General features: G+C 41.6%; 1 protein-coding gene and 1 long non-coding RNA gene across 6 annotated transcripts; one reads left to right on the plus strand and one right to left on the minus strand.

Moving 5' to 3' along the window:
• Positions 1-407: 407 nt before the first annotated feature.
• LOC111849649 (uncharacterized) lies at positions 408-9,500 on the minus strand. Of its 3 annotated transcripts, none has more exons than XR_002839600.2 (4): positions 9,388-9,500; positions 9,248-9,275; positions 8,962-9,056; positions 408-3,289 (listed from the first exon to the last, which is right to left on the minus strand). It is a non-coding gene; the product is annotated as an uncharacterized lncRNA (long non-coding RNA). The 3 variants fall into 3 exon arrangements; XR_002839601.2 differs by having other exon boundaries at positions 408-2,009; positions 2,249-3,289; positions 9,248-9,455; XR_002839599.2 differs by having other exon boundaries at positions 9,248-9,455.
• On the plus strand, positions 8,386-44,913 carry LOC111849648 (teashirt homolog 3-like). 3 transcript variants are annotated; one of them, XM_072698666.1, is made up of 4 exons: positions 9,507-9,851; positions 10,299-10,686; positions 15,931-15,987; positions 40,335-44,913. In XM_072698666.1, the coding sequence occupies exon 4, from the start codon at positions 40,370-40,372 to the stop codon at positions 43,559-43,561; it is 3,192 nt and encodes a 1,063-aa protein (XP_072554767.1). In that variant the 5' UTR covers positions 9,507-9,851; positions 10,299-10,686; positions 15,931-15,987; positions 40,335-40,369; the 3' UTR covers positions 43,562-44,913. The 3 variants fall into 3 exon arrangements, with proteins under 3 accessions (XP_023678477.1, XP_072554767.1, XP_023678475.1); XM_023822709.2 differs by lacking the exons at positions 9,507-9,851; positions 15,931-15,987 and adding an exon at positions 8,386-8,941; XM_023822707.2 differs by lacking the exon at positions 15,931-15,987.
• The last annotated feature ends 27,176 nt before the right edge of the window (positions 44,914-72,089 follow it).

A 72,089-nucleotide genomic window follows, 5' to 3' on the forward strand; every position in this document is an offset into this window, starting at 1 on the left:
CGCTGTGCTCATGCAGACACTCCTTGGAGATCCCCAGAGTGCCTTTGCTCCTCCCCAGAGTGCCTTTGCTCCTCCCCAGAGTGCCTTTGCTCCTCCCCAGACTGCCTTTGCTCCTCCCCAGAGTGCCTTTGCTCCTCCCCAGGTCACTGTTCAGCTCATCAGCCTCCTTATTGACCCTCAGTAGGTGTTTTTGACCTCTGATCTCCTCACTTCCCTTTTTCAATTGTGCTCTGAGACACACACAAACACACACACACACAAAGTGACACACACCAACCCAGTACGAGAATATATTAGTGACTGTTTTAAGATCAGAGATTTTTATGTTCTTATGTTCTCTGACTTACCCCCAGATGAGCTGATTATCCATGAACGACAAAAGAAAAACACAGACTTAATAAGATAACTTAGCAATCAAGCCTCCTTTTAAAATTTGGTTTGTCACATTGGTGTCAAAGTATTTACAGATAAAGATTAGAAAACATTTGTGAAATATCAGCTCTAAGGCATTGATAAAACACAAAAGCTAATATAATATTGAATTTAAAGAAAAAAAATTGTGATGCAAAAGAAAAGATTATACAGAGGAAAAATGATGCGATTCGGAAAGCATTTCCTATTCTCCAAATACATTTCCCTCTAAATTAGATATGAAACAGATTTCTGGGGAGATTAAGTATGTATCTGCCGATGAGTATTATTAATAATCTGGACAGACAGAAAACATAGAGGCCACGCTGAAAATTTGTCAGGTTTGATCACATCTCTCCCTCACTCTGCCCAGTAATCACTGGGTTGCAGAGACGACTGCAAGGCCTCAGGACACGCACTCTCGGAGCTATACAGAACCACGTGCTTGTTTGAGCCTCCAGGTCGGCTTAATACCACGCGATGCATCTGAACCATGGTCGACAGATTTCTGCTTGAATGGTGTGCCAGCTTTCACAGGACTGTCACACAAGCCTGCGTTTGCCCTGAACTCTCGAGCTTTTGATCTTTATCCCATCATTAATATAAACCTATATCCAGAAGACGAACAAAACCCCTGTTACTTTATTATTATTACTTCTATTAATATCCCAAACTATTTGGCTTGGATGCTATTTAGAATGTCAAACCACACATAGCTTGCATGTGCCCCCCTTCATTAATACTGTGTCCATTTCTATGTAATTTCTCATTTAACGTGATATTAGTCATCTTCGGTAAGATTTCTGTACAATTTTAGTTAATGTTCAATACATATACATTCAGATTTATATATTCTAGTTATTTGATGCAAGTGCTTCAATGACCATGACTTCAGGAACTGTATCTGCATTAATTATATAGCTTGATTTGAGGTTATAAATCCAAATAATTTTAAAATCTGCGTCTGTTAGATACACGTCTTGATTTGGGGTCCTAAGTTTAAATAATGTCTTTATTACTCACTAATTTTTATACATGATGCATTTTAGGATGGGAGGTGGGCAAAAATGTAAATTTGGGTAGAGCACTAAACACAATGCATGAATAACTCAGAAGGCAGCACCGACATGAAATCAAGCCTAACTTATTTAAAGTGAGACAAGAAGCAAGCATGACAGCATAACAAACACATTCTGTTTTGAGTTGCACTACCTTAGGCAACCCTGATAAACCTGCAGAGAAAACTTGTGACTATTTTTTCCCTAGGTAATCCGATGGCACCATAAAAAAATAGGTTTGCTTAAAATTTAAAAAGGTTTACCATACTTTTATGACAACACACACTGTTGTGTCAAGAGTTGGCAGTGTCAAAATGCACTTTGTGAAGCGGTCGGACAATTTCTTCCGTTTTACTTATTTAATCAGCTTCTGAGAACAGAGATGGACTGAAAACAAAAGAAAGGTTTATTATTCATTATATCTTTTATACATTCTTGTAAATGATGTTTCAATCTATGTATTTAGAGCTGCATTTGACATCCTCATTAGAATGAGCAGCTGAGTCTTTTTAAAGCAACAGTAAGATCAGAAGCAAGGAGCTGGAGGGGAAGATGCAGTGAAAAGCCTTCAGTGTCATAACACATCACTCGACGTTTGTTTAGCGTCTTATCATTTTGAGAGCAGATGACATTTTTGCCTGTTGTAAATGGTTCTATGATGCCAAATTGTACCCCTTTATAATGAGAGTCTTGCACTTGGCAGCATATCCCATAATCAGATAAATTATTGTTACATCACTCTTAAGAACGCAGACTGATGGGGGAACTAAGGTACCTACCTTCTGTATGATGCTCTTCTCTTAGGCTTTGCTGAGAAATTCCTTTACGTATCATGAACAGTAAAAACCTCCCTGAGCCCGACCAGGACTCCACCACTGCTGCCAGTATCTCATGTACACTTCTGTCCTACATGTCGTTTGTTTTCCCTTCTCAACTTTATTTGTTTTAGTCCTCAAGATCAGTTAATGTCCATTGTTCTAAATATGATTACTGTTGTTTCTTTCTGTTTTTTATTATCAATATTGTAGATTCTTCCACTCTCCATGCAGATGCCTTCCTCAACAATGATCACTCTCATTGTTTTAGCGGGGAACTGTTTAAAAATGTTGACAATGGAAAATTAAATTATAACACATTTCCACTGAGTCTACACTTCCACTCAGGCATCGGTTTTGGAAAGTCATAAATGTGTAATAACAGCTAATAGTATAATGATAGTTACTCTTCATAAACTCAAGCATCTCATGTTGGGGAAAAAGGTTTGGAGCTCAGAAGGCAAACTGATCTATCCATTTCATAACAGAAAAAAAAAATGCTTGCATTATGAATGTTTCTGCTATTTTCCTGTTGTCAGGTTCTTCTTGATGAAAACATTACTTCCAGTCTTGGTGGTTCAGACCTGAATGATATATGAGCAGCGGAATCTTTACTCACAGCTGCTGTTCATTAGTGGTAATACCAGCGATATGAGATGTACCACAAATCCCTTCTTCTCTGCAACATGTACCCCTTCTATACAATCTATACCGCACTCATATGAGCATACTTGACCCTACCACCCAGTTACAAAAGCTTTTTTTTTTTGGTCTTTTAAACATTTTCTTTTAGTACATAACTTCATTATAGAATTAAAAAACACACACACACACACACACACATACACACACATGCAAACTATTGCTCATAGGATTAACCTCACCATAATATTAATGTAATAAATATTGACACTTCTCCCTTTCCTCATTTTTACAGTGGCTGTTTTTTTCTGTTACTTTGAAGAGTTCTTATACAAGTAGCCATCTCGTCATTTAGTGTTATTCCTGAAAGAAACAGAGAAAATTGCAATTAAATCTCTGATTTTTTTTTGACTAACTTCTGCAATACAAAACATCACATCTATGTTAATTTCTGACGAGCTGGGTGCATTTTTGTAACTTTGAACATCGAACTTTAATTGTGAAATAAATGCTGCAGACAGTGATGCATGGTGCACGTCACACAGGGCTTCATTTACACTCCCAAATGATTTTAGACTAAGGAGCTCAAGACCTAGAAACACATACAGAGATTGTGATGGTCAGTACTTGGTCTCTCGACCCTGCTATCTAGCCACCGAGCAAAATGATGTACAAACTCAGGGTGCATATTGATGTTTAATGTCCTGTAGTGTGGCCTTGGTACTGTTACACATGCATCCCTGGGAAGTGTCTGAGGAACTGGATGTTACTTAGGCTGAATCATTCGCTGTGAAATGGCAAATGTCTGCATGCATGCACGCATACTCAATAATACCTGGTCATGTGTTGAATAAGGGGTCTTCATTCAAGCTCTCAGTTCAATCTGGTTATGTAATATATGCTTATATATGCTTAACTGTACATTCCTTAATAGCAGTTTCAATGAAATGCAAACATGAGAATCAGACCATAACAGAACCTCCTTCCTTCTGCCATATAAATTTCCAATAAGACTCCAAGAGAATGTTCATCTGGTTTCAGGGGTTGTAGGACGTCTGTACTCCACCAGTTCTCTTACTGGTATATCAGCTTAGATGAGAAAAGAAAGCAGCTGCACAGAATATTTAAAACAAGTTATAAGATCTTTCAGTATGTCGGCTATTGCTAGACAGGAGTCTGAAATTCTGTGAAACAATTGGCAGCGCCAATATCGGCTGCTCTGTTACCATTTCCTTATAGGTTACTGCCTATATTTATGCTGACGGGTGTGGTTACCACTATAAGTGGCCTTAAAGTCCAAAAATCAGTCTTAAAGTAAGACTGCCTACAGTTAAAACTGAGAAGTAAATCTACATAGCATTTAGTGAATCTAAACATTGACCAATCTTATTGTCGCCCTCTAGTCTACTCCCTCATATTAAATCACCCGAAGCGTTTGCGTCGCCCCTAAACGTCCAAGCTGCTATAATCGGCTACAAACATGCTACAGTCGGTCAAAGTGTAAAACCAACATGCCTCCAAAATGCCACTTTTAAACTGTAGTCCATAAGGGGGGGCTACAATTACCCATATCGCTTCCACCAGGTGTTGCTTGGTGCGTTTGTCTATAACGAATCACATTCAGGTGCTTCATTCAACTCCATGGCGAATTAGTCGCGGCGCGAATCCATCGATTTCAACAATTGTAATTATTCATAAATAAACAAAGAAACAGAAACGTATGCATAATGTTATATAATGATCCGGTAAACGATGACTAACAAATCATTTACAATGACACTTCAGACTCAACAGCAACTTCCATCCAACTTCAGTGCAAATTTTCGGTTACTCGCTATACGCATTTAATCACGAGATCATAAAACTTTATTAGCCTATAGTTATTTGTCCATTAATTTACATGGCATTTATTGTTTTGAAACATATGACAAAACTACTTCTCGCGACCCTGAATAGAACAAGCGCTTACTAAAAATGGTTGGATGGATTAACATAATTACTTTAGGGCAAATCAAATTGAAGTAGGTTAGATACAAAAGACCACACGTGCATCTTGTACTTGCAATGCAATCTAAGTTATTCATGATTGAAAAACTATTTTGCAACACATCACAAAAGTATACCTTAAACGGTCTTATCAATGCGTGTCTACATCTAAATAATAATCACGTACAATTTAAATTTGAAGAGTTTTGGGGGGGATCTTGTGTTTAGGAGTCATACTTAACACAGTTTAATACGGATTGTTTTCAGTTGCAATAAGAATAAATGATCAATGTATGGATCTCATACCCTAAGTAGGCCTAAATGTTACTCCCTGCTTGTTAAATATGGACGAGCTATTCAGTTAGACCCTAATTTACGCTTTGCTGAACCCTGTTTGCACCCTGCATTAACCATTGAACTATTCCTAGTTCTTATCTGCTCAATTGATAGTCTAAAGTTATCAGTCGGTACTAATGCAGAGGGTAGTTATGTGACATACATAAAGGCAAAACAAAACCCGCGTATCTTTCTGGAAATCCCACATACTTATGATCATATTAACCATAATAAAGAAAAAAGGGGCACTCAACACAAGGGACCTTTCAGTGCGGACTTATTGCGTTCTGTTCTTCGCATTGGCCTCTACTGTAACGATAGGATGATAACGGAATTAACCAAGTATAAAGATTAGGCAGTAGGCTATTAAACTAGACAGCTTTGAGTGTCCCGAAGATGTGGATTTCCTTCACTAGTGCGATTATCATTATTATTGGTATTAGCCTATAATAATAATAATAATAATAATAGTGATGATGATAATAATAATGATAATAATGTTTCAAATGGTAAATAATACTGATTGATTTAGTTAACATTGGCATATGTCATTTTCAGGTTTGAGCATGAAGAATATGCTACATGTGTGTAAAAAAATTAAATGCAAAAGACAGACAAGGAAACACTGGAGACCAAAACAACTTGTTTAGCTTTGCTTTTGTTTAACATTTACAGCGCGTAGTTAAAAAGTGTTTTAGATTAAAAGGTGATACTAATGCCATGTTAGATACGGCAGTGCCGTGAAGTGAAACTTTGCATAAACGGGGATTTTAAAAGTACAGCAAAACATTTCAATTAATACAGTTATTAGAAATTGATTACTGTAAATTTTGGTGGTATGAAATTACAACTGTACGACTATAATTTAAAAGCAATTTCGTCTAAATATTGGTCTATATATTACTTGAGATTGTGTAAAATATAAATGAAATAAACATCTAAATTACACTAAAAATGCTCAAGCCATCTATTGCCAAAATAAAAACAACAAAAAAACAAATACAAATTCTAGCAGTTTCGAAAAAGTAGGAAGAATTTAAGGATAAAGAAGCTGACTATAAGCGATCATTACCGCATTTTACCAGACACCGTATATCGATCCAGTATAAATGTTTAGCCTTTAACAGAGGTTAAAAAAATAAATAGATATTATGAAAACTATCTGCCATTAAAAATCCTCTGGAAAGTTGTATAAGTACAACTTCACTAATAATCGTTAACTAAAACATTAACCAGGAACATTCATGTATTTCTACAACATTAGTATTATCTGCAATTTCATCTGCAACTGAAGCATCTCAAGTTAAGAATAACGCAGCGATCGCATGGTATTGACAAGGAAAATGCTGGTTACCCCAAATCAGTTCGCCTCCTCTCCCCTCCTCTCTCTCTCTCTCTCTCTGGCCTCACTCCCCCCCCCCCCCCCACCCCATCACTCTCGCCCTCTTAGGTGAAAGAATGCAATAATTGCATTAACAGTTTCACTTTCTAATCAAAACATGGAAGATAATAACATCCGTATACAAGATATAAAATAACATGAAGAACAGTAATTCTGTGGGAATTAGTTTTTCAAGATTTGTGATCTCCTTAATAGCGTTGGCCATTATTATTATTATTATTATTATTATTATTATTATTAAGTGCACCAAGCAGTTAGTGTTGTATCGGCTGAATAAGAGCAAATAGTCAACATAACGAATGCTGCCTTTTTCTGATTTCATGAATTAAAGAATCTCCCTATCTGGCACCGTAGAATTTTCTAATGTAATATCATGATAGATTTTCTTTGAATATGCATGAGCAATTTGAAGGCTCTCCAAGCATGATAGTATTTATATAGAGGGAACTTAAAACATATAAACATATGCAAATGAACACTAAACATACAAGACATACATGTAACAATACAGTAAATCTTTCGTAACTGTACTGTACTGCTTCAGAAACGCATGTACAAACAAATAAATACATTAACAAAATAAAATGAATTTTGGTGTTAGTGTTCCTAAAAGTTAAAAACTCTACAGAGGTAGAGTTCCACGCTTCTTATACCTACAGCATTTTGGTTGTCACGGCAGTATATTCCCATTTGTATTTCTTAATGGCAAATAAGGTCGAATGTAATTTACAGTACAACAGCAATTTACAATCACATATACAGTACAGGATATGACCTCAATGCACGTAATTAAAATAAGGGTACTAATTATACGGCACATCTCAACCACCCATTCAAAGTGCAGTGAATTTGAAGTGAAATTACGTTATTCATAGTTCGAATTGTGATTTTCTATAACTTTAGTACTATAATAATAATAATAATAATAATAATAATAATAATAATAATAATAATAATACCAGTGTCTTATTTCAGGCTTGTTTTAAAAGAACTTACCTGAACAAACCTGAGACTTGCAATATTTTCTATTTGACAAAAGCCCAGTCTTTATGAATCAAACTTTCCACTTTTGTCAGTTCCGCACCAATACACATGCAGACATACGCACATACTGACAAATTCTACTTTGGAGTAAAATCCCCATCGTCAGCAAATCAACAGGACTGCGCAGTTTTCTTTTTAAGATTAGTAAGTGACTACAAACAATGTATTAATATGTCTCTCTTGCCCGTCTCTGTGTATTCTGCTTATTATGGCACACGTATATTAATAGGCACACGCACCGCATATTAACTGACAATGCAGCATTAAGTAGCATCAACGACAGCCTTTATGCAAAAGCTTATTATTGTCCTTCCCTGTATTTCATGAGAAGAGATTGGCGCTTGTTTGCTAGAAAAAGTAATAGCACGCGTCAGCGGCTGGATGGAATCGGGACTTCGACGCTCTCACACTGTATCCACCAAGTAAAAGTCTAGTTACAGCGTTTTTTTAAATGTATTTACTTGATTTTTGTACATTTTCCCAGTAGATGCGGTGTGCTATTAAAATTGATTTATGCCGGTACAATAAAGGATGCGTAAATATAGGGTGTAATCATAATCAATAAGATGTAATTCTTTGCTATTATCTGTGTGCATAACATACATCTGTGGGTCGCATGCGTAGAGAATCTGTTCAATAATATACCTCGTTCAGTGCGTAGACGGAAAACATAACTCCGTATAACTCTATATGAAGCAATATATGTAAGTTCATCTAAAATATCACAGAGACCGCAGACAGACAGGAAAAACGTTCTCTGGTAAAACTAAGTTTTTTAGGACTGCGACGATCAACCTTTCCACTTATAGTTCAGGAAAAACGTTTAAATACCCCATTTCCTAATAGCCTACTACGCATATGGGCTTTCATAGATCTTAAACTGGTTCGCAACGATTATATATGGACGCTCTCCGTCTCAGTTATGTCTGGGGTATTACAGACCTCGCAATAAGCAGCGATCGTGACACTGATGGATGCGCTAATGGTTAGACGGACAGATGTTTGGGCGGATCTAACGGAATGCGATGCTGTTGCGACGAGATTGGATTTAAAAATTGCGAATCAGTAAAAAGTCAGCTCTTTTTTCATTCCCACGCAAGCTTGGCACACAGATCGGATACTCGGCTCGCTTCGAGAAGCTCCGTATCACTTTCCTGTGTTTGGTTCCTCCTGTACCCAGATAAGCGAGTGAAAGAAGAGACCACAAGCATGGCACTGACACGGAATTGAATACATTTGGCAGCAGAGTAGGTATTTGACAACTCACCATTTTCTTGTTTTCAAGTAATATTTTTTGCCCCTTCGCTGCAGCGTTTCCAGCAGATATCGGGCGATATTGCGTTTTGATCCTAAAGCCGAAATCTGAAAAATACGGACAATTTATCAATTTTTCTTTAAAAAGGCAGGTATTTAGATTTTCCTGTCACTTGATTAGAAAAGGAAAACAAGAAGCGGTGGATTACATACACATCTAAACATTGCATTAAACTGTGAAGCACTTCGAATGGTCCCGTAATCTTCAGGATGGGACACGTGGAGAATTTTGATCTTACCGTTAAAAAGTAAGACCGCGTTCCCCCTCTGTAATAAGAAAAAAAGGAGATAATTGCAACGCAATTTGTGCTTTACTGGTTTGAAATGAAGAAGGCAAGGAAGGAGCTTTTTATTTGCAGCTGCTATCTTAAATACCTACTGTGAGTCACACAAAGAAGGAGAAAAGTGTGATTAGCAGCCAAGAAAGTGTTTGGCAATAGCTGCTGATCCATGTTCAAAGAGCAGCTGAAACACAGTAAGAGTCCATCCCCTCCTTCTGATGTACATTATTACAACAAGGGACACCCAATCAAGCACGTATCTCATCGATTCTCGCCGCTCTCGATGGATTTAGTGCATCCCTTTGGAAAAAATATCAACCTAAATGAGTGCGTGAGAGACAATTCCACCCATTTCCTGCAAAATCTGTCTTTTCTCCCGCGCACCTGAAAAGGACTCAGGAAAAAAAAAAACGTGTTGAAGTCGGAGGACGCGTGGAATCATTCGGCAAGATATTTACACAATGGTATTAGAAAAGTATAGATCCTATCCGGCAACATTTTCAATTGCTTTTTAATTCTGGGACCATTTCTAAATGGATACTGCAGATAAACGACCGATTAAGTAAGCATAGTATTCTTGTAATACTAATAATATTATAATTGTGTATATTGTACTTTTCTTTTATGAATAATATTTTTTCTTATTATTACTATAATTTACACTTTACATAAACGGTGCATGTACTTTTATTTACATTTTTACATAGATATGCATTGATTTATTCTTATTTTAAGGTCTTTCGTGAATGGGATAAACGAAAATTTCCAGATTTAACGGATTTCTCTGAGAGCCACGCGCAGCAATAATAAGACGGTTTTTGTCCACATAGTTAGCGAAGTAGTTGCTGTTATTCCGCGTTATTCCCGCGGTTTGGAAGGATTGCATGGTGCCCCCCTTGACGGTTTTGCTAGCGGACCGTTTCGGGGTGAAGGAGTTAACGTGACAGTGTTTGATGTTTGCCCCTGTTTGCGGACTTTGAGTGACGCGATCATCTCGTTTTCCTTTAAGCTTGCCTGTTGCAGCTCCCACCGAGGAGTGAGGATCGCACTGAGGCTCAAGGTTTTTTTTTTTTTTTGTTTTTTCTTTTCTTCCCCTCCACTGTTACTGCTCGTCTGCCCACTGTGATATCAGAGTCGAGGTTGGGGGGGGGGAAGAAATCCGCTCTTTTCTTCATATCTGTCCTTTTTTCTCCACTATCTTTTTTTTTTTTTTTTGAAAACTGCCGATCTATTTCAAACCTCCCCAAAAGCGCCTTCGGGTTTATCGTGTATGAAAGCGCAGAAATCAAAGAGGAGCGGAGCAGCTCAGGATCTCCGGAGCTAAAAAAGAAAACTCTTCAGAGATCCGAAAACAAGCATGCCGCGGAGGAAACAGCAAGCGCCCCGGCGCGCAGCAGGTACGTCCGCACACATCCCCACTCCTTACCCCCTGCTTTTTCTATTTTTATTTATCATTACTGGCTGCGGGAATCGCCTTGCTTTCGGCCGCATGTTTTTACTGTACGAGCGAACCGTCGTGTACGTATCGCTGGGGAAGGGATGTTGGCTGTATTAAGTTATTGTTTTTTTGGTTTCCCTTGCTGGGAAATTCGTTATTGCGATCACCGGGAATCGGGGAAATATGTTGTGGCTTTCTAACCTGCGACCTGAGCAACTGAAAGATAAGTCAATTTTTTACAGTTAAGATTTTTATTTGTAAGTTTTCCGTGTCTGAAGTTCTAGGTAAACGGTGTTAGTGCTTCTTGAAACCACTTCCATGATAATCCTTGGCAATTTTTATTTTTTCTTTTCTTGAAGCAGATCGCGAGTGTCAGATGGTGGTAAAGTGAACTTGAGGGTTGAAGGTGATTTTCACCGCTCCTTTCAGTTTCTGCCCCCCCCCCCCCCCCTTTCCTTTGTTGGATTCTTGATGGTCATAATAATAACAATAGTAGTAATATACAATATAATAATTTGGGGTTTTATGAAGAAGCGAAGGGAAAAGGTCTTGAATGTCAGCTGACTGTCACGAATCTCTTTGATGCTTGCCTTTGCCGTTTTAAACCGAATAACTTTTGCCAAGTTCCTACGCTGATTTTCCTTTTCTGGGAAAACATGAAGTGCCGCTCAACCGACAATGGGAGTAACTGGACTGGAAGAGGCTTTAATGGACAATTGCCATCTTTGATTTGACGGCTGATTGATTGCCTGTCATCCAGCTCGCCTTTGATCTATTCATTCCCGATAAACGTCAATAAATCCCTCCCCATGGCAACGCCGGCCACTATTACGTCACGTCTGCTCTGAACTACCCATTAAAACAAACTTTAATTGCACCCCTTAGACGGTTTTTTGTTTCATTTTGTCATTGCAAGCAACGACGTAAAAGCAGTACACGTTATGTTGTGTTTTAGTGTAGGTAAAACAAAAGCTTACAGTAGGATTTTCAGGATGTTTCCCTAACAATTGCATATTTTAAATATTGTTTGCTTTAGAGGGGGGATTCGAAAATATTACAAATAATATTTAAATGTCATAATGAAATCTTTAATTTGAATCACTTGTACTTGTTATTAAAGTATGGGATGTGTTTTTAATTAATATAAGAGAAAGGAAGTTCCATTTAGAGATGACATGATGAATCAGTGAGCACTGTTAGCTCACAGCACTGTTAGCTCACAGCTGCAGGGTTTATACATCACCTTTGCTTCCTGTGTGTGTGGAGTTTGCATGTTCTATATCCGTGTTGCACAGATACCTGGTAGGTATTTCAGCTTCCCTTAAAATGTGCAGTATGTTTGGGTCTGTAAATTGCCGGTAGTGTATGATTTGTAGTGGACTGGTATATACCCTCAAACTTGTACCCTGTGCTACCTAGGATAGGCTCCAGACCCCCAGTGACCCTGACTAGGATATGCAGTTAGAAGATGGATGGAATGTGTCTTTTTTTTTTTCACAGATTAATGGATAATCTATTCTGCATAAAAGAGTAGAAAAGTAATATTAGCAGTAGGAACACAGATGAACAGCAATTTTATAAAGATATGTATTCAGAAGAGAACAATATTCAAAACTAATAACACATTTAAATCACATTTACATGAGGTAAAACTTTTCCAAAACTTTTCATGTGGTATGTTAAAGCAAAAGTAGTTTTAACTCTGACTATGCAGAGTTACACAAAGTTAATAACAGTATTCACAATGGTAATACCATAGAATTAGTAAATAGATGGGATATATTCCTCAAAATGGCCAGCCAGAACAACTTTGATTGAGATTTGATTCAGTTGTGCATCTTCTGACAGGCCCAGTAGCTTTTATGGTCAATCAGAAGTTGGAGAAGTGCGTTCATTAGGTTTTTCTCAACTTGCTACTCCAGGCTTAGTTCTATCATGATGTGTTTGCTTAATGGACATTTTTGGAGAAGAGGTGGGTGTGGGGTTTGGGGTTTAATGCTAAAGAAAGACCAAAATGCTTCATTTTGCATGTGTGGAAAAATAAATAAATAATAATATATATAAATATTTCATTGATGAGCAGATGAAGACAAATTTGGTATATGTGAGAGGGCCTTTTTTAAACGTTGAGACTCAGCAACTTCCTGTCATTTTTTTTCCTTTTCTCTCCACCCCCTTCCAGGCCTCACAGCTGCAAGTTATAAGGTCCACCATGACTGCTTTGTGGCACACAAAGAGTGATGACAAATTGATTGCTTTGTAGTGATGGAAAAGAGCAGGGAAAGATGTCAGATGATGGACCTTGATTGGGAACTTTGGGAAATCCATTCCCCGGCAACCTTGAGAATTTCATGTGAAAAACCACCCAGGCTCTCTCTCTTTCTGTCTCTCCCTTCCCCTCGCTCTCTTTTCCCTCATCCCCCCCGTTCTGAAAGGTCCACTCAGCCGTAGAAAAAGAAAAGATGTTTTGCCAGCTTCATTAGTGTTCACCTAATTAGCTGTAAACCTGATGGATTCCTGACAGCCCTAATGATTGGAGATGACAAGCTTCGCGCCCTGTCATGCCGCCGAATTAGGTTTGCAGCTAGTTTGATGTAATCAAGTTGATATTACACAGTCCTGCTTGCCTTTAGTTGTGCATTAACTCAATTTTCTGCTGCAGGTGACAAATGGGCTTTGGTACCTGGGTAATCATGTTTACAGGAATTAGGGTGCTTTTAATGGTTGGGAGTAGAATAACAACGGAGAAACTTCGGCGCTGGTGGCCAGAGAGAGGAACGAAGGATGCAGAGACAGAAATTCTCGCTATACATCTGCCGTAAAGTGGATCCCTCGGCTCTGATGCTGGAGTATGGATTCTCCCAAACTTGACCCTGGGTAATGAAGCCTTTATGGCTTACATTTATTGCTTTGGACGATACGGGAACCATTTTTTAATTTCATCCTTTCGGTCTGGAGCAGGCATCTCGGAGGGACAGATCACGTTACGGCAGTGGACAGTCGTTCTCACGGCATTGCAGAAACATTCGAGCCGCGTGACATTTCGGGTTCCCCCAAGCCGCATTTTCTGAGCCAGACTTATAGGTCGATGGCGTTGGTGTTTAGTCATCTTGATATACTCTGACGCCCAGTGGAAGTTGCCGGTCTTTTCTGTTAGGATAAAACAAAATGTACTGCATCAGCAGAACATAAGTATCCAGACATGATTTATAGAAATATTAAATTGGTGACAGACCCAGTTATGGTTAACATAAAATAAATTAACTGTGAACCAGATATAACAAACAGGTTTTTTTGTCCAATTGATTGATTGCGGGTGATAGAAGGATATACATCACTGATGACACTAGTACAAGTGAGTGTAGCTTTCCCATTGGTAATGTGCCTTTAATATGTAGAATCAGCAGGAAATCTACACAAAATGCTATGTTTCATTCAGCAACTTTAGATAGAACCTGAGCCTCCAGACCCAGGAGGAAAAGTATCTTGTGGCCAAAAGGGATCATTAGACCCAGTATGGATGGGGTTTCTGCTGGACGTGGCTGTGGTCTTGCCTCTTTATACTGCTTCGTAGCATCACTGTGTGTCACTCGTGGAGCAGCTGGCTGTGCTCTGGGGTTTAGTGGTCAGTAGTCAGTGGTTTCTCACTTCTGTCTTTCTCTCCTACCATAGTGTCTGCTTGGGGGCCTTTCTCCGGATTGGTGCCCCCTCAGACCTGCCCTGCATTACTCTTCTCGGCTAAGATTCTCCCTAGCAGCCAGCTGACAGTATGATTAGTTATGGATGTCCTTAGCTTTTCTCACTGCTAGCAGTGAGCAACAATGAAGGGAGTTTAGAAAGCAGAGGAGACAAATGAAGGAGGTGGAAAAAAGGGGAAACAAGAGGAAAGGAGCGAGGGCAAAAAAATAACACAGCGATTCGAGAGGGAAGAAAGTTTTGGCTCCCATGGATTTTCTAGTTGATAAAGAGTTTTTTTTTTTATTCTAGAAGCTTCTGTCATGATTCCCATTAGCTCAACAGCTGTCAATTAGGGCTTTCACACTCTCCTGGGTCACAGCTTATTGCAGACGGTTGATGCTGTCATTTCATTCACAGTTCTGCCTTGAGCATTATAGTCATATAGTCAATAGCTGATGTATCAGCAGTTATTTTTTAAATTGGTTCGCTTGGCTATATTCCCTGTTCGTGTTCCCATCCTGCATCCTGCTCCTGGCTTTGCCCTCTCCTCACCCCAGCTCAGTTGTGGGGTGCGCCGCTCTGCTAATCCTGCTCACAAAGGGTGAATCAGTTAGATGTTACCGGCGTCCTCCATTTTAGAACCGCACGCAGTCAACGTGCAGCCAATATCATAATCGATGGTTTAAACTTAACACTAAATATTAGGTGAAATTTAATGGGAATTCTCTAAATTCAGGTGTTTGCTGCACATACATGTCGCTGATGTAAATGTAACAGTCTAAAAGGTTAGCAGATGGCCAATCAGGTTAACAGATCTTGGCCCCCACCTCAGTATGCTGCTGAGATTTAGGCCCACCTCTAAATTTGTTCTTGGAGGTTTGAGCCCCCTCCCCCTCCCATATTCACTCTCTCTCTGTGTTTTTTCTTTGTGACGTGTGCAGTGTCAGGGCACTTTTCAAATGTCTGGCAGTTACACAGGGATCACATCTCCCAGTAGCCCCACGAAGGGGAAATATGGCTCCCCAGAATAATCCCTGTCTCTGTTGTTGTCATGTCGAGGAGGTACAGCGGCAATTGCCCGGGGGGGTTGGGGTGGTGGTGAGTCTTTGGAGGGACGTGTGGGGGGGTACTGGTCGTTGGATGGAGATCTGTGCCTAGGTTTCTTCCCCCTAAGAGCTCAGACCCCCGTCTGGCAGGATGACTGAGAAGCAGACCCTCCCTCCTTCTTCCTCTTGTAGACTTGGCAGGGACACTGAGACTGGCACCCATCAGTCATCCACATGTGACACATAGACTGTTTTCAATGGCAGCCATGATGAAAGGACTGGGAACTGTATAGCCAGGGTAATCAAGGCCAGCGCTGACATCCTTCTCAAATCTGACAGCCTCTTCCTTTTCTGTTCTCACCGCCAAGACCGTCTCCACTAGATCTTTCCTCCCCCCCCCCCCCTTGTTTCATGCACTTGATCAGTCTCAGATGCTGGAAATTATTTTCCTCCCTTTTCTTTTTGGTTCGAAATGAGAGGGAGAAGAGAGGAAGTCGGGAAAAGGAAAAGCTGGTGCTTGCTGGTTGTGTGACTGGGTGAGTAGGTTGTTGTTTATAGGGGCAGTTTTTTAATCCCCTGGTGGAGGCAGGCAGGTGTGAGAGGAAGTCTGTTTTGGTCCTGTTGCCCTGTTGCTAATTAATGTTCCTTGGTACGAGTCTGTCGGAGTTGAGTAATGTTTTTGATCTTTATGCCTGATAACTGCATACTTAATGAGATTTCAAAGCTTCTCGAGATGGGAGTGCAGCTCCCTGCAATTATTGACAGATGCCTTTTCTTTGCCATTGGGTTCAGCTTCATAAATCCTGGCTCTATAATGAGGTTCAGAAGTGCCACCCTGCCAGTGAGCTAATGAAAAGGGGGGGGGGGGGTTGGGGGTGGGGCATCACGCTTGGCTGACACATTTTTTTTTCTTTAAATGTACTCTGCAGATGTCAAGCCGTGGGTTGCGCATTAGGAAAGGAAGAGAAGAGAAGGAAGAGGGGAAAAAATGTATCCTGTACCATGTGTGCATTTTCGGCGGTCGTGTTTCAACACCCCCCCCCCCCCCCTTTATGGCCATCCGTCAGAGTTACGCACTTCGGGTGAAATAGTGGCATCATTGTTGTAGGGGCAGACTTTGATAGATATAACTGCCCTCTCACTGCACTGAGCCAGCTGTAGTTTCTTCTTCTTCTCTCCTTCCTTTCTCTCCCTCCTTTTTTTTAGAGCGCAGAGGGGGGAGGGGGAGGAACAGGCCCCCAGGGTCAGGCGTCAATCCCGGGCCGGTTTGTGTACGGGGAGAGGCGGCGCATTTCATTTTCAGGGTCCGGAGACGGAATCCTCGCGCAGAGTAGCAGCTCAGTGCCAAACAGTCGATTTCCTATTCAGCAGAGTTATACATCACTGACCCGCTCCGTCCCTCCTGACAGAATGACACGTGTCATTTATCAAAAACGGGGCCCTGGCAGACACCTCGGTTCATGTGTGCGGGGCGCCTCTTCTTCCCCTCCGTGAGAGTCTGGGATGGGGGCTGATGGGGGGTGGGTGGGGGGTGGGGCTCGTTCACCAGGCCCGGGGAACGCTGATCCGTGTGGAATGAGGTGGAGGGCAGGGCGGTCTCAGCCCTGAAGTATCGCATGGCTTTTAGAAAACTGATTGGTGAGATTGGGAATTGCATTATGGGACAACGGAGACAAAGGGGGGGTACAATGATAGGAGTTGGTCAAGGCAGTCTGAGAGTATGTGAGAGTGGACATCACCTGTGAGGGATGTGTGGCCACCCATGTACATGAGCTTGATTGGTGTGTGTGTGTGTGTGTGTGGATATCAGCCTGCCCCGACGCGTTCCCAGCCGTGTGTGTGTGTGTGTGTCTGTGGATATCAGCCTGCCCCAACGCGTTCCCAGCCATGACAGGTATCAGTCATAGGCTGCAGCGGCCCGGTACCGGATACCTAAACGAGATTCAAAGGCGCGTTACGGAAGACGGATGTTTCTTAAGAAAAGATTGATGATGGATACGAGGCTTACGGCACCATTTATCATTTCTGAATATTATTTAGACTGGGCATGTAAAGCTGTAACTTGAGAGTTGGAAGAGTGGGAACGGAGACGGAGGCCGAGATGTGAGCTCTTTGATGGATGGCTCTGCTCTCTGCCTGTTTGTTAACGGATATCAGCGAACCAGCTGCGCTTTATAACTGGATTTGCCTTTTTTTCCACCACAGCCTGAAATCAGCCTGAAAAGTAAAATAAAAGTTGCTTATGGTAATTTCGATTTGTTGCAGATTAATTCTGTTTTCGTCCTTTTCGGATTTTTTTTTCTATAATGACGTTTTGTGGCTAAAGGAGGGGTGATGTATCATCAAAGCTGGAAAAGGAAGTTGAAACAGCTGGGCTTAATTAGGACTCCCTTTCCCCCTTAAGTCCCCTTGGGCCATCACACTTACGCATTAACTTCCACTGGCGAACCAAAGTGTTTAAATGTAGGGTGTCAAACTACAAAGTAGCCATTTTGGAAGTGTATTTAAGTATCTTTACATTTTAAACAAACCGAGTATGCTGGATGTGATTATGTTAGGTATGTTTGTTGGAAAAAGCTTTTGTTTGCTGTGAAATAAACACATTGGAGAACTAAACAGTTGAGAAGTTTACGGTTTGTGTCGTGCTGTTAATTTAAGCAAAGTATCATTCGGTAAACAAAAACAAACTTGTGTAACATGATTCTTTAACAATATACAGTAGCTATTTGGTAATGTGAAAATATTTACATTTGTAGATACTTCAAGAAATATGTACTCTGTGCTTCAATATACAAGATAAAGTTTTCTTTAACTTTAGTATATTTAATACCCTCCTAAATTACTTTATGTTGTTTGTCTTTCTAGGTTTTGTTATGCTTTGATTAGTTGACACATCATCAAACAAATGTCCTGTTTCCAACATTTGTTTGTGCGGTTTGTTTTTTTTCCACATCCCTGGGGGGGGGGGGGGGGTGCAGGTGGATTACGCAGCGCTTTCAGCACAGTGTTGGTACATCTTTGCCGTATCTTTATCCGGGGCGAGGGGCTTCAGTGAGCGAGTCCGGCGTCGTCTCGCTAACTCTCAGCAGACAGAACAGCCTTCTCACCACAATTGCAGGACACTGGCACCCTGAGACTTACAGGAACGGCAAAACCGGCCCTCCCCCACCTTCCGCCATAATGCAAAACCAAAATAAAACAAGGCCAGAGTCGATGGAGGGTCAGTGGGAATACTTCTTCCGAAGTTTCATAATAGAAAAGGGTTGTTTTGTTTTGCCACCCCCTCCCCATTTTCCAGTTTTATAAGAGGAGACATGATTTATTGTAGCCATCCATCTTTGGGACTCATCCATCACCTCCTGGTTGCTAGGCAATCATGGCAGCAGCTGTTTACTTTGAATCAGACAGAAAGTCTGTCAGTCAGGGATGGCAGGTGAATAGCATTAGAAACACACTATTGTCAGACAGCCTAATTAATCAAAGTGGGTAAAGATAATTAAAAAAGATACAGCCTCTTCCAGAGCTTGGCTCAGGTTCGCCCCAGTAAAACGGAGGGGAATGAGAATAAGAGACATCTTGGTTTGGGCCTCCTCTCCCTGGCAAGTAAAATGGAGGGACAGAACTTGATAGACATACTGTGTGGTGCAGGTTCGGCGCTTTTTGGGGAGCAGGAATGGTGGAAAGGCAGAGTGTTCTTCTAGGTAATATCGTGTATCGTGGTATGCCCAAAATCTTGGCTTCAGAATTAGATGGGGATGGTGAATTTTATAGCCAAGATTTCATCATACCGATGAAAATACCGTCAAAATACCATATATGTCGGGATAATGTCTGGAGGGCATGACGGTACAAAGAATTAGATACCGCTAAAGCCTATGATCTTCCTGATAGGTGCTTTGAGTTCAGAAATGCATGAGTGGGATAGTTTGTAATGCAAAGACTTGTATTTGTTTTTTTGTTCTTTGTTTCGTGCCGGTGCAACTCAGCTGGGTGCATCTTGTTAGCTGCAGGCCAGCGGACGCGGCAGTCCGCGTTAACGGCTCGACCCACCCACAAGTCTCAGTTTATTGGATTCTCTGGGCTTTTATTGCAGCCTCGCAATCCGCCACGGAGGACGGGCAGTGAAGGCGCTCTCTGGGGGTGTAATTTGGGTGCTGTCGCGCTGGGGGTTTCCCTGGGAGTGCTGACACCTTCAGCGCCCCCCCACCCCCATCACCACCTCCACCGCAGGCCCCTGCGGGGGATACTAGAAAGCACCGTGTGTAAACAGACAGATTCCAGCAGCACCTCATCGAACCCAAGCCCTCTGCAAATGGGCGGGGGGCAGGCGGGAGGTCGCTGTGTCCGAGCAGCACCCAGCATCCCACGTCCTTCTCCCTTACAGTGAGAACTATTTAAAAATAGAATTAAACAAATCGCACAAGCTCCGCCTACCCACAGGCTTTTGTTTAGTAGCTAATTGCATACTGCAGAGGAAATTAACAGTGAACGATTTCAGAACCTCAGCATTTTTCAGGTCTTCACAAAGTTCGTGAATGCAATCAAAAAACTAAAAATTCCAAAAGTCTATGGTTAAGGTTGTCATGTTGGGATTAGAGTTTTCCCCATAGAAATTAATGGAGAGTCCCCACAAAAATATCATTACAAACCTGTGTGTGTGTGTGTATTTGTTCCCAATGACATAAGTAGAATTGTATGCTTTTGGATATAATTATTCATAGAAATGGCCTTGTAAAGTATTGTAATTCCCCTCAGTACCTCCTCTTGGCTTGCGATTTCTGTGAATATAGGGAGCAGCGTAACCCTGCTGAAATCCACACTGGGAATTGTGTGGCACTGCCAACTGCAGGCTGGGAAGCCACACACCAGGTGCTGCCGTAATTACTTACAGAAATGAAATAAGTGCTCCCTGGTGCCCCGTGTCCCCGCAGCCAGCACCAGGAGTAACGTATCAGGATTTTTTGGGTGAATTTACCCTCTAATTAGGGAGCTCTGTGAATCTCCTGGAAATTTTTAAGCACAGATCCATACTCTTAAAACACGCGAAGGTTAGGAGGTCCGCTAGCGTTTTTCCTGGGGGGACCAGATGAAAGTATGCGGGCTGTGTAAGGAGGTAGGAACAGAGTCAACCCCCTTGTGATACGTACACCCCTCTTTTACCACCTGCCTCCATCTATCTCACACCTGCTAGAGGGGACTCAGGTGCATGAATCAAAGTTTTGTATTGCTTCTTCTTCATTGTAATCTGACTGGTTTATATATGTATCTGCCGACCTATAGGGGGCAGTAGACTGAAAGCATATTGTATATAAAATCACCCTTTTATGATTTCGATATCAACAGCAATGCTCTTATTATGACTTCCTCGCAGGTATAGCTTTGAGAAAATCAGCACATCCTTTCTTTTCCTCTCTTTTTCTTCAGATAACCGTAGGTATCATTCCCTTCCGCCTCTCATCCATTTTATTTGATAGGAGATTAAGCTGCAGGATGATTTGAAGTTTCTCTTTTCACAGCTGCACTGGGGGAATAGTCATAACATTGGAAAATAACGTGATGGGAGCTCGGGAGGTGTAGTACAGCCTCGTTCCGTACTTTGCTTAAAACGATTTAGCCTAAAGCTTCGCCCAGGGCAAGAAGCATTTGCTGGTTACCCGCAGCTCGCTCACTCGCTCTCTCCCTGCCATCTCCGTGTTCTGGAGTACTGAGCCTCACAAGACCACACATGAAATATTAACAATGTCATTCAGTTTGAACCATAAGACGAAGGGGGGGGGGTATCTACTTTTGGATCAGGAGCGTTTAAATGATCATGATCACAGGCAAAAAAAGAAGCAGAAAAAAATTACACTCAGATGCTGTTGTGCTTTTGATGCTTCCGAGATGTCGGACTCCTGTTGCAAGCAGGATTACTCCAAAACCGTGAACAGAACGGCATTGCCAAGTGTACACTTCGGAAGAATTATATTGTAAAATTTGCCTCAATTCAAAGCACTAGGTAAATACAATGAGGATTTGGCTTACTGGGCTTGTCTTGTTTTTCCTGTCACAGTGTCAACAATTTAAAGCAGTTTTTGATCGGCCATCATCCGATTTCAGAGAACTTCCTTTTTTTTTTAAATCATCTCCACTCGCAAGCATTATAATGAAAGCATTGCACATACCAAATACTTTAATAAAAAAACAAATACTGCTCTCAAAAGATTTCAGTAAATGATGTCATTTTCTTTTTTCAAATCCTCTTCCCCTATAAGAATAGTGTGAAAATAAAGCATGAACAATTGTATCCCCCCCCCAACTGCATCTACACCTTCTTTGCTTATCTTCACCCCAAGGTGACGACATCATTACCGTCACCCACGCTGAGAGCGTGGCCCAGCGAGGTCACGACCCCATGTCAGGACAGTCCATCACTGACGATAGGGGCGCCCTCCCCCAGCTGCTCCTGGCACGTCCTTTACGCTGCCGCTCTTAGCGTCCGCGGCGGGAGGATGTCTCAGACAGTTCTAACAAGGGTTGCAGTGTTTACAAATTCCTGAGGCCCCGTACACCCAGAGCCGTGGAATTTTTTCTCAGAAAAAAAGAGAGCGGGATGGAGCTGAGTGTGGGAGGGCAGTAAATCACCGTCCATCAATTACGTGATATGTTGTGGAATTCCAGACAAATGGACACGGCTCGCAAAGAGGCCAGCTGTATTGTGATACACCCCCTTGCACAGTGTTCCGGACATGACCACTAAACTGTGGATTTGAGTTGGGGGTGGAAGGGGAGGGGGCTTGGGATCCATGTCCTGCAAATTCATTTTAACAGAAACGCTCCAGCTTTGTCGTTGTGCCTTCCAGTCCTGGTAGCAGTGTGACGTTTGTGGTGTTAGGCTACAGGAGATCAATGACTGGAAATTTGTTACAATGTTGGTGTGGGCCCTTGCTGTGAGCTCTGCGGCATTTACCAGGCTCCTCAGACCCATTGGGGATCCGTCTCGATGGCTCAATATCGAAAAGCAGCATTTTCAGAAAGGGGAGTGTTTCACACGTCATTGCGTAGCGTAACAGTGACCCAAGAGGCACATCAGCAGGTATAACTATGACTGTCTGTCATGCGATACACTACAGTACACGTCCCTAGCAAAATCTATATCATTATTTAGAACGTCTATTTTCTATTTAATGTTTCAAAGTCCTACAGACAATTTAGCCAACAGATGAAAAAGATTAAATACTTCAAGATTTTAAAATACTATGTAGAGAATATTATAATATTAATGTAGGAAATCTTGGTCAATCAGGTCAGGTCAGGTCAGGTCAGCTTGGCCAGCATGCACCGAAACAGCACGTTGCCACACCCACCACACAATGAAATACCTGGGGATTCCAGTTGGCAACCCCCCAGGCCAACACGTAGTCCAGTCCCACCCTCCGGAGATGGCCGTTTATCTGCTTCTGCCAGGTGTTACATGGGCGTCCCCATGCGAGTCTTATCACCCTCAGGTACCGCACAAAGTAAAACCAGCAGCACCCAAGGATTCTCTGAAGAGACACAATACCAAAGGAGTCCAGTCTTTGTCTCAGGTCACTGGATAGTGTCCATGTCTCACAGCCATACAACAAAGCAGGGAGCACCAGGACTCTAAAGACTTGGACCTTCGTCCTTTACAAATATACCAGTAGTGCCACACACCCCTTTGCAGCGACCTCATAACCCCCATGCTCTCCCAATCTGTCTACTGACTTCATTGGAAGAGTCACCAGAGACAAGAATATCAATGCCAAGGTAAGTGAACCTCTCAATGCTGTCAACATTCTCTCCAGAGACAGACACACTGCTGATGGCTGTGCCCAAGAGGTCATTAAAGGCCTGGATCTGGGTTTTAATCCAGGACATTCACAGGCCCAGATACTCAGACTCCTTGCTCAGTCTCTCAAGAGCCCCAATCAGAGCCTCCAATGCCTCTGCAAAGATCACAGCACCATCAGCAACCTCAAGATCAGTGAATCTTTCTTCACCTGCAGATACCCCACAGCTGCTGGACCCCATGACTCTGCCCAACACCCAGTCCATGCAAGCATTGAACAGAGTAGGAGCAAGAACAGCTCTGACGAACCCCAGAATCAACGGCGAAGAACACAGGTTCTGCCTGCACTCTGCACAGTAGAGCGATATGGCAAAAAAAAATTATCACGATATTTTTTCCTGTATTGACCGATATCGATAATTATCAATATTATAGTTTCACAATGCTGTTCCATGTAATAATGTAATAAACAAAATAATTATATTTAATAACCCTATTCTGACAAATAGAATGAATACATTGAAATAAACAATATTAGTAAACAAATATTTATTTTCCACCAAATTTTACTGTTTACATACAAAATTCCCTTAAAATTATAAAAGGTTATTGATTTTCAAGTATTCAAAGAAAAATAGCTCAAATGAGCAAAACCATACAATAATGTAACAATGTGCAAAACTGTATAATATTGCAAATATGTTAAAGGCCAAACATAAAATAAAGCAGGACAGAACTGACTGCAACAAGTATCTTCCTCTATTCTTGGTCTCTTAAAAACATTTTAAAATTCTGAGGTAGAAAATGATCTAAACCAAGCAAAAAACACTAATTCAAAAAAATGCCAAATCATGGTTAGATTCTTTTGTCTGGCGCTGCAAAACATCACCACGCGTCATCATGTCACATGGTACAAAATCCTCGCGAGAGAAAGACGACTTGAGACAGACTGTGCAGCACAAACTGGAACCGCCTCCGTGACGACACAACTTTGCCCTTATTGGCTGAAGATTTTAGTCACACGCATGACGTTTGTATCCCCGGAAGTTCTGGCGTATTTCTTCCAAAAAGCACATAAAGCAGTTAGAACTGGTTTTCAGTTCATTTACCTGGTAAAATGTAATGTTGCGCTGCTTTATTTGTTTAATCGTCCAGCCTGTGAAGAAGGCAATCAAGTAAGAATTGCATTGTACTCTGTACATGACAATAAAAACTTTGAATCCTTGAAATACATGTATTGGATCTTTTTCCTGACAGCTATCTTTTTACACAGAGCCACTATACACAATAGTTTTATTCACTGCTAACAGTTTGTATCAGGAGTTGGTTATTGTAAAAGAAGTAATGTGCATGCAGGTGATATTTGTATAGATTTATCTACACCTTTCTGGCAGTGCGGCCATTGCAGTCAGGTCTCGCAGACTACGAGGAGTAGAAGTTGTCCGACTTAGCTGCAGTCAGTTTATACTCCACCCCTGCAGCCGCCGGTAGATCGCGCTCCACGTCATGTCAGCTGCAGACAGACCTAAGCCCAAGTCAAACTCACCCATTGCTTCTTTAAGGGAGGATGGGCAAAATTACAACGTCATCGGCAATTGGCTGTTATGCTGGCGTTCAGTAAACCTCTGCTCGATAGGCCATCGAGTTGTCTGTCTCAGCGCATTCTCTAAAACGGAGCAAACTCGGTTGATCGAGTCTTGTAGTCTGTGTGTATCATCATGATCGTCCTCATTTTTTATCGGTAAAAAATCGAGATTGTTTTATCGCCCAGCACTACTGCACAGTACTCACAATACTAGTGTACAGACCACCAATGACATCCTGTTACTTCGTGTGGATCCTGTGAAGTCTCAGGATGTCCCTCAGGGCAGCTCGATTCAAGCTCGAGTCAAACGCTTTATGAAAATTGACAAAGACTGCAACGAAACTGCCAATGTTCACATTTGCACTTGATGAGCACCCTCATTGCCAGGAAGCAGTAGATGGTAAATGTCTTAGGTGTTAAACCAGACTGCTCCGGTCACTGGTAGGCGAGCAAGTGATCACGGATCCTTTTGAGGATGACCCTAGCAAGGACCTTACCCGGCACTGAGAGTAGTGTTATCCCCTGGTAGTTGCCACAATCCAGGTGATCACCCTTCCCTTTCCAGATAGGGACAAAAAGTCCCATTTTCTAGTCAATTGGAATGATGCCTGTTGCCAAAATTGAAGCAAAGATTGCCCACAATGCCAGGAGGACAGCCTTACTACCAGCCCGAGAAGTTCACCCCGGATACCACAGATCCCTGTGGCCTTCCCTACCCCTAGCTGGTTCACCACCTGTGCAAGCTCAGGGAGATTAGGTGGTTCCCAGCTAATCGGAGGATCAGCCTCAAGAACTGTGGACTTAGAGATGTCCAACGTCCTAGTCGGATGATCAGCTTTAAACAGCTGCTCAAAGTAGCCAGCCCAGCAGGTCACAACTGCAGTGTCATCCATATCCATGAGGACCATTTCATCACCCACTCTGACTGCAACTCTCCCAGGAACAGATTTGTATATTATTAATGCTTTGATTACTCTGTAAGCAAGATGTGGGTCACTAGACGATAGATGGTGTGTCACTTGCTCACAGATTCCTCTAACAAGCACCTCCTTATCTGCTCTCAGGGCCCTTGCCGCCATCCTTCTCTGTTCCCGGTACAGCCTGGAGTTGCCATCAAGCCATGTCCTGCAGTTCCTCTTGATAATATCCAGGGTGCCCTGTGAGATGAAACACCTTCTTTAGGGAACACCAGTAACACCGACACAACCCTCAGCAACCACCAGGGTCTTGTCACAGAAGGTCTCCTACTTCACATTAAAATTGCCAGTTGCACCTAAGTGTGCAAATTCCTCACATAAACTGCATGCAAACTCGTTAGTAACAGCTTAATTTCAGAATCTGGAGAGGTCCAGCCTCATTCTTCTAGTAGGTGGTAGCCTGCTGGACCTAAGGTGAATCTTCAGGGTAGCAACAACAAGTCTGTGGTCAGAATTGACAAACTGGGCACTTCTGTAGACCCTGCAGTTCTGCAGGAGCCTCCAGCATCTGTCCACATGGATGTGATCGATCTCCTTTGCCGCACCACCAGTATCGGAGTACCACGTCTAACAGTGTGGCTCAGGGTGCTGGCACCACGATCCAGCGACCTGCAGCCCCTGACTTTTATCAGAGTCAAGGAACATGGAGCCACTTTCATCACAGTTGCCAGACCCATGGAACTGACAAAATCCTCATAGCCAGCCTTGTCAATGCCAGTGATCGCATTGAAATCACCCATGACCAGAAGAGTGTTACCTTGTGGGCCCCCTTCAACCACTGAGTGAAGTTGAAAATAAAATGTCTCCCTCATCAAAACATTGCTTATCGCAGTTGGAGCATACACTGAGACAACAGACAAGACACCCAGAGCGTGCCTTAACTTGAATTTCATAATTCCTTTCCTGTTGAAAGGAGTGACATCGAACACCATCTGGAAGAGCCGATCTGCCACAGCAACAGCTACTCCCTGAGTATGGCAGCCATCAGAGCAACCAGACCGATAGCAGGTGTACCGACCTACAAAGATCAGACCACTCCCCGGTCTGTGTGCTGATACTGAGATGAGGGAATTTACAAACCTCTTGCAACAACAGAGGAAGATGTTCATTATGCCAGAGAAACAAGATGTTGCAATGCGCCTATCCTGGATTTGGACCCAAGTGCTGCCGTGTAGCAGGCAACGCCTCAGCACCACATCAGTCCCAATCCCCAACAAGTCTGACCCCATTGGCTCTCTGGCAGTTCTTACTCATACAGGGAGGCCTTTCCCCCACCCCCTTCATCATATGTGTAGCCTATCAGAGCTATTTCGAATATATCGCAGTGTGCGTAGTTTGCGTATATCGTTCCAGTGAATTGTAAGGGTTTCCTTCTTTTATCAGTCAAGTACACTTTGTGGCCAGTATATTTGGGAGTCTTGGGACACCTGCTTGTTAACAAAAGTAGCCTGCTCCTCCAAAGAGTGAATCAAACTCAATATATATATATATAAGGTTAAGATGTCCCAGTTCTGCTCGACGAATCATTAGAACAGCTAAGACCTGTGGTTTTTAATATGCGGTGATTGTTGATTGAGTGCTAGCTAGCTAGGTATACCTAATAAAGTGGCTACTGTGTGCATGAGAATCATGTTATTTGGCCCACTGATTATGTCAAAGTGGTTAGTTGGGTTATCTGCAAAATATTGTAGGTATGTATGTCTTTGAAAGATTCTACCATGTGTTGTCATGTCTCTGGGGGATATCCACACAGGTACCAATAGGGGTTGAAGGAGTTAAGCATCTTCCGCAGTCGCAAGGCTTCTGTGATTGGCAGCACCGGCAAGGCTAACAGGCTGTTTACACACCCAAAGACAGCCTTTTGTTTTTCCTGCTGGTGTGGGGCTGACCTTTCACGGCCACATCTCTGTGCCGCGAGGCCGCTCTGGCACCATCCCGGCGGCAGGTAATTGAATTCAAAGGCAGCTCCACTTAGTCTAAGGCACTAATTAAGCCTTAAAAACTGCCGCATTTCATCCCAGATCTTCAAAGCTTGTTAAACTCAAAATATATCCAGGATCTGACCCCTGTTGCCATTTTGAAATATTTTCCTGTGTATCAAAAAACGACTGAAATGCAAATCTATAGTAACTATAATCTATATTATCTGAAACCCATAGTGTGCACTGGCAGTTAATGTATTATTATTTATTATCATTACATATAAAATAATAGTTTTTTTTTTTTTTTTTTTTAGCAAAAAGGCCCCCACTTGGTCCACCTGTAGTTTATGTATTGACACTTTTTTTTTTTTTGAAGAACAAACCTTACAAAAAAAGGCAGCTGGAAAGCAGGGGTCTCACATTAGCTCCCCCGTTCCTCCTTTACTGCCCCCCGTTCTGTCCTTTGCCCACGGGAATCAAACAAAACGTGGTGTAAACAATGGAATGGGGCATCGAGCCCCTGGTTGCTCACGTGGTGGAGTGTCTCTGCATGCGAGACCCGGCCTTTGTGCAGCCGGAAATGTGATACTGCCAGAAAGTTTGCACAAAAATGCCAGTTTGCCTTGATCTCGCAAGCACTTTGTCTGCAGATTTACTGGCAGAAAGAAAAATGTTTCCTGTCTGTTTTAGTAATATATCAATCAGTTCCGTATTAATATTACAGTGCCTGTTTGTCCTTGTTTTTAAGTAAAGTGATCCTTCAAAAAAATTCAATACGACATTAATAATTTTTGCCCAAACATTAATAGGACCTGCTTAACATTTCTTTGAAATATGAGAAAATCTCCTGGTCACATTATTCTGACCCAACGAAATAGGTAAAATAAATGTTATTTAATACATTCTCTTAGAAGGTTCTTTTTTCCCCAAGTCTAGTAAGACTTGATACATAATTATGAATACCAAGTGCATTAAATAATTTAAATGCTGTAGCAAAGTGATGAACTGTTTTGAAAGAGCGGGAACAAATTTTTGTTCCTGCATGGCAAAAGAACCTTAGTGTTTTATTCGAGAGGTTACGGAGCTGCTTGCTGCTTGCGGATTGCTGGGTAGTGTACACCTGTCATACTCGCGACGTATCTAGACAGCTTAATGACTGACAGAGAGCACCTGTGGCCTCGTGAGTCTGCTCATTGGTTAGTTTTTGGCCAGCTAGGCAAAACGTGTCCACATGCAACCGGATCGATGGCTAGCCTTTTCTCTCCCTTTCGCATTTCCCTTTCGTAAGTTAAATTCTTCTGTTTGGTGTGTCTGAATTATGTCTGTCCGTCTATCTGTCTAACTATCTATCTATCGATTTTGGCCACTTAGGCTTTAGAAGACAAGGACAAGAGCAAATGTTTGGGGACCGAAGTTACAGGTTACACTGGCTGATTTTTGTCATTCATGATTACAGGACTCTGGCCTTTTACTTTGGAGGGAAAAAAAAACTATATAAAAAATGGGATGAATTCCTCCTTCTGCGTAACGCGCCTTTACGCGGAGAGAGAGGACGACTCCACTGTGTCAAAAGCCCTTGCAGCATTCCCTCGTCTCACCTCCTCCCTCCGCCTGCTATATTTTCCGTCTCCTCCACACAAACCCCACTCGGCTCGCGTACGTGTTATGTCATGCAGCAGTCATGTTGTCTGGCTGGGTACTGTCTTAATTACGCATCCTGTTTACATCCTTTTGTGTTTAATTTCAGCACGTAGCACTCCCCTCCACACAAACACACACCCACTAATCTCTCTGCCGGAGGAGACCGGGTCAGGAGCAGCTGGGAGGCGGGAGAGTCTGATCCCCTCGCTGCCCAAAGCCTCTGCTGGCAAATCTCAGCTCCTAAGATATGTCATGGGACTCTCCCACGGTGATAGTTCTGTCCCCCCCCACGTCCCCCCACCCTCTGTTCTTGTTTTCAACCACCTTCCCTTATGAGATGCACACAAATCACAGTGCAGCAACAGCATAGAAAATACAACAATAGTTACAATGAAAGGCTCCAGCCTACAGTTGGAATTGTTTAATTTTATTATTATTACATTTTTTTTTTTTATGAGCCAGGTGATACTACTTATGGTAAGAAATTCGGAAAAGGGATAGAAGGGAAAAATAGGGAGTCGAGAACGTAAAGTGAAGACGAGGCTGTTTTGGGATCAGCTACCCGCCTGTGTCTTCCCTTGAATCCCGGATCCTCGTTAACATTTGTGCTGGAAGAATCACAGCTTAACTGTCATTTTGTTTGTCAGTTTATTTTTCCGGATAGGAAAATGAGGTTGTTTTATATGCCTCTTTTTTCTGTTTTTTTTTTTTTTTTTTTGCATATGGCAGCTGGAAAATTTGCAGCTCCCTGATTTAACACTTCAAATATCTGCAGTGTCTTAGCTGCATCCGCCTTTGGTACTCTGTTTGGTACTCTGTTTGGTACTCTGTTTGGTACTCCGCATGTGACCTCACACAGATATACAGTTTTGTGTTTTTCGTGAGCCCCGGGCTCACAAACACAGTTTCGCCCCTTTGCACATTTATGCCCTTCCCTGCTAAAATATTATTATTTTAATTGAGTGACTTTTTTTTTGATCACCAAAGACCCTCAATCACTATTTGCAAAGTATATAACATAGTATACTAGACTGCATAAGGTTATTTAAATAACTTTAATTTATTCCATGTGTATTCTACACAGCTAGCTGGACACAGATATTTTAGTCATTGTCAATGAATAATATGACACAGTCTTAAATATGTATAACGTAAAGTAAAATTTTGTGACACTACCAATGAACTTGCATTAGTATATCAAATATGGCAGTTTTTTGTGAATTTGAAGCCGGTGTCCTTCCTGATGATGCGGATGATTGTTAAGTGGTATTTTTAGCTGCCAGCGTTGAGTGCAGTGTCCCTCCCATCGTCCCTCGTGCTGCTCTGCTGTGTAGCTTGTCCCCCAGCTTCTGATGGAGTGGTCTGTGATTGCACCGTTAGTGGTGGAAGCCTTAACCCTCCCTACTGCAGCCCCCAATCCCCCCCACCGTCGTGTTGAGCATTAGGAGAGGGCAGTGTTTTCACCACTTCATCACAACCCCCCCGCAAACTCACACATGCCCCAAGGGCCCAGTCTGCGGTACCTAAACGACATGATGATGACACCATGTGGCTCCGACACTGCAGCTCCTCCATATCTACGTTCCGTCTCACATTCATCTGGATGCGTTTTGCTGCACCTCACGCGCACGGCTCTGTGGCTGCACGTGTGCACAGCCTGGTATTTTACCCCATTATTGTGGCCCGGCTTGTCAGCCCACATGGGGAAATAAATCGTGCTGTGGCCAGACCGCCAGGGCATCTCAAACTGTCTCTTTTTTCATCCAACCCTAGAAAACAATCCATCGTTGTCCACCACAAGAAATGTCTATATGTGTGCAACATCACAGTCCTTCAGTGCATCAGCAAGTAATTTGATTGTGTATTAGCTAAAAAAAGGGGATATTAGGAAAGGACATCTGTTAAGAACTGCAGGATGGAGCCTTATCACCGGAGTAGACATGTTTTCTGCCATAAACAGCTTAATATTTCCTAATATTGTCCCCGAAACGATTTTATTAAGTGACCGAGTTAAAGGCCCTCGGCTTTGGATTTGCGACAATAATGAATGATCAAGCAGCTCATTGGTGGACGAAGGGCTGGAATACGTGAAGCCAAAGACTGAGCGGTTAATCATTCACCGCTCACCATGAAACACGCCTTTTTCGTTTCCTGCATTTTCTCGGGCCACGAGCCGAAAAGCTGAAATTTTCGCTTAAAGGGAACCGTCGGGTGACGGCTGGGGGTAGCCGCCAACTCCCTAGGAGGTCAGATTGATTTCATTTTTACCCAGGAAGTGGCATAATCACAGCATTTATAAAAAGAAAGACAGAATGGCTCTGTCCAGCTGGTTATTCTTAGTTCAAGCCCAGTGCATATCACTTTTTATTAGCTTAATAAATCACCTTTGTTGTCAATCAAGGCCCTGAGAATAATTGGATATGGTTGAAGCCTTGCGTGATGAATTATAAGTCATTCAAGATTAAATTAAAAGATAATGCAGAAACGTAATGGTTTGTGTTTTGCAGTCAGAATTGCCTCGGAGCTGTGCTATTCTGAAGCTTTATTGCAAGCGGTTTCTCTCTCCTCTGAACCCCAGAGATGTATTTTTTTATGTTTTATTGCTATTCCTGGCTAAAGTGTACAGGCCTGTCTTTGCATTTTCCTGTCGTCCACTTTGAATTCAGCCAACCTTGAGATGACAAAGGGCAGCAGATAAGGTTACCAGTTGAGCTTTCCACCTTTGGCACATCTGGCCTGGTTGAGGTTATAGCTTATTTGAAGCTTTTTTTCCCCTTCCATTTCCAAATAAAGGGCAAATATCTGTTCCAGCGGCAAAAATCTTACACATTTGTGCGAGAGCCGCCTATTTGCTTTTCTGTCCGTGACAGGCCCCCTGCATTATCATAATTGTCTCTTCCACATGATAGGACAGTAAAATAATAATGTCATTTTATTTATAGCCAGGTTGGCCTCTTTTATGAGTCTGGGATAAGTTTCTGCCAAGTGGAGTAGGTCAGATGACATCGTTTGATCAGGCCTGTCCAAAGAGATCAAAGCGGAATGGCAGGTAATGGATCCCCAATGACAAACCAAATCTAGAGCAGGAATAAGACTGCCTTTGCCTGCCAGTTATCCATTAAGGGTTTCCCCTTGCAAAGGCAGCCTGCCTGACACATCCGCCGACCACCTGAATCACATGAGCAGCGTCCTCGAAATTGTGTATTATCGTTGGAAAATGGCTATTATTTCCCCTGTTACTTCTCGGTTACGGTGGTATGTGTATGTGGGGCTGACCCGAAGTCAGATTCAGTCGCATCCTGGAGACCGGCAAGCCCTGAGGCTCCCAGCGGGCCACAACTGTTCATTTCCATTACCTGACTCCTCTCTAATGGTAGATTGACAGCCTCCCATGATTCTGGGCTGGGGTGGGGGGGGGGGAGCAGTGAGAAAAGAGAGACCTCTTTCATGTGATCTGTGAAGCAGAGCCAAAAGCAGCACCTCCAACGATGTATCCCAGGGCATGGCAGTCTTAATCCACCCCACCCCCCCACCCCCCCCCCAGCTCCACGTTCTCCCTGCTCCCATTGTACCCCTCATGGGTACAAAGACCATGACCTGTCAGTGCCCCCATGCCACTGCTCATATAAGAATTTCACCGCTCCAAGTGGTACATCACCATTGCAAACGCTATATAATTTGTAGGAGATAGTAGTCGCCCAGTGGATAATCCCATGCCGTCTGCCTTTGGAGATGACGTCGCTGGCAGTGGATTGTTGCCGCGCCGACCTTGCGGTTTCCATAAACGTGACGCCCTTGTAGCCTGGGCATTTAGCTACCTCAAAAGGAAATAAAAAACATTTAAAGCATTTTTACCTGCTTTACTACAAATTGTAGCTAAATTTATGCAGATTGGATTTATGAATTAGGTTGGCTAATTCAACATGGACCAGATTCTTTTTCGGGGTCGAATCAAGTGAGCTGAGTAGATGGTCTTATGCCTAGATTGCAATATCAGCCAGCGACCCGTGTGTTAAAGTTTGGTATTAAATGCATAAATAAATAAAGATAATTAAGAGCCACTGTAACTTCTGGACACAAACCTACATAAGTGTGACTCCTTTGTGTTTCTGCCCATAGGTGGGCTTAGATAATGGCCGCTCGGTAAAAGCATGATAAATGGAAATACGAAACAGGAATGAAAAATGGAAGGTTGTGGCGACCGTTGAAAGATGAGTGAAGAAAAGAGGGCAATGAAGAGCATGCTCATGTGCTTTTCAGGGGGAAGTTTGTGCTACCTAGTCAGTTTTGGCTGACAGTGTCTGACAGGGCTCGATGGAAATGTCACTTCCTGGAGATTTGTGGGAGAAGCTGTGATTGGCAGCGAGGGCGGTTGGCAGGAGAGGGGCGTGGGCTCGTCCCTTCAGATCCGTCATGCGGTCTTGGGGTCCGGCATCTAGGGTCCTCCGACGCATCACCTGTCTAGGTGAGCTACCGGTTTGTGGTGGGGGGGAAGTGACAGGCTGCTTATGCGTGACTACCCCCTCCTCCGCTCTGTGGTGCTTGCCTTCCGTCACGTGAAGGGGGGGGGGGGTGGGGGGCATTGCGCTAAACTCACGTTCGCCGACACGCGGCTGTCAAAGCTGCCCGTCGGACCCTGCTGCAGTAACCAGACGGGCCTCCTCACTGACTTCCCCCGTTAGAATAAAAAGGCCGAGCTTTGGGGGAAAAGGGACTCATAGCTTGAAAACGTCGTAATTCAGGATAGCTAGTCTAGCTATCGGTGTGTTTATGGGACGGGCCCTGCTCGAAACTACACTCAATGGCCTCACACCCCTCACGGCTCAACATGACAGTGCAGTGAACAAAAAACGAGGGGGGCATGCCTGGCATTGTCCAGGCTTTGCACCAAGGGCCGGAAGAGGCCCGAGCCTTGCGCCGGGAGTGACGGCTCTCCGCCTGCGTTTTCCTCCGTGCTCCCAGAAACGGCTGCTGGAGACAGTTTGCATTGTGCACGTATGCAAGCGATCACAGTTATTAAATGACTGACTCGGCAGAAGATGCAATCAACCCCCTTATTATGGTGCCTGTTAGTGAATTGTAAATGTCAAGGAGTTACCCATTCTCTGCGGGAAGGCTACATAAAGATGCAGAAAGTACCCCGCGTTTTTTTTAAATAAGCTTTGAGGCTCTGCTATCTGTCGTGATAATAATAATGTCATGTTTTCATCCTTTGTTTAGTTCCTTTTTTTAATGGCTGTTGTATAATCAAGATGCTGCTTCTCCGTTTACCACTTAGTGACTGTATTAGGGACAAACACAAACCAGCTGCAGCATTTGCTAAATCTTTGGAGTCCTTGGTTATGCTATGTCGATATTTTCATCATATCACGGTGGACTTCTGTCTGCATGTTTTATAGCTAATAAAACAGGGTAGGTTGTGAATTGCGATACTTTAAGGCTGATGAGATGGAAGGTGGTGGTTTTGGGAGTTCCTTCATGTCCTTCATCACCTGTCAGGGTCTCACTAAAGATGATTATGTTTGTTAGCCTGGTTTATAATTTCTGACATGAGTATGAGCTTTTAATGGGTAGTCTATTTTTAACGTTATTTGAAATCAGATGTTCTCAAGGAGAAGTCGTAATTTGTCCTTTCTCTTTAAGGCAGAGCTTAAGGAAAAGGATTCTCACCTTCATCGATCCTCTCAAAAGCAGTTAGAGACATTATATAATGTTATTACACCCACCCACACACACACACGCAGGTTTGTAATTATATCTTTGTGGGGACTCTCCATTCATTTCTATAGGGAAAACTGTAATCCCAACATGAAAACCTTAACCCCTACCCAGCCCAAACCTTAACCATAAGTAACCAACATCAGACTTTTGGCATTTTTAGTTTTTAATTTGCATTCACAGATCTGAAAAATGGTCCACACAACATTAAAATAACAGGTTTTTATTACATTGTGGGGAACATTTGCTGCATAATGTAATATAAACATAGTTCCCCCCCCCCCCCACAGACACACACCGTAGTGGATAACTTAGTGGTTAACAGACTATAACTGTGCATGTTTGTATGCGTGTGTTATATAAATTGCCACCTTCTGACATTGTGCTAAACTCACAGGTAATTTATCTTTAGTTATATAATAAGTCGTGTAACAGACTGTATAATTGCTGATGCTGTGAAATCTTTTTTTCTTCATTTGCTTTAACACGATTATGACGCATCATGGAGAATTAAGGCCTGTGGAAATGTATACCTGGCTCCGCCCCCTCGTCCTTCCATTACCTCACATAAGTCTGTTAGGCTCCTTCTATTGTGCTGCATGGAGATATATTAAAGACCTGAGGGTCCCTCCCTCAGTTGGGGGTGGGGGGGGGGGGGTCTTGTTCCTAACTTTTGTTATTGTACTGACCCTATTGATGCTCTGCTGAAATAAGCCCCCCTCCCCCCGCGTGCCGCTCGTTTGCTTCTACAATCTGTTCTTGATGCCTGCAAGCAAAACAGAAAAAAAATAATCTTCAGCTGTAATGCTGTCCATGGTGACGGGGAGATGAATGTGGTAGCTGCCCTTCTTGGCATGAGAATTCCGTTCCGATCAGGGTGTTTGCTCTCCATGCTGCCGCAGTCATAATTAAAAGCACAGTTTAGAAGCATCGTTTCGAGCAAAGATGTTCTTGAGATGCTAAGATAAGATCTTCAAATGTTGCCTTGGGTATGCGCTGGATAATTTATGCTTGGATGTGGCCAATGAGCAATAGATAACAAACCCAAAAATAATTATAGGCTATTTATACATTTTGTTTTTCCACAGGTATGAAGTCACTGTCTTTTATGAGAAGTTTTTTTTTTAGAATTGATGTGTAACTGTTAGATAATCCAGTGATTTAATTAGAAACATTTTGGTTTTATACCATGCCATGATGTGAATAAAACAAAAAGAAATGTTTTCACATTGTACACTACAGAGTGGAATAGTTTTCGTTCACCGAATAAAGACCCGGGAGATGTGCTCACAAACACAGCCAAGAGGCGAAGTCGGCAGCTCACAATATGAATGTGCTGTCAAACGCTCTTCAAGTGAATGGCATAAGGAGGTGATTAGTGTTCGTTTTCAGTGTTTATGCATAATCCCACAGTCGGATCGCACTCTGCTGCTGCCTTTCCATTGATAGCATTTAAACTGAGTGTTTTGCTTAATCCACTGACATTGCCTTACACAGTTTATACAGGCTACCAAGAATATATTTTTAGTGTTTCTGTAGTTTTATATTCTTTAGTTTTTGATGACTATCACCTTATTTTTATTCAGATCAAAAATAATGTGACACTCATCTTTCTTTTTATGCTATACATAAAAGCTTTCATTTCATAGGTAAAACAAGCTGGTGCACATAGAAATGTTTTTCGTCGTCTTAGAATTTTGTTAATCCCGTGGCGAATACCGTTTGAATCCTTCCTTTGACTGAAAATGGACTGCAAATTCACATCGTTAGGCAGAATTCTCACTCTGTCAACATCTTGATCTCAAACGAGAAATTAAGAAATGCAGAAGAAAACAAACAAAAGCAACCAGACTGTCGAAAAACTGTGATTGGAGCGTTGGCAGGCGAGAAAGGGGACACAACACTTAGCACATTTTTTTTATTACCTTTTTCCATCTGAGGGTGTGAGCGATGAGTCAAATCTCAGAACATGTGCAGTACGTGCTGTTTAGCCGATCTGAGAGTATGTTCAGCAAACCAACAGCTAAACTGCGTACCGGAGCATATCGAAAAGGAAGCCAGGCCTCCATCAGGAATTATTCCCGATCTAGAATTTCTCACATCCTACTTTTTAGTAGTATTCAGTGTGTTTTAGAATCCACGCCTAAGTAGATATGGTTTTTAAAATCAGTCAGTGCAGTCTTATTCAGTGCTTTCCTGTAAGCCCCAAGACTTGGCCCATTCCAGCATCCTGGGGGAATCTGTATTGATTAGATTGATGGGATACCTACAGAGACTATGTTTCTCTTCCTTTCTTCCTTTTGGTGCCAGTCTTTGGCTCAGTGTCACGTACCGTCATATAAACACTCCATGCTGTCTGGCTGCTTTCTCCGGTAGTTCGTGTCAGATTGCACAATAATTAAATAATATTGATATTCAATGAAATTAACTCCATGTAGGGCAACACTGGCAAGTTAAGAGAAGGAAAGCTGGGAACCTTTAAGGGCTGGTTCTGTACATATTATATATACATATTATATATCTCCAAGCTTCAGTTATGGAATACATTTTTCCTCTGATAATATCACATTGGTGTTTCTGGCATATTGGTGAGTGATATTGGATTATAAATGTAAATTTGGTTTTGGGGTGTGAGGGTGTGATCATCCCCACCCCACCCCACAAGCTTCATTCCTGATCCTTTGTAGACCCCTAGAAAGCTTTTTGAAACACATCAAATTAAGAAAAATTCTCACTCTTCCCAAACCCTCTATGACATCATAAACCAAAAAGGAGCAGCACACAATAACATGACCGTGTTGTTACAGTAAAATATGGCAGATTCATTTCCACGAGTATGTTCATGTGTAAGAAATTCATCTTGAAAGCAACTTTTTTTTTCTGGTGATATATTTTGGTGTGTGCTTCTCAATGAAAAATCCTAAACATTCCAATTTTAAGGTATTTAAACAATTGTGAAGTAAAACCCTTTTGGAATTTTCAGCCAGTAATACCTAAATCAGCATAATGCACATTCTAATTCTGATTCATTCTCTTTTGGAATAAAGAAGACTTTGTATCATTTTCTATGAATGTCATGTCTATAAGACTCTATGAACACATTCATGACATATTATAATGCATTCATAAAGCATTATAGGCGTGGCTACAAATATTTATAAAAAGCATTAACATTAACATTATACTAATATTAACATTAAAGCCATGTTAATTATGACTTATGGATGGTTTATGAATAGTATTTATAGTGCATTATAGATGAGAGCTCCATTGGAGCTTATGAAGTATTATAATCAACAATGTAATGCCATATGACTGTCAATAGAACATGCTATAATGCTTTATCAGTTCTTATACCGACCAGTATAATGCCTAATGACGTTATCTATAATGCATTTTAGATGACAACTTTAAACAAAGTGTTACCAAAATTTTTTTCCTTTACTTTTTGGTCCTGGTTATATTTTCCTCTAGTTCCATGTAAAATGTGCACCCAATGAATAAATGGTTAGAAACATTTTAAAATAAACTGAAAATGGAAAAAATTTAAACCTCAAGAAGAAGCTAAAACATTAACTGCAAAAGTTTGAGTTTTTATTTTACGACTTTGCTCATAATCTATCTCTGAAATGGATGTGATTAATAATTCAGAATTTATGTTTATGTTTGTGATGTTTTAAATATTTGTGACATACACTACCTACATTTATATGGATGTGAATATTCAATACGCTGCACTGCTCTTGAAGTGGAGCCATCGGAACAGCCCCTCTTATTCCACACTGAGCTCCAGCTGCTGCCTGTGTCCACGGTATACTGGATATACCACGGTTATTGGTTCTCTTCCAAAACACCTCCTTCAGTGGACTTTGCTGGTGTCCTATGAGTGACACTGCCAAAAATCATAGTGGAAATGAGAAAAATTATACTGCACAATAGAAAACTGAAGTTAACGTGCAGCAGGGTTATATGCTTTGATGGATTTGCGTGTGTGTGTGTGTGTGTGTGTGTGTGTGTGTGTGTGTGTGGTCTGTGCATGGGGTGGTGGGTGTTTACTTTCTCTTTGCTTGTATTCACATCTCTATTGGCCCCAAACCTGCTTTTGTCCTGCGACGTTGCCACGTCTGCTTTGCCGAATCATTTAGCTCCATGGGATGTTTTGGGTCCATCACCTACACTCGTATAAATTTATTTGTTATAATAACTTGAATTATTTGAGTGTTTCGTCTTCATTTGAGCCCTGTTTGGGTCTGTCTGCTTTGTCAGCGAGATCATTGTTCTCTTAAACAGCTGTCCTTTTAGCTGATTCAAAGCAGATGGCAGCCGGAATGTTGCTGGCTGTGTCTACATGTGCATGTGTGTCTGCACGTGTGCATGTGTGTCTGCACGTGTGCATGTGTGTCTGCACGTGTGCACAAAGAGCATCATGTGATCAGCCCACTCTGCAGGCATTTTACTCACAAATTTAGTATTGTGTGTTTTTTTATCCAGTTTTTTCCTCACACTTATAATTATTTCCATACACACATGTAAATAATTCTAATTTTGAAGAATTAATCATTATTACTGGCTTTTGGTGTATTTCAGTACATATTCTGAAGACAAAACTAATTGTTATCCTTCATTGAATCTCAGTAATGCCATTAAAGAATCGCCGCACCAACACGTTCTAATCTCTTAAATTAACATACATGCATGATGTTTGGAGGGGCTTGCTGTTCAGATCTTATGTACTCTCATTTTACTCATGAGGATTCCAGTTTTAGATCTGTAAAACACAAGCTTAATTTAAATGCCATGTTTTAGGGAGTGCATTAGAGTCAAAAGCATGGTAAGACATTAGTCGACAGACAGGAGCTGCTCTCTCTAAGGTTGATACAACCAATGTATCACTTTAAAAACAAATGCCACTTCCAGAATGTTCTCATTCATTTCAAATATAGCTTTAATTTCAAGTCTGTTTCTGTTGCCCCTTGAGAAGGATAAGTTGTCAAATTATTTATATGTGATGAAGGAAATTTTTCACATTTTTAAGGACCCTATAAAGAAAACACTGATGAATATAACTGGAAATGATACAAATTACATTATATGGATTATTCTGACTGATTGTTCTACCTGTAATTTGCAGAAAATAAACAGGCTTGATTTTTTTCCATTCAAGGTGTTTTAGAGGGTTATGCAGATTGTAAAGCGGGCATTTGCCATCCAGTGAAGTTTGCTCTAATTAGGTTATCTTGTTTTTCAGCCTATGTACCTGAAGAACTGAAGGAGGCTGCATTAATGGACGAGGATATGGACGGAGAAGACTGTGCCGTGGATGAGGAGCCCCCTGTAAAGTACGGGTCTTCAGAGAAGGACTCTCCCGTGAAAGATCCCCCATGTTACCAGGACTCTCCTGTCGCTGAGTTTTCCAGTCATGAAATGGACAGCGAGTCACACCTGAGCGAGTCTAGTGACCGTATGTCGGACTTTGAGAGCGCCTCCATCAAAAATGAGGAGGAGGTGGTCAAAGAGGCGCTGCCAGTGACCAGTGATGAGGTCGCGTCTGGCCCAGATAGCCTGGAGCAGATGAAGGCTATCTACACTAGCTTCCTGACAAATTCCTACTGGTCATCCCTCAATCTGAACCTCACCCATCCGGCTCCGGAGAAGCAGCCAAGGAGCAGCAGTAGCAGCAGCAGCAGCAGCAGCAGCAGCTGTGGCAGCGGAAGCTATGATTGGCACCAGTCTGCCATAGCCAAGACCCTCCAGCAGGTGTCCCAGAACCGACAACACCCAGAACCCAACCTCCTGAGCACCGTGCAGCTGTACCGCCAGAGTACCAAGCTGTATGGGTCCATATTCACTGGTGCCAGCAAGTTCCGCTGCAAGGACTGCAGCGCTGCGTACGACACCCTGGTGGAGCTGACGGTGCACATGAATGAAACCGGGCACTACCGCGACGACAACCACGAGACTGACAGCAATGGCACCAAGCGCTGGTCCAAACCACGCAAGCGCTCACTGCTGGAGATGGAAGGAAAAGAGGATGCCCAGAAGGTTCTTAAATGTATGTACTGTGGCCATTCCTTTGAGTCTTTGCAGGACCTAAGTGTCCATATGATTAAGACTAAACATTATCAGAAAGTGCCTCTCAAAGAGCCTGTGGCCCCCGTGGCAGCCAAAATAATCCCAAACACCCGGAAGAGAGCACCTATAGAGCTGGACCTGCCTAGTTCCCCAGAATCCTCTGCCGGTACACCGAAACCTTCAGACCACAGTGACCCCTTGCAGAAAGCTGCCAACCCCTACATTACGCCCAATAACCGCTACGGACACCAGAATGGTGCCAGCTATGCTTGGCAATTTGAATCACGGAAGTCCCAGATACTCAAATGCATGGAGTGTGGGAGCTCCCATGACACGTTGCAGGAACTGACAGCCCATATGATGGTGACAGGGCACTTCATTAAGGTGACTAACTCAGCTATCAAGAAAGGTAAGCCTATCATGGAGTCGTCTCCTCCCCCGGTGCCAGTCACACCGACTAAGGAGAAAGTTCAGTCTGTGCCATTGGCAGCCACCACATTCTCTCCGCCACCTGTGCCCCCGCCTTCTAGCACCTCCCCTAAGCTCTGTGTGGAGATAAAGAAGGAGGAGAAAGAGGTGGAATGCAGCAAGGAGGCTGGAGAGAAAGACAAAACAGCACTAGATGAAGAAGAAGAGAAGTTTGACATCTCCTCGAAATACCATTACCTGACTGAAGAAGACTTGGAAGAGAGTCCAAATGGTGGTTTTGACATCCTGAAGTCATTGGAAAACACCGTAACGTCAGCTATCAATAAAGCTCAGAATGGTGCCCCGAGCTGGGGGGGCTACACCAGCATCCATGCTGCCTATCAGCTACCTAACATAATGAAATTATCCCTGGGTGCCTCAGGGAAAAACTCCCCACTGAAAAGCATCTTTAACGGAGGAGAGATCTTGCTCCCCAACAAAAGTCAGCCCCTAGTCCCTCCGCCCAGCAGACAGACATCTCCCCTGCCCAAAAACAACTTCCAAGCAATGGAAGAACTAGTTAAGAAGGTTACAGAGAAAGTGGCCAAAGTGGAGGAGAAGATGAAGGACCGTAAAGTGAAGGCATCACCCTTAAGACAAGCAACACCATCGCCCTGCAGCAGCGAGGGTGGGGAATGCGAGAGAGGGGACTCCCCCAAAGAGAAGAGGGTTAAGACCCCAGAGAGCAATGGCAGCGGTCACAAGGACTTGAAAAGCGATAACCTTCAAAAGGTGTCCCTCGAAAATGGGACAGACTCTACAAAGCTCCCAGCCTCTGCTTTGTCCAGTAGCACCGCCATTATAACCGATCACCCTCCAGAGCAGCCCTTTGTCAACCCCTTAAGTGCACTGCAGTCTGTAATGAATGTCCACTTGGGCAAAGCTGCTAAACCAGCATTGCCAGCCCTGGATCCCATGAGCATGCTATTCAAAATGAACAACAGCCTGGCAGAAAAGGCGGCCATCGCTACCCCACCCACGCAGACCAAAAAATCAGAGCCCCTGGACCGCTACTTCTATCACGTCAACAACGACCAGCCGATAGATCTGACGAAAGGCAAGAGTGACAAAAACAGCGCTTTGGGTTCAGCTCTCCTGTCATCCACTTCGACATCGTCATCTGCCTCTCCCTCATCTACTGTGACAACGGCTACGACATCTGCAGTTGTGTCATTCATATCAAGTTCTCCTCTGCGTGAGAACGCTCTGTCTGACATTTCCGACATGTTGAGGAACCTGACGGAAAGCCATGCATCAAAATCCTCCACACCTACAAGTTTATCTGAGAGGTCAGATGTGGAGGGCATGACCTTGGAGGAGCCCGAGGAGATTTCTTCGGCCCAAAAACGCAAGGGTCGGCAGTCCAACTGGAACCCTCAGCACCTTCTGATCCTGCAGGCCCAGTTTGTTGCAAGCTTGCAGCAGACATCTGATGGAAAATTCATCATGTCAGACCTCAGCCCCCAGGAGAGGATGCACATCTCTCGCTTCACAGGGCTCTCCATGACCACCATCAGCCACTGGTTGGCTAACGTCAAGTACCAGCTGAGGAGGACAGGAGGAACCAAGTTCCTGAAGAATCTCGATTCTGGCCACCCGGTGTTCTTTTGCAACGACTGTGCCTCCCAGATCCGGACTCCCTCCACATACATTAGCCACCTGGAGTCACACCTGGGCTTCAGGCTGAGGGATCTGGCCAAGCTGTCAGGCGAGCAGCTCGGCAGCCAGATCACACGGCATGCCAAGGGCATGCCCGACAAAGTGTTCTCCTCCCCCTCCTCTCCCCCGGAGGAGGAGGCCACTGGCACTTTGTACCGGTGCAAGCTCTGCAACCGGACTTTTGCGAGCAAGCATGCCGTCAAACTTCATCTCAGCAAAACCCACGGGAAGTCTCCTGAAGATCACCTCTTGTATGTGTGTGAGCTTGAAAAGTAGTAGAGCTGCCCTAGGACTCCATGTACCCCCTCGAGCCTTTTAAGTGTCATTTTTTTGAAAGGAGAACAACGTGCAGTAAAATAAATCTGCACGGAGATAACTACTGTTTCATGTCAATTTATCTCCAAAGGAGACTCTGGCCCCCATCTCTCCCCTCTTTATTTTAAAATTTATTTAATAATTGTACAGTGTTTAATATGGAGGTGCTGTATAATCAGCTACTGAAAATGGAAAAAGATGAAGGTTAAAAAAAGAATGTTTAAAATGAAGAGGTATTTGTTAGAGTTTGTGTAACATGGTTTAATTTTATATTTCTTTTTTCCCACATTCTACAGATGTAACAAGCTGCATGCATTAATGGACAGTTTAGTTATGCATTTTATAATAAAATCTAGTGCACTTTTTTTAAATGCAACTAAAGTGTGCTGGATCCAGCATCTAATATTTAACCCTCTGAGTACGGCTAAGAACTACTTCTCCAAGTTCAAAACCAGTATGATGTGGGGTGGGGGGATTTTTTTTTGTTGACAATTGGCAAAAGTCTGAATGTAACAGAAAAAAACAACAATATATAAGCATTTGCAGCTGTCCTGCTTTTTGTATTGCTAAGCAAAATTCCAATTTGCAGCCTCTGTTGTTTCTTTTTCTTTAAATCAGGGGCCTTTTGAATTCAGGTCAATGTAAAAATGTATATAAAAATATATATATCAGTTCTGACTGAAATTATGCATCATTTTATATTGTTAATTTAAGAGGATTATGGTTATCTCTTGGTGCACAATGTTTGAAGACGTTAAAAAAATTGTTTTGCACAATAGTTTTATAATGTTATTGATCAAATGAGAGGAAATACATCAATTTTTTTCCTGCCTTGTGCTCAAAGGGTTAAAAATCTAGTACAAAAGTGTACTGTATTCTTTAAAGATGAAACCTAAATATTTGTACAAAAGATGTTACTTTATTAAGCTTAAGGCATTCCACGAAGTAACCTCTTATTTATAAGCACTCTTGGTTGTTTCATATTGTAAAATGTCCTTTTTGATTGTTAACTTCTTCTGTTCTAATTGTTCTCCCATAATTCCATTATGCGGCTTTATCTCGTTGGGTATGAAACGTAACCATGGTTACCAGCACACTGACTGACAGTTCCGCTTCGTTTCTGAAAGTTAATTTGCAGTAACTGACAGTTGACAGCATATAAAACTATGTGTAAAATATTGGCATGTAAACAGCACAGACATTATTATGCACTCTGTGCCCTGTTTTTGTTGTTGACAATGAAGCACCCATTATATGAATCCATATAACCTTTTTTCTACTGAAGCATTAAAAATGTTGTTTTTTTGGCAATATTTTTGTGTGTCAGACTCACAATTATGTCCATAGTGTGTTGTGGCTAATGAGCACATTAAAATGAAATTGTCCTTGATGTCTGTTGGGTAATAAGTGCCTGACGAGATTACAATGTTCAGACGGCCATCACATCACGGCACGGCTGGAGATGAGCTTCTGTGCTGTGGGCAGGACCCAGGAGCATCTTACCAACAAGTGCAAAGTGTCGCTATTGTTCCACATACATAGGCCATATTTACTCTTGTATCGTGGATATAGACTCTCTTCTACACATGCGATACGTTCACTCCTCTACTCACTCTGTACTCACTCCTGCACATGGAATATACTTATTCCTGGTTCTATATTTCACCATATATGCACTATTGACTTCTATTAACATAATTATTACCAATACTATAGTTACTGTCTACGCAGAAAATTCATGCATATATGAGTACATTTGCACACACTGGAGAAATGTAATACATCCCTTCCTTTAGTGACATTTATAGAAAATAATCCTGAACTGCCATGAAGTTACTTTCTGACACGCCCCTTGACATCTGTGTAGATTGCATCCTTGTACTGAGCATTTTAATGTATGGTAACATCCTCCAAAACCCATAATTCAGCCTCTTGTCTGTAGTCTTAAACCCTGGTAGTCAACTGTCTCAATTTCTTTGAATGATTACCTCCTGTGACACTGCCGCTCAGAGTAAATAGGTGCCATTTGGAAAACAGAAATGGGCACGTAATGTGTGCCGATTTTTACATATGGCTCAGTTTTTCCCCTTTGGCAGCTATTGGCTTTCATTTGACATGTTTACATGTGATATTCCAACCTCTATAACAACAATAATACATGTTTATGTGCAAATGTAAAAGCATGAAAACCTGTGCAGCCTACCTAGGTACGTGGACACCAAGCTACACCCTAGAAATGAACAGTAATTGTTTGCAAGAACATAAGGAAATGCTAGTTTCGTGATTTTATTCATAACTCAATAATTAGCCTTGACATCCATGTTATGTTATAAAGAAAATGTTTGCGCTTCATCTATGGTGAATATGATGTTTCATCTATGAATGTGAAATTGCCTTACATGGATTAACAATTAAAATGCTCGTCCGATGTGAGGAATAGCTTAAGGCGCCAATCGGTTGTTTGGCAGCCAGGAGAGAGCGGAGTAGCATGCGGACCCTCGCTGGCGAAGAGCGGGTTCGGTTGCTGAATATGTTCCTCGTCAGCCTGTCCTACAAGCGCTGTGCAGGTGGGAGCTCTTCATGCTAAATGACAAGGTGCTGTTGTGTCTGAAAATGTCAACGGCGCAACCCGCAGGTCTGGCACCATATTTAAGGCCCTCATTAGTTACAAAGGAAATATGCGTGAAATTGAAGTGTAAGAATGCCATTTTCTCTACCCTTCACATCCTGGAGACGAGCATCAGCTCTGCTTATTAAGGTTCAAAACAACCTTGGGGGAGACAAACTGCGGCCATTGTTTGCAGCTCTTGCCGTTGCCGTTATCAACCTTTCTGCAGCTCAAGCCCAGGAACCCCGATTCTCGAAATTCAAATGAAGTATTTAAAGACGTGGCTCGCAAAACAGCTCGATTTCCATCTGTTAAATGCACACGCACAGATTCACAAAGCCGCTCGGCACATGGGTCGACTCTTGGCTTCGTCCCGTTGATTTAATAGTTGTGAGTCTGTCGTCATGCATGGTGCCGTACTGCTCAGGAATTCTGGCACTTAGACATCTTATGGTTAGACGTTAGGGCTTTGAAATCTGCCAGGTTTGTGTGCACATTTACATGTGTCCTTATAGTTCAGAAAAGTAAGCACATTTTTGTATTATTATTATTATTCACTGCCATCAAGTCTGTGTTGACTCCTGGTGACCACAGAGACAGCATTTCACCTGAATGTCCCATCTTCTGTCTGGGCTTTCTGGCTTCTCAGTGGCATGTTCATTGTTGTGATGATTGAAGACCCATAAGAGGGTATTAATAATGTAAAAGCTTAGGTACACTATACAGCAGATACGAGTAACTTTTCTGCAGATGGTAACAACATGGCAGTAGCAGTAATGTATGACTTCAGAATTTCAGAAACATTCTATAATACAGAATATACCTTAAGCCATTCAGAGTTTATCCCTCTCTGCTCAGATATCTTTGATGGGCATAATGATGCCACAATCGGCTTGAATTCAGTTGCACTGCCGTTGACGGCACGGGGTGCAGTAGTAAATTGACAGGAAGCACCACTGAGCTTGCGGGGGATTGTTATTTGCTTTGCCTGACTTGTAAATCACATCCCCGGCGCCTCAGTTCCGAACACCGTCCCATTAAAAATGCTAATTTGCTTTTTCCGCAAAGTGGCGCCCAAGCCACCAAGCATGTCCCGGTTACGAATACGGCGGGGAGATGTGGGCTTACTAAGAAATGACGCAGACTTCTGCCCATGTCCGTGAAACACCTTAAAATAATGTGCCTGATAAATGTGCAGTTTCCTTAATTTATGGAGCCTTGATGTGCCCAGGGCTACATAAAAATGAAACTTTTAAGTGGAGATTGAAAAGCACACTCTTCAAAAGAAATCAATATGTCAGTCAGTTTAGAGACACACATGCACTCAGTTAAAAAGGACAAAATGTGTCATTTTGTTTTAGATAATAGTGACGCAGCCCACCCACCTACCCAAAATAACTGCTTTACACATATTTGCAAACCACGCGTGTCAAAGATATAACATCTGTGCAGGGAATGGCGCCTGTTCCTTGCCGTTTATGGAAGCAATTACATCATGTTTTCAGCAATGGCCACCCTAATATTGCAATTTTTTGAAAACGGTTTTACAGTGTTTTTAGAGCATTTCCCTATTAGCTCTGGGGCAGGATAAACCTGTGGAGAGTTAGCTTTCCAATACTCAGACTCCCCCACATGCACTTGATAACACACACACACACACACACACACTCTCATGCATGCACAAGCTAAATATTTGAGGGGCCAACGTATTACAGTTTACATTGATCACAGTGTAATGACTTCAGTCCCTCGCAGTACAAGTACACAGAGCGAGGCCCCCAGAGACTGATGTTATGCAACTCATGCAATGCCCACAGAGTAAATGTAAATGTGGATCAACACCTACTCAGTGCAGTTCTGCCTGTTTTTGGCAACAGACCGCACTGCCGTTTCCAGCAGGAACCCGAGGCCGTTGGTGCCGTTTACCCATCTGCACAGCTCCGGATCGTGGCAGAGGGGCATTTCCTGCACTGGCAGGCGCCAGCGACCCGACAGCAGCGACTCACAGACGGATCCGTCCCGGGGATTTTACGACAGCGCTAAAGTGATGTATCCTGACAAAAGCAAACTGTCATCTCCTGCCCAACTCTGACCTGGTGACAGACAAGGGACACAGTCAATATCGTCACCCCCTCTACTAACCACCAGCCCCCACCCATGTCCTGTCCTCAGACGTGACGGGAGGCTTGCTGTCACCGTGAGGCCACGCCGCGCCGTCCCAATTGCCCGTGTGATCGTCAGTCTCATTAAGCAAACGTGCTCAGCTGGCCGGCCATGTCGCCTCATTGGCCTGCCACCCGCCCCCCGTGACCTGGAAACGCAGCATGACAAGGGCTTGGGGCCGTGCTGCTGTGCTCATGTGGCACAAGGCTGCAAAAGAAGCGCGTATAGTTAGCAGTTAGCGGCTAGCAGTTCGCAGATAAACATACTACATGGAGCAGATCCATACAAATATATTGCATATTGGTGTAATTATGGAAATAAGATGTTTAAAATTACAGCATATCTTGAAGATTTTATGCTTTATGTTACTACAAGTGGAACTTTATTTTGGTGCCTTCTTCATTTGATTAAATTTCTATTAGCGAATCTGGTTTCCAACATGGTTCCCTGTAATCGGTCGGCACACCATCCGTCTCACTGTTACCTGCCTTGTGCCCACTGTTTCCAGGATAGGCTGCAGAACCATGTATAAGACAAGAAGGTATGGAAAATGAATGAATGAATGAATGAATGAATGAGTGGAGGGTGGCACTCTGGTCTAACCTGGCCCTGACGAAGAATGTAGCTAAATATGTGCATGTGTTCACATTTGGCACTTACTCTTCAAAAGATTTTTTCACATATCAAAATTAATACATACTACAGTGCATAAGCTCATCTAGGGCTTACGGATGCATGTGATAAGTTGTATAGCTTTGTGGCATCGAGGTGTATAACATCGCTTTTACTGAACTGTGCTCGAAAACTGTCATCCTGGGGCTGAGATTAGGAGCCGTGTCACAAAGGCAAAGGTCATAGCCGGAAGCAAGATAAGGCCGTTACATCAGCGCTTAAACTAATCATTATACTCAGGGTTATAGAAATTTGACTAGAGATTAAGCTAGAAATGACTAATTTAATGTGCATTTTGATGGGGTTGCCTGTGTGGATAATAAAGAAAATGATAAGTGTTCTGACTCCATGTTTACCTGTTTGTGTTTTGTTTTTCACAAAGATCCTGTTTTCAAGTGCTCTGATTCACACCGATTAATCCTATGCAGTGGCATGTTGCCCCAGAGATGATCTGCCCACGGAGCACATCTTTATAACCAAAGATAAATGCAATTTGCATTAGAGAAATAAGAAGGCTCAATATTAATTAATATAATTATACCAGCCACACCATTCAAGAAAGTCATATACTGTAGGAGCATCACTGTTACGCATACAATGTATTTTGAATAAGAGAAAGTGCTGCGCAACTTTATATATTTAATAACTGATCTTTTAGGATGCACATTTTGAAATACTGTTATATGTAGCATTTGAACAAGTACACAAGTACAGATACATCAGAATGCTTGTTTTTGAGTGTGAAGATTGGGGTCTGAGCACAGGGTCATCCATTTGTCAGGCAGCCCTGGGGGGGGGGGGTTAATGACCAACGGAAATGCAGCTGAAGACAGGACTCAGACTGGTGACCATCCAATCACAGGCACCAAGGCCTAACCTGAGGAGCCACAAACCAATAGACTTTGGGTGATATTCATATGTAGTCATGAAGCTGCTGATCAGCAGGACTCACTTTATAAAATGTCTCCATTCTCCAGCGTTCGTGCAACCAAACTGGTTTCTAAGGCTTATAATAGTGTTGTCTCAGACAGGATTAATTAAGCACTTAAGACAAAAACGCTTTCTGTTTTCATATGGTAGGAACAACCAGTCACAGTTAATTGTGATGGAGGAAACGGCATAATAAATGTAAGATATGTGAAAATGGATACAATAATTAACTGATTCATTTTTAAAAGTTACCATTGTGGCCATTATGCCCCAATGACTACGGAGCAGGATTAGCACAAAGTGGGTGAATTCTAAATGGCTAACCAGGACCTGTCATCTCTCTAATGCCTATTATTTAAATTGTTATGTACATCAGTGGAGTTTGGATTTCGATTTCATTTGTCCACATGCTTAAGTGCTTTTTGCATGGATGGTATGGAGTGTCTGAGGCCCAAGCCCTGAGCCAATCAGATGGCTCTGACAAGTAATAAAAAGAACACATAGGAAGCACACACACAAAGCGTTTCAGGAAGTGCCTGAAAACATAGGCGCTGTCATCAAATGACATGTGAGAGCCACGGTGAAACTTGTCATTTGTTGAGATGGCAATGTGAGGCGTGCTAATGACTGCCAACAAGGGCACCGATACAAATCATGTTAGAAACAGAATAAGGTATAAAGGCTCATTATATCAGCAGCTTAGACATAGCCTCACCGTAAAGGAATTATGTGCTGATAGAGGATTTCAAACGCTGTCCTGTCTGCAAGCAGGAGACTTTCACACGCTGCATGAAGGGCACATTATTGCCCCCGGAAAGCACAAGGAAAATTCTAGATGCCCAGCAGAAAGAAACATAAAAGGCATTTTTTTCTAGCTGTATACTACTACTACTGCAACAATACTACTACTACTACTACAATACTACTACTACTAATAATAATCATAATAATATCAATAATAATAATGTAATCACTGCAAACAGACAAAAAAACAGCCTCTTGCAATTAGTAATACCTCATTTATAATTGGATTCTGTGGATATTTTAAGTGAAGCTGATTTAATTATACAGTGCAATTAGTATAATCAATTGCACTCCAATTACCCTTCATTTCACACTTTGTGATTTCTGAATTTGATACATATGGTGATGCACAGCTGTGTGTTGTTAATTCCCAAATCAGCATTAAGAAGGTAAAGAAAGACACTAACTGGTACGTTTATTCGGTGTCATTTCGAAGCAAATGCCGAGTTTGCTGAGAGACATTCATTCATACGCGGGTCCCTGCCTTGGTTGCATTTCCAAAGACTCCCCAACCTTCCAAAGGAGTTTAAACATTTCAGTGACATGCAGCCGCTTGGTGGCTCTTTGGGCAGCACCGATGCTTTTAACCCCCAGGGTTGTGTATGTGTGTGTGAGTAGATTAGGTTTATATCACATTGTGGGGGGCAAATGTCCCCCACAATGTGATAAAAACCTGTTATTTTGACGTTGTGGGGACCATTTTTCAGGTTCCCAGAAAGATCTGTGAATGTAATCAAAAAACTAAAAATTAAAAAAATGTCTCATAATTATTTTGGTTATGTATGGTTAAGGTTAGGGCTAGTTAGGGGTTAAGATCGTCTTGCTGAGATTCAAGTTTTCCCCATATAAATGAATGGAGAGTCCCCACAAAGATATAATTACAAACCTGTGTGTGTGTGATATCTCGTCCAGGGTGTGTCCCTGCCTTTTGCCCTATGCTGCCTGGGATAGGCTCCAGGGCGTCCTAAAACCCTGTTTGTACGAGTTGTGTGTGAATATTACCACTTACAATGAAAAGTCACTTTTATGATAAACATCACATTTAAGTCATAACTGATAACACTATACGCATGTGTCTAATTGATAATTTATTATAAATGATTAAATATAGCATGCAATCAAGTTCTCTTTTAAAATCTTGTAATTATGTCCAAATAATTTAAGATTTCTAAAATCATCTGCATTTCTGTCCTCGTTTGTGGTAGCCTGAGAGAGTGGGGTCAGGTGGTAAACTTTGGATGACCTCGAATAATCTTCTTGTGGTCTGTCACAGTCTGCAAGGTAAAAACAATTATTCTGCTTTTAGAGTGAATTGCAAATTGCATTAAAAGAGCAGCAAAAACTGTTCAGGAGTCATCTTAGTGTCAGGGCAGTATAGAGAAAAGAAATTTCATGTACTGACCATTCGAGTAAAACTGACTCCTCATAAGATGATATTAAACTTTACCTGTCCAATATTCTTTCCAATTACGCAGGAAGGGAAATCTTGCTTTTTTTCCCAATAGTAGCATGTTAAAAAAGCTGAATTTCTGAGGCATTTCGAAAGGTTGTCGGTTTATGGAAGCTACATTGGGCCGCGCTCTCTGCTGCCACTTCAGACATCATAGCTTGGAAACTCTGTTCATGCCATCATTCAACATTTTCCTGGTAGAACCATTGGAGAGGACCACACACTGTGTTTTTCAAGAAAATGCCTGTCTTAGTGTAAATAGTGCAATTGATTTATGTAACACTGGCATGAGAGGAAAATAACATTCATATCTCCCTACAAAACACAATTTAAGAGAAGTTTCAACCCCAAGCAATCAGCGGGGGAACTTTCCTGCTGACGAGTTGAGAAGCTGTCAGAATGAGACCTGATCTAGCTTGGATCTGGGCAGTCAAATTTCTACGCTTAACTAACCTGCAGTTTGAAATGCCACACAGACCTCTCCGAGCATAATTAAATCACAGCTTGCTGTGCAAGGGACAGTTCTGTGATATACCTGAAACTGTCATACATCCATGGCAGCAATATGAAAAGCCTTATTGGTACCATGATTCATTGCTCTACCAGGCCAGTCAGCCAAGGAATCATATGGGAGGTAGTTATTTGCTAAAAATGTCTGCTGCATTTAAGATTTATCTCAAAACAAAAGGAACAACAGACAGGAATGTTAGGTTACTAATTATGGTATTGCTGGTATACCTAAAAATGGATATAATGCAACATATTGAACACGTGGAAGTAATGCTGCATGGACTGGTGTACTCTGGCCTTTTGTACAAAAAAAATGTCACAGACTTGCATAGTTTGCATAGTTTTTGAATAAGAAACCACGCAGGGCAACAAACGAAGCACATTACACATCTGATGTATTTTTCAGTGTGTCCTGTATCATTATGAAAAAATACTCTACTCTGCAGTTACTTCCTAATCCTTGAATTGAACAGAAGGAAAAGGAAAAACAATGACCATACCCTTATACTTCAACTTCTAGGTGTTTTTGAACATTTTCTCCTCTAAAGCTTGTTGTTACTCTTTGTCAGTGAAAATATTATTGTACATTACTATCTCTGAAACAAAATGCCATTCAAAGAAAAAGCAAAAACACAACATATGCATGCTCTATTTAGCCACAGAAGCTAGCATATCAAGGTTGGATGGAACAGAATGGTCCACAATAAGTGTATCTGGAAGTGTATTTTTTTTTCCATAAAGAACATTGCACCATGCAAAATCACATTTGAAACGCAAGATCAATGATTAATATACCGATTAAGTGCCTTAACATAAACAGAAGTCCTCTAATAGGTCATTTCTCAATTTAAAGATGGAACCATTCAGAATGTAGATGGTCCCCCCTGATGCCCAGAATATGCATGCGCCAACCAGCAGGAGAAGAATGGTGGGGGGGTGTTCCTTGCTAACAAGAGCAGACTTCATCACCATTAAAGTCAGAATCAGACAATAAGGCTGCTGGGAGGAATCCACCTCGTTTTCTGTTTTGCTCATTCATAAATGAGTCATTGGCTCCATGCAGTGATATTGCTGACCTCACAATGATGTTCATCAGACAGTGCTTTGCAGATGTGGATGAGTAATTAAAATCCATTTAAAGATTAATTCTGCACTTACTAATGGGTTTTCAGTCTCCTGGGGGGATCATACCTCATACTGGAATGCAAGTGGAGAGAATGGTGCATCACACCCCAAAACAGTGTCTGCAGGCAGCTACTAACGGAGATCTGACTGATTCACTGAACTTCAATCTGAATGTGGAGATCATTGACCTGTCACTTTCTGTTACTATTTGGTGATGATATGTACCTGTATACTTTATTCACCATAAACTGTATAAAAAGCAATACATAAATGGTATTTTATATAAACGTTAATTTGCATTAAATTTGGTGCCAAAAGACCTTCCTGTTCCTTCCGATATTCCCCAGTCTGCACTGTCACCTGAAGACACTTCTTCTCTATATACTGTTAGTTTAATGTATGATGACAAGACCCATTACGGTGAGATACATGCGCAAATGGCATGTCAAACTCTGTGTATCAGTCTGTTAGATCCTGTCTCCCCATAAAGCCACATGTGCACCCGGTCATGGGCACAACGTATGCAAATGCAATATCTGGCAGGTCTGGGTGCCGCTCATGCACCATCAGACCTTACTATGCGAACCCTGAGCACCCCAGGGCATCCCACACGGAAGCACGTCCAACAAGAAATCTCCAGCGCTGGTCTTTCCCTTAGTTTAAAAACCAAATACAATATTTAGAAAATATTGAATTCACTCATACACAGGTAATTAGAACAGGTGTTTAAGAGCTAAATAAGAATCCTTTTTTAAGTCAGATATGCCATTTGAGCACCTACAGTTTAGAAACCAAAATATATTTTGTTGTACGGTGGCCTTGAAGTGCAAAACACAACACATTGAGACAATGCAGATAATAATAATTATAATCATTATCATTATTGATGTTGTTGTTTCCTTATTTTGTGTGTTTTTAATGATTCATATTCTTGTTTTTTTTCCCCTTAATTGTGTTTTCTTAATAAATTGAATTTTGCCCTTGCAGGCCACCGTATGGTTGGCTCACTCCGGCTCCATTCTGTACTGCACTGAGTTGGTCTGTGTGTGCCATCAGAGCCACTCTGGACACAGTTGGGCCCTGCTTTAATACTGTGAGGTTCTAATTACTCACGTGTCCTTGGAAAAAGGGCACACCCTTCAGGGTTCTGGCATGGCTGTGTGCCTTGGATGGGCTGGCACCTCGCCCGTGCTCAACTGCCATGGCTCCACCAATAGACAGCCTCTCACACATCGATCCCCCATGATCCCCTGATGTCACTTTGATGAAACTTTTTAATAAGTCAAGGTTTTTTTTTTTCCTGATGAAATGCTGTTGACGGAGGAGATGCCTACGGGCGAAGGTCAAAAGTTGCCGTGTGATCGCCATGGAAGCCCACTCAGCGAAAGTGTGTGTGTCTAAAAATCACTCTCTCAGGAACGCTCTTCAATCAAGTAAGTTTGTTCTGATTGAAAAGTTACAAATTTGACCAGGCTAGAATTACACTTTGAATTTAGCATGTCTGATTCAGTTCAGCGTTAAGAGCTTAAACCTGCCAATTACAGCCACACGATCGCTCATTTCTGCAGCTCCTACCTTTGTTAGTGTTTTTGCTGATCAAATGCATTTCATGTGCTGAGAGTCTGAATGCGCAAATTTCAAAGTTTACGTCATTGTAGAAGGCATGACTATATACACATGTAACTGCAATTCACCACTAACCATCATAGCAATTATATTTTAATAAAATACTTTCAATTATTAGTATTACAGATAGAAAGGAAATAGCGTCACATATACTTGGAACTGCTTCCAGGATCTTGATAACATGAATATGAGAGTCAAATAACTTCAGCCTTTTTTTTCCTAGTATTGTGGATTTAATGAAATTTGATCAGCACATTTTAAAATAAGTTGTTAAAATTATTTCGTTTACTTGATTTAGGGCTACTGGCATTTGTTATATTATATCACTGTTTAACAGATGCTCTCACTCAGCAATTATAATGATAATGTAGCAACATATCAACATATGTTGCAATACCGTTTTACTAAGAGAATTTATGTTGCAAAATCAATATGTCAAAAAATATTTGTTTTTGAACAAATAACTACAGGCCGAGAGGATTGTGTATATTGAAAAAATCTGTAGAATTTTTAAGAAACATGGAACATAAAAGGGCACATTATTAATGATTCTGATGTGTAATTACAATGTACTGGGCAACCTTTATAAGTCGTAGATGAGCCATTGTTTGTCTGGGCAAGCGGCGGTGAGAACTTTTATCACGTAAGCGCAGGCATTTCCCTTTACGCGGTTCCAAATATCCAGTTATGCCACTTTGGAAAGAGTGAAATTGTTCTGTCGCTTTGACACTTTTCTGGACCCCATACATCTTGGAGTCTGACAGCAGGAATTTCATTGAAAAGCTTGTGTTTGAGACCCTGCTCTCCTGTTACATATTCAGTGTACCTCTTGATTTTTTTTCCCTTATATAACAGGTCATCATGATGATTTTTTCGGTGAATTACCCTCAGTCTTCAGTTTCAAATAAAAATCTGAATATTTAATAAGCTTCTCGAAGTATTAAGACGACTTGAAATTTCAAGCGTAGCTGACAGGTGACATGTGTGTCAAACTGACCCTGTTTATCTGTGTGAAACTGACCCCATTTTAACTGTATTAAACTGACCCGGCTATTTAGCTGACAAGAACACCTTCTCTAGAGCTTCCTCTGCTTCTGACAGGCAGCTGGTTTAGCTAAAGCTCACACTTCAGATATCTTGGCACTGAGGTGGTCATCCACTAGCCTTAAACTAACATCTGCAAAATGTGTGCCTACGTACCAGTCAGTTATATGACAAGTGACACTCCCCTAACAGGATCCAGAATGGGAAGATCTCATCCACTTACTCATATGTTCCTTTTATTTGCCTTTTTAAAATTTCAATATATGAGAAAGTTATTTAGGACAAAATATAAGCTGATTGGAAACAAAAATTTTATAATTATTATTAAGAGGTTGCACTGTGTGGTATGAAAAAGAAAAATGTTTTTTTTAGCATAAATTTGAATAAATGGAATTATTGTATTTCAACTGCTAAATTAAAGCTACTATTGGAAGTTTGATTCAAACGACTGCTTTTTGGAGTCATGAGTCAGTGCTATAGTACAGTATAGTACAGTACAGTACAGTGTAGCACAGAATAGCACCACATAGCATGGTAAAACAGTTTAGTAGTGATCAGCTTTGACTGTGCCTAATGATATCAAGGTTTTGTATAACGGGATTACTTAGATGATTTAGGGCCTCTAAGTTCTCTGTATTCCAAACCTCTTTAGGTCAGGACCTTCTACGGAACTCATCTTAGAGCTAGAACTTCCGTTTTTAATCCAGGTGACTGAAGCAGCTCACAGGTGATGGTTTCACAATGTCTTGCACAACCTCAACATTCAGCTTTTTTTGGACAAAAGAACTCTTAAAAAGTTCTGACTATTATAATGAAACTCCATTATTGCCAATCTAAATAATAATGACATAGTAAATTAGATTTACCCTCAAACATGTGCTGCTGGTCCAAGCAGTTCAGTTCAAATAGTAGTCACAGGGCTGAATGAAAGCCTGGTGAATTAGCATCGCTCAATGCAACCATCCAATAAGGCCCAGCTGTGAATATGAACAGTGTGTTTATCTACTTAATTGGCTGCAGTGAGTCCTGAAGCCACAGTCAACACCGGGAACCTGCCCAAACTACTGAAACTCCCTCACTGCTCCAAACTTTTCGCCCTGAAATATTTCCAGTACCATTTGTCTTTTTATATTGTATCAGCACAGTCCTGCTGTCGAATAAGCGCCATCCTCGGCAGACAGCTCCCGTGGCTTAAACAGATGTCATAAATACTGTATAATCAATACCTAATGTACTATTGCTTGGTGCAGAACCCCTGTAGTGTATTCATTACATTGTGGCAGCACATATTTTAATTTATTTTATTTTCATTACTCAGTGAAAGATGCATGTCAGCTAATCAGATGAAAATAGCTTTGTTATGTAATTTATACAGTTTAATATGCATACATTTTATCATTTAAGTATTTAACATCTTGGCTGTCTTTCAGTGGTGGTTGAATAAATGTGTATGGAAATTATCATAAGGGATAGGAAAACAATAAAAGTGAGATGTTAGCTATATTGCATTTATTGCATAATTACTTCTAGGTAATTACAATTCACTTGGGCCATCAGGTCTTCCTAGACTATGTGCATCATTATAATAATGTTTATCGTACATTTTTAAGAACTAGGACGATGATTCCTCATATCTGGAGGGTTCCTAAAGCATCAAAATGATTTAAAGTCGTACGCATCACATAAAATGAGCAAATGTTTGCACGAAAGTTGTAATATTGCGCATAAGGATGCAAATGATTGGAATGATGACCTCCAATCCCAAAATTCTCCTTAGCTGACACGTGTGTCAGTGCAAAGCGACACTCATGGCTGAGGCTGCCAAACTGCCACTTTCTGTCTTCTTTATTCACACATTACGGGCTTTAAATTTAACGTTTGAAGGGCTTGAAACAGACATTTGTCTCCATGTCGAACAATTCTTCCTCACTATCATTACTGCGGCTGCCCGTCACTCACACATCATTCATGCCAGCCGATCCTTTGTGTAAATCGCATGTGAGCACATCCTTAAGTGTAAATAGAAACTTTCTTTGTTGGATTTTTGTAATAAATGCTGTAATCATTTTATACAATAATTATATTCAGTTTTGTTACACTGGATGTTTCAAATTGAATTACAAAATTCGTAAATGCTATGGTTTCATAAAAACATATAAAAACTTGATATTGAAAGCAACAAATCATCATGCATTCTGTCGATTCACCTACTGCTAAATCTCATTTGAACATAACTACTACAAATTACACAACTGTAAAGTCATCACGGGCTCTACGAATTACTGCATACAAATTACAGGGAGGTCAACAATGAATGTAATAAGTACTGATAGCTTATTAATAATAATAGAGAGCATAATTTTACCTATATGACATACAGGTGAGCAGAGTTTCTTTCTAGTCACTATGACTCCATGATTAGTGTAGATCGTCAGAGAGGAGACCGTCCGTTGTAATGGCGTGATCCCGTCACGCTGACTTTTCAAAGTTAATCCCCAACCAGAGCAGGACTCCTGCCCTGCTGGGTTACTTGGGATGTTTGCCATGTGCTGTGTTCATAAACAAAGGGGAGGTAAGAAAGAGTGAGGAGGAGGAAGCGTGAGCCCCAAGCAGTGTTTGAAAGGGGTTAACCCTAACCCTAACCCTAACCCTAACCCCGATACAGGACTAACCTAGTTAGACCAGAGCTGCTGGCACTATAATAAAGCCTTTAATAGACAGACTGCCTCTTTTTACCTTATTTGGGGTAGCACTAAATCCCCTTTTATTGTAGCCTGCACAGATGTTAGTGAGCGATCCATTCGTATAATCACACTGGAAGGTGGTGCAGCACATTTGTCTCAAGCTGAAAAACAAATTTGGCATCTGAGATATAATGTTTTCTACGGTTTGAAGTTTTTTTCCCTGATTTTCCGTTAAGCAAGCATATAAGTTACCTGTCACTTTGACTTAGATAAACAGACATCAGGATGTTTAGCTTCCATATTGAGAGTTTTATGTCATTACTGAGTTAGTTTACTATAATTGTGGCACATCTGCTGGATCTAGACAAAATTTTAGGCTATATGATGGGCTAAATTATCCTCGTACCTCTGACCTAGTAACACTATCTGTTTTCTTTCATCAGAGGAGGGCGACATCTTTGAATATTGCAATATAGTCAACATCAAACATACATAAAAACAGAGTAAACACAGTTGACTTTTTGTTGTAAAAACACCCTGTACGGTACACGGCGATAATGCCCAAAGTAATGCACATTAATGTCTCAGGTGACCTTAACCCAATCAAATGCACTGCTGAGAGATAAGGGTAGTGAACTCAGCTTTGCAATGTCTTGTAGTTTTCTGGCCAAGCCTGCAATTACATAATGATGATACATGTTACTCTGCTTTCTTTTTAACAAGCCTTCTTTCTGAAGTATATTTAAAATTTCAGCAGCAAAAGCTTCAAGCTGTTTTTCAGACTGTTTTTCGCAACTTAATGACAATCAGAGAGACGCAACTGAGTAGAGTAACACAGCAAATTTGATTTGCAGACAGATACAAAAAACATTGATGTTATGCATTTAATCTAATACCTTATAATAGCATTTAATTAATCTTTATACGTAAAATATTTAAGATCAAATAAAATAATAAAAGTAAAAAATCTTATTGTGCTATTTGGTCAGGACTATTATGCCCTAATGCATGGTGGAAAATGCCCCAGAAAATATGGGATTGCAGGCATCATTTAAAGCCTGTGTTTTTAAGTGTAACTATGTGCTAAGGACAGCAGCTTCTAAAATGCATTCAGGGGTCAGCTAAAGTTCAGCGTGTGCGATGACTGATGGCTGGGGTGTGGGGGTCTGCTGCTGGGCCTTGTTCTCTCCTGCCCCGGCTGATGTGGCTCACAGCAGTGGTACGAGTTTGATGGATCGGCAGTCGGTGAAAGGAAATGTTTCCCGTGCTGCTGGGATTGGACATGGCCCTGCACCCCCCACCCCCCCCCCCTCCCTCCCTCCCTCCCTCCCTCCCTCCATAAGCTGCATTAAGGAGGGGGGCTGGGCTTGAAGGGAGAGGAGAAGAGAGGGGGGGGGAGGGTCGAAAGGCTAACGGCTCGATGATGTTAGCACCCGTGATAGTTTGTTCAGAACTGGGAAATTCAAATGCAAATGTAGCTGTAATAAAAATAAGACATTGGTCCTTTTGTGTTATTGATCAAGCATAATTCTTATCGCGCATAGTCATAGCTACTTCAGTTCTATTAATCATCAGTGCTGCACAACCAACATTAGCCATTTATTTATTAGAATTAAAAAGAATCATCAATGATTAATTTGATTCCGTGGTTCTCCAGCCAGGTGTTCATTAGAGTGTACAGAAACCTAAAATATATTTCAGTATGCAGTATGTGTATACGTTTTATTAACAGTATACCTGGTAATTGTTTTTCTGTTCCCCAGAAAGGCTGTACCATTTATACTACATTTTCGCAAAGATATTGTGGTAAATAACTCAAACAAATATACCTTAAAATAAACCACAAATTACCTCTGTAATTTTTATAGAACCCAAATTCCAAAAAGTTCCTTCTGATGCATCACAAAATAGTTAGAATCCATTTATCACCACATATTTTTCTCTAGCATGAGTAAAAGATCTTGCAGCTCCATTCATTAAAAATGTGTGATTTTTTCAGGTTTTAAAATTAAACTAAAAAAATTCCCAAATAATGGCATATTTTTTGATTTCACTTTGTAGTTTATTTATTTTAATTCTATACAACGTGTATAAGAATACAAAGGTAATTAGACAAAACCAACAGCAACGTGGTACAAAAAACACATTTGCTGGGTATAAGTTTCCAGCAGCCAAGCCCTTCAGGCTGGGAGCTGGTCTGGTTAAGTAAGTGGCCAGTTCTGGAGTTCTGGAGAGGGTACTGAAGGGACACTGCACTGTTGGAGATTCTGCTAAACCAGAATCGGTGCTGGGACCATTCAACAGAATGTGTGTATGACTAACTCTGTAATCCTGGATAAATTCCCATTCAGGACTTTTTGGGAGATGAAGGTAATCTAAGTTTCCCCCAGCCTACTGGTTTCAGCCACCTTTCACTATCATCCAGAAAGCTGACTACACATGTGTGTGCTATGCATTAGCAATTATGTGTTTGAAGGACTTGTTCTTCTTCTTAATAAATAATAATAATATCTGCCCTGCTTTTTTTGTGTCCTTCTTGCAGTGAGCGGCCTGGCATTCTGAGTATGTAACTACATCAAGACTGAGCATTTTGATGTTGTCTCTCTCTTAAAGTCACAGGGCCAGAATGCAGCATGCATCCCTGTGCATTGGAGGGGGGTGTGGGGTGGAGGTGTTCCTTCTCCCTCTCTGGAGAGCCAGCACACATCCTGCATCTGTTGCGGGTGCCAGGTAGCGCCGCAGTGCCGCACCCACTGGCCCTGCTCGTCAGACGGCATCACAGCACTCCAGCTGGTGGGAAAGGAGCCAGCCGCCGCGTCCCCTGCTATAGGGAGGTGCTATAGGGAGGTGACAGTGCCTCCCCACACAGCTGGTATGAGGTGCGGCCTGCAAAACCAAGCCTGTGAAAACAAATTCCAAACTCTCTGCTGTATCTGCGCGACCCGGCGACCTGCGTCTGACCTCCATCCCTCACCCTGCTCTGCTGGCCAATAAATAATCTGCAGTTGTGTGACAATCCCCTTTAGCCTGCCGTTTTAATGCGGTTCTCCTTGGAAAGTCTGGGTGGGCCGTGATTATCTTCTCTGAAATTCTCTGAAAATCACTATCTCTGGCATCTCTTGAGAGAACACCAGAGAGTTAACCGAAACTCCACACTCCCTGACTTTAACTTTCTATAGTTCAGCTTCTCATTCTGCTTCACCACGCATAAGACCGCTATGGAGATTTCCCTGAACTATGACTCCTGTTAATTTATTTTGCCTTTTCATTAACACACAGCAGAGTAACTGCTAGCAGAATGCCTGGCCCTACTTGGATGAAATAAGGCCAATCAGCCTATAATGAGGAAGGTAATATTTCCCCTGAGAGGCTGATTGGGCTCTTGTCAAATCAGCCCCCAATCCTGGCGTTTTCCTTCGCAGTTGTTGCTGCTCTAACCCTCTGTCCTTTCCATTCTCCTGGACCTGACCCGCCCCCCCCAACCCATCATCCTCCCTTCCCTCTGGCCTCCCCACCTCTTTAGCCCACCCCCGACTGGTCCTTCTCCGTAAATCTGAGCCGCGAGCCTTAAAGGCATGAGGCCTGGCCATGTTCATAGAGCTCCAGCTCCAGATGGCACTCAACAGTCCAGCTGAAGCAAAACCACTCAGCCCAAATATAACGCTGTTCGGAACCTTAATTATCACTTTGCTTTTGAAAAACACATTTCACGCTGTCAAACAGTAGGAAATCTAAAGGTGCATTTATAAATCCATGGACATTGGCCTGTTTTAAAAATTAAAGGATGATAGAGGCTGGCATTTTAGATTTTAGATGAAAAGAAACACTGGTCTGCCTTTATTGTACATTATTTGTTGCCAAAGACATACAAAATATTAGGATTTGGACAATACAGAGAAATACAAATGGTGTTTGATGAGCAGTATCTTCAGCTTAACACATTGGTACATACCCACACACACATACTCACACACACACACACACACACACACACACACACACACACACCCTCACGTACCCACACACACATACACACACACACATACTCACATACACACACACACATACTCACATACCCACACACACACACACATACCCACACACACACATACTCACATACTCAAACATTTAAAAGCGAGGGAAATATATTTATAACCAGACAGGTATCATGTTGGAAAAAACCATGAGAATTTTATGATAATTATCATATTATACTACACCCCAAATTCATTTAGCATTGTATCACTGACATCAGGATTACTTCAGGCAACTCCAGGTAATGGATATACAGTGAAGATCTGGTTTTGGCGACAAGAAGTTAATTACAGCTAAGAAAAAAAATATTATAAAACAAACAGATCGAAAAGGGTAGAAACAAAACCAAATGATGCAGTTAAAATCAAATGATTTCAATTTCTTGCAGCAGATGTATCTAGAGTTGATTAGAGTTACTAGAATCACTGGCAAGTAAGTGAAAATAGGTAAAAAAAATAACACCAAAAATGTTAAAAGTTTGAAGTGACAATATCCCCAAAACACACTGCAAACTTTATACTTTAACAAGCTTTTATAACCTTCGCGATGAGTTTTTGTCTACTTGACCTGTGATCCATTTAATTAATGGAAAACATAATTAACATGTCATAATTTGAATAAAGATTTTTGACAGAAATTATTTCGCATATCTAAAACCATGGTAATTTAATCTGCTCCCGTGCCCTCAGACGACCTTTTCATGATTATGTTTTGAAAATTGTTTTTTTTCCCCTCCTTATCTTGTCACATGTTTCATTAATACTCGTTTCCTATTTCAGCGGATGAATGAGAGGCCCAGCCTTCTCACAAGAGGTGTTTGTCAGTTTACAGAAGATCACATGACCTTCCAGCAGATGGCTATATGGAGAACTTTGGATCACGTCTGCGGTCTGTGCGGTCCTACATCTTCTGTACATGCTATTCCCCAGCTCCACACCTCTGCTGCTAACAAGAGAGTGTGATCTGAAAAGGAGAACAGTACAGAAAATGTGTTTTCTTATATTTATTGCAGTGTCAAGAATGGGGACTAAGAGTGGGGACTAAGAATGGGGACTAAGAGTGGGGACTAAGAGTGGGGACTAAGAGTGGGGACTAAGAATGGGGACTAAGAGTGGGGACTAAGAGTGGGGACTAAGAATGGGGACTAAGAGTGGGGACTAAGAGTGGGGACTAGTGGGATATTGAATACCTCCTCTTCCCTCCATCATGTATTTACATTTTCAGGAACAAACAGAGATGAAACCCAGGATGTAGACTGGGGGTTGTGACCTTTAATCCATGGAATTTGTGAAACAGATCGTGTATGAAACAGAACAATGCTGTTTGACCAGAGTTTTAATAGAAATATAGGAGAAGGAAATCATAAATTAAAAGTATGAACACAGATGTGGCCTACCTCTAATTACCATGCTCATTTTACAGTGATAATAATTTATTAATATTAATTTGGTCCCCACAATGTAATGTATGTACATAACCCACATGAACACTGAAACACACACACACACTTATATACACATATACATATATACACATATAGAACATAGTTCTATTATATATGTGGCTCTGTTGTACCTTATAATTGTAGTACCTTATAATTAAATTTTATGAGTATTCTCACAGCTTGTCCTGATTAAGCACAATAGTGAAAAATGCCATCTCTTATTACCACAATAAATATACCAATTCTTTTTTGTTATGTAAGTCTTAGCATTAAGACCTTAAGCGCATCATGAATGTATGAGACTAATGACGTCTGCATAGCCAAAATATCACTATTAAAAATAGATACAACAATGCATGGCTACACAGAGAATCAGGGTGACATATTTTCCTCAAGTAAAGATTTTTGGCGTTTTCAAATGTCAACAAATGTCAGATCCTGCAATAATACATGAGCGGCGATCACTGTTTGGTTTCTCCTGCACTGCTGCCCAGATGCAGTCCAGAAGCAGCAGTGTGTCAACACTACAGGAAGCTAACAGATGATGTTCGTTCAGCCCATCTAAGGTAGCAACATCGTAACAACATTAGTCGGTCTGAACATCTTTACAATACAATGCTAAGTGCATCACGTCTCCTTAAAGTAGAATGGGCACGTACCACACCAGGCCAATTTGGTGCATGGAGGTCTTCCAGTGGTGAAAACGAGGCCACTCATGTAAAGAGAAGTTCAGCGCAGACAAGGCTAACAATGACTGATTCTCTTGCTAAAAGTCTGCCGACTCTAGGGGATGTCTATAATGTAATTTCTCTGGAACATCATCTATCCTAACCAATAGACAAGTGACCGCTTTTTGCCCTGGGGTCATACAAAGTTCTAGATGAGGTGCTGCGAAAGTATGTCTAACACACACATGTAGATGAAAAGCTGTAGACTTTCAGTAGCCTTTCAGCTTTGACCTGAGGTCAAAGGTCAGACTTCTGTTCACACACTCAAGTCAAGACTTGTGTGCTCAAGTCAAGGACTTGAATCTGAGTGTTTATTTCTTAATTCGTTGATTGGTTAATGCAGTTGTAGAACAATCAGCTGGGAAACTCATACTTTAAGTACGCCATGCATAAACATACGGCTGAATCTTCTAGGTCTTGTTCTTGTGATTTACACCTTGAGACAAACTGTGATGGGATTTTATTCTGCTGCCAAAAAGACAGAAGAAAGAAAGAAAGCAAGAAAGAAAGAAAGAAAGAAAGAAAGAAATGACGGATGAAGGGAGAAGGGCCTCGTGTCAAAGACGGGTCAAATGAGGTGAAATGGGAGGGATGAGGGTGTAAATGGCACAAGGGGGTGTACACCAATACCACAGATATGTTTTAGGAAGTGGAGGGGGGGCGTTGCCAGAGTTCAGCCAAGTATCAAACAGAGACGAAAACAATTTCTGCCAATAACGAAAGCCAGATGAAGGATGTTTTAATATGTGCTGCAGCTTCATGGTGGAGGGATTGACAGTGATGGAGACAATGTCAGCTTTTTCACTCTAAATGTCATGCGTCGTCTGCCGGCTGTTCTGTCAGCTCTTGGTTCTCGGGTTCAGGCCACTCTGCCTCATTGATTACAGCCTTTGTTTTATTTTTTTGGTGGGGAGGGATTAGAGCAAGAAGACACTGTAATTCAAGAATGGATTGCTGTTTTTCGAAGGAACAACGTTGCAATGCCCATATTTCTTTTTCTTCACTGGTGCCTCAGAAAGAGGCTGCTTGCCACTGTCAGATAAAGCCCTTACGAGTCGGCAGTATCATTCGGGGTGGCTCTTTATCCACATTACATTAAATTTCATTGGTTTTCTAAACTATGAACTGGAAGACATTAATTAATCCATTGCTCATTTTGTAACTATTTCTGAAACAACAATGGCAACAACAGCAATCATTATTATTTGTATTTTTCCTTAGTTCAGGTTGTATGTATGATTGCAAATGTGAATCAAGACTTCTTTCAGACTAAACAAGTACGAGATCTTGCTATCTGCAATGCGTCTGCAGCTGTCAGACACCCTGCTCCCCCTCCCATTTATAAATGACTGCCTTGTTTACCCCCTCTGACATTTCGTGGAGGACTTGTGACTCTCAGCTTCTGTATGTCCTCATTGTGATGGTGAATATTTCGGGACTCACCCAGTGATCCCTACTTCCTGTTTAGGATGCTCCCCCCAATGCCTCATCCCTGCTGACAAATCATCAATGTCTGTTTTTTTTTCAATTTGTTTAAGTTCTCTTTAATCAGGGAGGCATTTGTGTGCTTGGTTGGGCAACGGCTGCCCCCCAAAACGTCGAACTGCTAACATTAGTTTGAGGGCTGATAACTGACTTGTTTTGACACATCACAACAAAGTGGCCTATATTTTACCTTATTAGGTAAATCGTAATAAGCTGTCCTGAATGCTTACAGTTTTTTTGTGATTCATTCACTTGCCTGTAAAGAGCTTCAACAGAAAATGATGCAATAGGAAACAAAGCACCCAAGGCTGTTCTAGAGAAAAACAATCCCCTCTTGCTAGGAGTTATGTTTACCATGGTTCTGTCTGCAAAAAAAAAATAATAATAATAAAAAAATATAATATAATAATAAATAAAAAATGAAATTCAAGTTACTGCCAAGCAATAGCTCTATTAAAAATAAACACGGTTCGTTCTGCATTCTGATTTGCTGGCTGGGTTCTTGCTCTGTTCTTTTTTCACCTGAAACCGGAAATCAATAACAAAACACCTCCGTTGTTGAGATTCTCTGCAAGGAAAATAAATGTAAAATAAAAAGAAAATGTTAAGAGAAATTAAATGGGCCTACTGTTTCCAGTGGCTCGTAGAAATATTATTTCCTCTTACTGCTATTGTAAAAATATTTTTATTTGTTATTCTGGAAATACAGTTATACAGTAAAAAGTGTTTGAAGTCTTATATTTGGTCAATAATGGAACTTGCTTGATTGGCAATAACCATAAGCAGAGATTTTCTGTGGCTGCTCATCAGACCTTAGCAGCAGCTATAATGTATCTATGGGATGTCTTGCATGATCATACTGCTCTAGATATCATCACAGCATTTCAAAGGGATTGAGGTCACAACTTCTTGGCTATTCTAAAAGGCTTTCTTCTGTTTTGGCTCTCATTGCTGACTGACTCCTGTTTTTGGATCATTGCAGTGTTTATGACCCAACTTCCTCAGTGTTTCAAATTACAGATAGACCCCCTGAGATTCTCTTGTAAAAATAACCAGATACAACATTTCTTTGGTCAGTCAATGATCACAAGTCATTCACAAGGTTTCCAACTGTCATGCATCTGGCATGACACTTTCATGAAAGCTCTCACAAAGCTTTCATACTCGCACACAAGAAATTTTATGGCAAATCTATATTATTCTATTATCAAATTAAAATTAGCTATAGCAAATTAAAGTTAATTAAACTGTTACATATATGTAAACATGTGTGTGTGTATGCAGACTTGTCTCGAGTTGAACGTCTCACTCCACCCAGCTGCCCAAAGTTGGCAACCCATCATGCTTTACCATTGGAGTGAGGTGTTGCAATTGGAATCCAGTGTTTCATCTACTCCAAAGCAATACTAGTCAACCTATGAGGCAACATAGGCTACATCTACAGTAGGATGCCATCTTCTGAGGGGGCAAGTTAATTTTGCTTTGTCTTCAATGGGAGGCGCTGGCAGTGAAGCTTGCCTGCAGCGGCACATGAGCTTTGACCAGGACATTTGTCTCTTCTGTTCACATAACGTGGTTCCAGTAGTGCTGTATAACATCTACTGTAGGTCAGGGGTGTCCAGCTGCAGTCCCAGAGAGCACCAACCCCACACAGCTGCATTCTTTCCCTGTTCCACTGTACCTGATTCAACTCAAGTAAAGGGTGGTAATTATCAAAGCTGAATCAGGTGTGTCAAATGAGGGCAACTCCAAAAATATGCAGGGCTGTTGCTGTCCGGGACTGAGACCACTGATCTAGGTGGCCCTTGGCAAGCTTGAGATGGTCAGCAATGTTTTCTGGAGAGGATTGGTGTCCTTCAGCGGACCTCTATATGAGTCTTGTTCAGTTTTCCTCTTAGGTAGAACACAGACATTATCAAATGCATGAGATAGCTGCAGATGCTAAGTGGGTACTATTGGATTTCTTGTTGTTTGTTTGAGGATTCTCTGGTATGCTCTCACACTGACATTTATATCATCTCTACTCCTCAGGAGTGTAGTAACACTTTCTTCTATATGGAAACTATTTATTTGTCTGACTGGACCGAGGTCCAAGTCTACAAATATTTGTGATGACTCTTATGAGCTTCAGTAACTCTTCTGAGATCCTCAGAAATCTCTTTTGATTGCGCTATTTTGCACTTGAAGAAAAATGTGTGGCAAAGCACATGTAACCAACGTTGTTTTTTTTTTGGTTGTTGTTGTTTGGCAGGGCAGGTAAATCTCACACCCAAATTGACTGAAACACCTGGGTCCAATTACCCTCTTTTGAAGAGGTTGTTATCACATTTTTTCCATCAATGGCTGTGATTGTTTAAACCACTGTTTCAACAAAGATAGGGCATTGTAAATGTTGTGTGTTGTGTGTTGAATGAGATTGTTTTTATTATTAATGCTTAAATGAAGATCAGATCTCATTTTAGGGACTATCATACAGAAAATCAGATCATTGCTAAGAGTTCACAAACTCCTTCTCAAACTATATTGAAATTATTTGAATATACTTTTACTAATTGTTTCTGTATGTAACCTGCATATAAAACTTATGTCCAGTGAAGTCACTAGATGTGTTTACTTCGTTGTCTGTCACAGTGCCTTATATACTTAGCTATTATACATCAGTTATCATCAGTTATTATACATAACAGGATGCACTTTTGTCCTTTATAACCCCTAATTCCTTAAATGTATTGTTTTGTATGTATTGCCCCAACTTCTCCAAAACTTCTTCATAAATTTTTGACTGTCAGATAAACTAAAGGCAAACTCACTGTATTATGCCGTATACCAAATTGCTGTGCAATCATGCTTTTGTTGACTTCTTCGATTATTCAGTAAGATTTTAAAATACTCAAATGAATAAACTACAGATTCACATTTTATTCACTTTTCACATACTTACAGAACAACAAATCAGGTCATAAAAAAAGTTCCAGTTCTATTGTACATAGCTAAGAATTTAGATTTAAGTTGACACTAAAATGACACTAAGGTTGTGTTTTGGCACATCTGTGCAAAAACTGAATTTTCCTTCTTTGTTGTAGGAATTATTACAAATGCAATAAAGAATCCCCAGTAATGGCCGACTAGATGATTTTGGCCTATTGCGCTTATTCATTGCACATGTTCAGGAAATATGACCAATTAACAGAAAACTGAACGCATAAGTGGCTTGACTGAGAAACATGGTTGAAGGCTTATACAGAGAAATAGTTATACAGCTACTACTCTTTTAATAGAGTGAGCAGATTTAGTAAATTTTTATAATTTCAGCCAGTTATAGTGTAGAGTATAAATACTTTGAAGTCCAAGCCTTTTCATGTTTTTGTGCTGTGCTTTGATGAGAAAAGAATTATGGGATGGGGGGGGGGGGGCGGTAGTAATTTTATTCCTTTAAATATTCATGTATTTGTGAACAGATCAGGACATACATTAATAATCAATTGAGGGCCAGTATGTTAACAGGCAACTTGAATCTTAATACCCGATTCATTATTTTAAAGTGATCTCTTGCTAATGGCTCATTTATAAATCTAGAGGAGTTTATGTATATATCACTCACCTATTGTTATGAATATCCACCCATCTTTCCATCTTATGACCTGTTATGCTGGTCAGTGTCATTATGGGGGTTGGGGCAGAGGGTATATGGCAGGGGTACAGCTTGGAAGGGATGCCAGAGCACACACACACACAGTCATACACCACAGGCAAGTCAGGATACCAAACAGACTAACTGTATGTCGTTGGACTGCAGGAGGAAGCTAGTGGGCAGGTGAAGCCCAACACATGGAGACCAGGCCAACTGCACACAGAGCAGAGCAGAGGTGGGATTGGACCACTAATCCTTGAGGTGTGACAGCATTGCAACACACTGGACCATTGTGCCATCATTGTAATCATCAAGTATAGATAAAACCCATGAAAGCCTAACAGATTTTCAAGAAGAGATATCAAAATAACAAACATAGAAATGCAAAGTCTTTGCTTCAACAGGGACAAATCTCACTCAGCTAGATTTATTTTTTTGAATATAGAAAATCAATGCTTTATTCAGACACTAGGTTTCCGACTTGTTAAACCTGAAGTTTAAAATTTATTGGAATATCGTATTTTCTTCTGAAAACAGACAGGATTTAGATGAGCTGCATTTTAAACTGGTCTGTGGTGCTTGTTTATCCCACTGCCAGTGGTTTTCCTATCTGACAGTTTTGCCGTGTGACATTTTGCAAGCGTAGAACCCCTTGAACAACCGAGGGTCTACCGGACCACAGGTGTAGGGAGCTCAATCATGTGAGGAGCCAGTCCTAAAAAATACCTTCCTGTCAAGGAGGAGATGTATCTGTCACTGCTTCAGAGGTCTGGTGCCCTGGCAGGGTAGCCCACATCCTCTGATAAAAATAGTGCATTAACATGGGGAGGATATGAAGGAGAGGTGCTGGTGCTGTGAGCAGGATTGATGAATCTGTGGTCCATCCATTAGCGGCATTATTCAGCCACTCTGGCTGAGGATGCTGCTGATGGGCCTGATGCATGGTTATTACAGGGTCATTATAAGATGTGCATTGGGTGTCCGACAAGTACACGGGCGGCGATAGACGAAGACACATCTCCTGGAAGAAAATGCAGATCACTGTCAGATAAATCGCACTCTCCTCAACACTACGTGTAATGACTGCAATGTGTGATTTTGCGGAAATAATTATATATTTTTGTTTTTGCATGCAGAGCTCTTGAAATTGAAATCTGTAATAGAATGAAAGCTGGCATGCAGAATAGGAGAAAAGATGGGGCACTTCCAGTAAAACATTATTACAACCTGGGTTAAAGATGGAAATTAACAAGCACCTCACCCGCATCAACAAGGCTGGAATTTTACCTTGAAGACACCCATGTGTGGGGGGTCTGTAGGAGGAAGGTCTTTCCATTTTCAATGTCTGAAAGAGGCTCTAATGTTGAGCCCCAACTAGCAAATATTTGAGCATTTAGGACTGCTCTCAAAGTGAATAGGACAGAGTTGTAAGCTAAAAACCATCTCTATACATGAATAAAATCCTTTTTTTTTTTTCATTTGCAAGACGCGTCATTAGCATCAGATATTTTAATAGGCATTCAGTTTGAGAATTTCATGCATCACAACAG

The sequence above is a fragment of the Paramormyrops kingsleyae genome, chromosome 13 (assembly GCF_048594095.1).
Source record: "Paramormyrops kingsleyae isolate MSU_618 chromosome 13, PKINGS_0.4, whole genome shotgun sequence".
In the NCBI taxonomy this organism is placed as follows: Eukaryota; Metazoa; Chordata; class Actinopteri; order Osteoglossiformes; family Mormyridae; genus Paramormyrops; species Paramormyrops kingsleyae.

What these genes read in the sequence shown, in the direction of transcription:
- LOC111849648 (XM_023822709.2), top strand. Translation starts at nt 10,647, where the DNA reads ATGCCGCGGAGGAAACAGCAAGCGCCCCGGCGCGCAGCAG. An exon ending in AGCGCCCCGGCGCGCAGCAG is followed by an intron (nt 10,687 to 40,334) that starts GTACGTCCGCAC and finishes CTTGTTTTTCAG; the next exon opens with CCTATGTACCTGAAGAACTG.